At 34.9% G+C, this 72,089-nt stretch overlaps 1 protein-coding gene and 3 long non-coding RNA genes across 9 annotated transcripts in view; 2 read left to right on the forward strand and 2 right to left on the reverse strand.

The window, feature by feature from the left end:
- Nucleotides 1-13,598: 13,598 nt before the first annotated feature.
- LOC113687980 (DNA repair protein XRCC2 homolog) lies at nucleotides 13,599-21,789 on the reverse strand. Of its 5 annotated transcripts, none has more exons than XM_072048430.1 (9): nucleotides 21,555-21,789; nucleotides 21,254-21,407; nucleotides 20,547-20,653; nucleotides 19,659-19,729; nucleotides 16,710-16,847; nucleotides 15,210-15,267; nucleotides 14,579-14,615; nucleotides 14,367-14,458; nucleotides 13,599-14,278 (listed from the first exon to the last, which is right to left on the reverse strand). In XM_072048430.1, the coding sequence occupies exons 1-9, from the start codon at nucleotides 21,681-21,683 to the stop codon at nucleotides 14,255-14,257; spliced, it is 810 nt and encodes a 269-aa protein (XP_071904531.1). In that variant the 5' UTR covers nucleotides 21,684-21,789; the 3' UTR covers nucleotides 13,599-14,254. The 5 variants fall into 5 exon arrangements, 4 of the variants coding, with proteins under 4 accessions (XP_071904531.1, XP_071904530.1, XP_027061356.2 ...); XM_072048429.1 differs by having other exon boundaries at nucleotides 14,579-14,640; nucleotides 21,532-21,788; XM_027205555.2 differs by having other exon boundaries at nucleotides 21,532-21,786.
- A 3,802-nt stretch (nucleotides 21,790-25,591) lies between these two features.
- LOC140006214 (uncharacterized) lies at nucleotides 25,592-27,737 on the forward strand. Its single transcript, XR_011813847.1, has 2 exons — nucleotides 25,592-25,788; nucleotides 26,142-27,737. It is a non-coding gene; the product is annotated as an uncharacterized lncRNA (long non-coding RNA).
- Nucleotides 27,738-39,001: 11,264 nt separating this feature from the next.
- LOC140006479 (uncharacterized) lies at nucleotides 39,002-47,157 on the forward strand. 2 transcript variants are annotated; one of them, XR_011814112.1, is made up of 4 exons: nucleotides 39,002-40,678; nucleotides 45,461-45,536; nucleotides 46,630-46,695; nucleotides 47,071-47,157. It is a non-coding gene; the product is annotated as an uncharacterized lncRNA (long non-coding RNA). The 2 variants fall into 2 exon arrangements; XR_011814111.1 differs by lacking the exon at nucleotides 39,002-40,678 and having other exon boundaries at nucleotides 45,231-45,536.
- Nucleotides 47,158-58,412: 11,255 nt separating this feature from the next.
- LOC113687772 (uncharacterized) overlaps nucleotides 58,413-72,089 on the reverse strand; it is a 22,003-nt gene continuing 8,326 nt past the window's right edge. Inside the window, exon 2 of the long non-coding RNA XR_003447783.2 lies at nucleotides 58,413-59,250. This is a non-coding gene — a long non-coding RNA (uncharacterized lncRNA). The remainder of the gene's footprint in view (nucleotides 59,251-72,089) is intronic.

Below are 72,089 nucleotides of genomic sequence, written 5' to 3' on the forward strand. Positions count from 1 at the left end.
TTAAATCCATTCGTATGGAACAATGTCTTCCTTATGTTTTAAACGCCGCATTAGCAAATTTAATTTTTCGGAGGTTCATTTAAGTGAGAAATAATGAGTACATGTGTTTCGAGGTGATATTCTATCCGAGAGTGCAATTATCTTGAGTAATTAAGAATGATCAATAGTAGATTAAGAAAAGTTAATTGAGGAATTAAAGGTGGATGAGTTCTGTTTAAGCGCATACCGCTTGCACGTCGATAGTTTTCTGAAAGACGCGCTGATACAAATTAATTGGAGATTTGAGAAAGAAATACTAGACTCATGTGAGAACTCATTTTTTTATTACTAAAATAGGTATTTTTAAGTTTAAGTACTCAAGTATTAGTTAATTATATCATCGTTATATGAATTTCTTAGAAATTTCACTTTATCGCGCTCAAATCGAAAGTTCGCGTTTTCGAGTGCGCGACTAATTGGAGGATTTTAAAAATTATTATTAGACTATCAAGAGTGAATAATAATAGTGTTAATGGAAGTGCATTAGATGTTTAGTGCACAAATGAAACAAACCCGAAAGGAAACGAGTACGAAACACGCGCGTAAGCGCACTATTGGAGAGTTGACTTTTGAGCATTTAAACCTCATGACTACCAAGCTTACTCTAGAAACTTTTTCATCAGCCACAACTCTCTCTTTTCTCTCTCAAGACAGCCGGCCACCCAAGGAGAAGAAGGAGCAAAAACCTTCACCATTTCACCTCACTTTCTTGCACCAAATCCTCTCAAATTCATACCACAACTTGCAAATAACTTGGAGATCATCTTGGGCTAGGAAAGGAGCTTCATTCTCACGGTTTTCTTGAGCTTCTTGTGGCTGAAGATTCTGGTCTTCATCATCTAAGGAGGTAGCTAATCATCCAACCCTTGAATCTTAGCTTTTGTAAGTTAAATTACGCTTAAAAGCTTGTAGCTTCATGTAGGTAGCTTTGGATTGTTGAAAATCATGTGAGTAGGCTCTATGAAATCCCACAATGGACTTGATGATATGATTTGATGAGATTGGATGTTATTTGTGTTGATTAAGTGTTAATCTAGTAGATATAAGTGGAAAAAATGAAAAGAAAATCAAAGGAGGTGATGCATGTGGAAGGGCCGAATCTGCCCTGTTATTGTCAAACCTTTGGTGCGATTTGTTTGTGGTTAAATTGACTTGATTTTGATGTAGATATATTGTATAGGTTATGTGGAAAGTTCCCACCAAAAATCACTTAATTTGGTTGGGTAAATGTTTGGATTTCGAAATTTCTTCATGGCTGGAAAACGTGTCCAGAGTTGCTTTGGTAGCGAATTTCAAATGACTATAACTCTTTGCTCCAATGTCGAAATCGAGTGCCATTTCCAGCATTAGAAAATAGACACTTCCAGTTTTCTAACGGTATAAAATGCATCCCTGATTCCACTTGAGCGAACCGTACCAGCCTTTCAAAGTCACCTGCCCTGTTTCTCAGCTGTGTTAGAGAACCTGTTATGTGCTGGAACTTCTTGCTTGAATATGAACTAGTTATGGATAGAATTTCAAAATGATTTCTTCTGAGAAATTGTAGCCTTATGAATGCAGTTTCCAACCCTACCAAGCACAGTTCCAAGTTGAATTGAGTGAGTTGTGGCCGAATTTCAGAACTGCGTTAGTGATTGAAAACCCTAATTTTGGACTAGCCAATGGCTTATTTTGAATTGGGACTTGTTATTTTGAAACTCTTGGTGTTAATCACCTACCAAACATATTTTGGATGTTTCTTAGACCTTGCCTTCATAAATGAACCAGATTTGAGCTGATTTCATTTGGCCAAAAGTTAGAAAAGGAAAATGGAAGTACAAGGCAGATTTGCCTTGGAAATTCTTGGAATTTTAGTGGTTTTCTTAACTGACTTCCCGTACGAATTTTTGCATGAAATTTGACAGAGAAATAGCTCTTATGTGGCAGTGTATTGATACCAAATTTGGTGCCATTCCAAGTCTATTTCAATGCCCAACTGAAGTCCTAAAATTTACGTTTCAAACCTGGAAATTCTTGTTTAGTGAGAAAATTTTCAGCAACTTTGAGCTGCTATATCTTGGCGTTCAAAACTCCGATTCATGTTCCATTTATTTTTTTTAAACCTTGATTGTAACTCTAATTGATTTTCAAGTTTGAGAGTTCGCATTTTGTGAATTTTGCCAAATTTCCAAAATTGGCCAAAAATCAACACCGGAACTATCTTGGTAGTCCAAATCAGCAACTTGAAGCCAAAATTTGAGTGTCTTCCATTTTGAATCATGGAAAAGTGTCTTCTAAGAACTTTTAGTACTTTGGAAGTAGTTTCCAACGGTACCAAGTTTTCCAACTTTGGACCTACAGAGAGTGAGATACGATTTTTCAAAGATTGCTTGTCAAATCTGAAATTCCCAACCTTAAAGGAAATTGAGTTTTTAGAACTCTCCATTTTCCTTCGATATTGCTCGACCGTTTTGCACTTGATTTCAAAGATAAAAATCAGATTTCTTTGTATTATTAAAACCCCACTTTTGAGCTTCGATTTGCGAGTAATTAAGGTTCATTTTCATGATTTCTTCTTAGATTGTACAAGAGTGCAATCTTCCTCGATAATTAGGGGTTTTAACCTATAGTGTGTAATAGTTCATTATAAATTGCTCAGGCACTCAAGAGGACCTTCAAGAGGATCTCACAGGAGACGCCTAGACACACGATTGTGCTTGCTTCCTTATTTTACTTGGTGAGTGTCAAGTGTATGCGAACTTGATGCATGCTTAACTGTTATTAATGACTGGAGATTTTGAAAATGGAGTCGAGTGTGTACTTTACCACACTCGTTCTCATTTGAAATGAATGATTCATGATTGAATTGATTGAAATGAAATGAATGAATCATGAATGACTTGATTGAAATGAAACGAATGATTTAATGATTGAATGAAATGAAATGGTATGCTATGGCTGCATACATCGTTGGAGTGAACCTCCTCGACTCACAAATATTACATGGGGGACGCCCAAACTCATAGGCCGACCTTGGGACTCGAGCCAGCATGGGCCTGGTCGGAAATCTCGGTGAGCCATGAGAATAACATGACAAACTTGATCTATTGGAGAGGTCTTGCTTGGCATACTCGTGGAGTATTGCCTCATAAATGATGTTTGGGCCCGGTGCGGTGTACGGTGGAATGACATGAGAAGTAAGTGGGGTTCTACGGATCGAAAATACCAACCCGGTTGATGGAGTGTCATCACGGGAAGGTACACGATTGAGATCTGGCAAAGCAAGTGGAACTTAACTCCTGAGAGCTACCATATTCTTGAATTGTTTCCGTTTATATTTCGCTTGAATTGTTAATTACTCAAATATTATCGTTCTCTTGTTAATTGGGATTGTTATTTGGACAACGTGCTTGCATGTGTGTTTCTTGGCCTCATGAGCAATTGCTCCCCCCGTAGATTTGTTTTCCTTAACAGGAACGGATTTGAAGTGAAACTCGAAGAAACCCTTGGGATGTACTTTTGTATTAGGGTTTCAAATGTAATCGACTAGATCTTTTGGCAGTTGTATATTTTGGGAATTGATATATTGTGAACTTGTAGTGTAAGATTGGATATTATTTATAGAAGTTTCCGCACTTCCTTACTTTGTCTTGTCGAATTAGTTACTATTGTATTAAGCTTGAACGGGAATTGTACTGAGTCCTGGCGAGAGATGGACAGGCGTCCCGCGGATACCCTTTGGTTCGCCTTAGGGAGAAATGGGGGCGTCACACTAAATGCTATTGGCACATTGCCGTAACTTGCAATGACAATTAGGACTATTTAGCGCTTTTTTTTTGCAAGGAATTAGGACACTGTAAAGCTTATTTAAGCAAACTTTATCTCATTGGTGATTTGAATATACTATCAAGTTATTGACTATACTACAAATCCTATAATCATGCTCACATTTTCCCCACATTTCCCCCACATTTTCTCTTCCAATTAAGATTCCTCCAAAACATAGCATCCTCATTCAACTTTCTTGCATGCTCACTCCAATTAAGAGAACTTTCTTGCATTTTTCCCAAGAACTTATTATCTCCTTCAACTTTTTTTATGGTGTCCATCTTAGCCCTTAACCTAATTTCACTATGGAACATGCCCGCCTACAAGCATTTCAACGATAGCTAAATTTCAAACTCGCAAGATTGCAATGGAGGAAAGAATTGTTTAGAAAATGAAACGTACACTGCAACGATTCCACGCAACAATTCGAAAAGTTTCAGCAACTTCGAGTTGATGAAAGAGAAATCTCACATCAAATTCGAAGGACAAAATCCCAACTACACCGATTAAAACGTCGTTCGCATCAAATTAGAAATTTCGGTACTGTTTATTCTTTAAACATTTGCATTTCCATTGTTTTTTTAAATATTATTCCCAATAATGTAATATTTTCGATTGATTATTACTGTTATTGTCTTTCATCTTTAAATAGAAGTGAAATGTTATGTAATAGGTCATCGATTTATACTCATTTTCTCATGATTCAATAACAACTTATTATGCAACAGTAAGCATAAAAATTTATTTTATTGTCAGAGCAATAGATGTCCATCACTGTTTTTATGTCATCTTTTTCCCTATGGCACAAGTATTGGTATTTGACTTTTGATGGAATCAAATTTCCTCCAGATACAAAAATGATGAAATTTGATATGAAAAATTTCTTACAATAGAAAATTTACATCTTCAAATTGTTTGCGACTTAGTTTGGATTTTTGGAGTTCAATAACTTCGTATAGTATTTGATATTGTCATGATGACAGTTTCCGTACCTTGAGGTCAAAAGAGTTAATGTTTCTTATCACAAAAAGATTGTCATTATCTGATTCTTTGTCACTTTGGTCTGCATTGTAATGACGGGGTCGACACTGTTGTTAGGTAATTAATTTCATGTACTTTTAATTTCAACATATTTTTCTGTATTGTATATAACATTTTATTTGTCAAACAGGTACAATGTTAACATACAAATCAGAGATTCCAGTGGTAACATGCATCTTAATCTACAAGACAGACATGTACGATTCGTATTTGGTTGTCATGCTTCTTATCTCAGAGAATTACAAAGGAATGTAGAATTTCTTGATATATATTTATTTTTTATAATGCTATTTATAAACTATGTAAAAAAATACACTAATTTTGAATTTCGTATGTACTTAATTCTCAGGAAATTGGTGATAGGTTGTTCAACCAACGAATCAATTCATGCAAAGATCGTGTATTTTCATTTGTAGTATGCACTCCACAAAATTCAACAGAATTAATTAAATCACCAATTGTGGCTTTCGTACTAAAAGTTGATTGGTGTGAAGAGTATTCGCACCTTCATATAAGATTATCAAATCGAATGCATAATATTTGTAAGTATTTCATTTTAACAACATTCAATTACATTCATTTTTATTTATATATCATTCATTTTCTAATATAAATTTTTATTATTTTTTCAGGATCTATCTTCCAAAAAAAAAGCAGTTCTTGAATGATATACACATTCTATCATATTTTAAACTATTGTTAGACAGATATTACATTTTAATTGTGTTGATACAATTTTTTAATCTTTTTTTATTCACTATTTTATTTTCATTTTTTTTAATAATGTCAACACCGTGCGTAGCACGGGTATTCACACTAGTAATATTGTATTTGGCTATATTTTCCCTCCCTCCTATATAAACCCGTGCAATGCACGGATTAAAATACTAGTATGATAGTAATAATGATGTCCTTCTATAATATCATTAAGTTTGGTGTTAAAATTTTTTGTCATCTTTTATTTTTTTAAATTTTATTCTCACAAAAGTAAAATTTACTAAAAATAACTATTAGAGTTCAAGAAACTTCCACTATTTTAACCTCCAATAACTTTTTTTTTGTTTTAAAAACAAAATATTCATAAAATCATTTTATTTTTCTTTTGGTTTGCAACAAAAAAGAATAAATTTTCTAATAACCTCCATCGGTTTAAATGAAAATAACTTAATTTTTTTCTTAATTTGCGCACCTATAAGGTGTGCTTTTCCAGTAGTAAAAAATAAAATGATGTTCATAAAATCTGAGATTTACGTTAACATACTTCTCCAAAAAAATAAAGTTAACCTAGTTTTCCTTCTCTTTCCTTTCTCTTGGCTAACACTGAACACTGTCACACATACCTACCTGTACAAGTCTCACCTTAATTTCTCCCTCTCCCTTATGGACAATTAACACACACGATTTTTGCGTATCTCGAATCAACCATTGCCGTCACTGAAATCTGCCAGCACAACTTCTAAAATCGTTAATAATAAAGGTAAATACACATAATTTTGTTTATGTTTCCCCATCGGATTGCATGAAGGGTTTGGCTTTATTGTGTTTGAATTCTGACTTCATACTTGGTTAGCTTGTGAAATTTTATTAGGTAACTACAAAAGAATAGTGGACTTTTGCAGTTTTCTCATGTTCCTCACTTCCATTTTCTCTTTTATGGCCCATGAAAATCTAATCAACTTTACATCTGTTGCAATCAATGGGACCAGGGTGGGGAGTGGGGGAGGAAGTGTGCGTGGGTGGCGAGGGATGAGGCAGGGATAGGGGAAAGTTTTACAAGATGGGATGGGGTCTTTGGCCCCCACACTAGCTTCATTGCCATTCCTAATATGATAGAGTTTGACGACTTTAGAGAAGCCAGTAGACCAGGTCATTATACAATTCATCGTGGCAAGTACTAGCGGTAGTAACTTTTTTCCTAGAAGCATCATCGAACTGCGAAGGGTACACGGAAAGTAATGTTCCAACTGATAAGGAAGCTTAAGCCTTATTTGATAACTCAATTTAGCACTTAAATTTAATGAATTTAAATTTTAATATATCTAGACATATTTGATAATGACAAATTGAACATCTGAATTAATTAAGTGATACTAAATTTCGTAGGCACAACCTGTTTTAAAAAATAAGTGATAAGTTATTCACTTATCATTTAATGTGATATGCACTCAAATGTATCAAATTTAGGACTTAACAATTCAATAATTTAATATATTCAAATTTCAGATTTCAGATTTCAAACTTTAGATTTCAGACTTCAGTTCTATCAAATGCACCTTGGAAAATGATAGAAATAGTACCTCGCATTGCACAAAAAATCTTTTTAAAATCCCTTCCGCTGAAAAAAAAAAAAAACAAATTAATCTCTTGCAAGTGTGAACTGTATCAATTTAGCAAAATCCACTTGACCTTCTTTAATTAATTTGTAGCTGAGAACGACCCCTCTGAATAGAGATTTTAACAAGTTGTATTGAGTCAAATATTTAATGGTTAGGTTTTTTCTGTATATTACACGAACAAGATTCAAGTTTGATCGCTTATGAAATAAACTATAAGTGTTGTTTGGATTCGATTTGTTAATGTGTATAAATATTCGAACTGGTCTATGCGAATTGGACTCGTTAAACAAATAAGCCAAATTCGAACTTGAGTTCGAGCTCGAATTTGAGTTTGAAAATAATTTAATTTTATATCTTATAACTAATACATGATTTAAAATAAGTGTAATTGCATTTGTTTTGTTTTAAATAATGCTGATTTTATGTATAATTATATTTTTGAGAGAATATACAAGGTGTATATACTTATATTTAATAATATGTAAGGTACTTATATTTGTATTTACTTATTCTTTATAATTATATATATGGTCATGAATTTATTTGAACAATTTGTGAATAGGCTCATGTTTGATTTGATTATTAAATGAGTCTAATTTTGTATTCGAATTTGATTCGTTTGTCATATGATCGAGCCTTTTCCAAACTCAAATGTGCAGAACACAAACATGTTCATGAACAATTCTATTCATAAGGGCTCGTTTGGATTGTCATTTTTGAAAATTTTGTAAAAAAAAAAGTACTATAGCGATTTGATGTATTGAGATAAAAAAGTAATTGAAAAATATGTTCACAGAAAATATAAAAATTTTTTGAGAAAAAATGGCTTTTCCAAAGGGATAACATGAGTGGAAGACACTTGATCTTCTTCAATAAGTTTCTAATAAATTGGAAAAACAACTTGACTGCACGCAACATAAAAATTTGCAAACTTCGATGTCATCCAATTGACTCATTAGGGCTAATTTAGTACAAAATTGTTTGTTTTACGCTAGGAATAAGAAGGAAATAATTAGCAAAATAAGGAAATAGAGTAACATTGCCAAAAAAAAAATAGAACACTAATTGCCTGCAACCCCAAATACAATGGCATTTAGTAACCCTATAAAATTTTGTTTGTGTGAGTTATTTCATTAAAGCTATTTAATTAGAATCAAAATCCATGGGTCGATGTCTCATATCATTGTACAAAGTTAGCTGATGAAAGGTGAGATTTTGGATTTTTGAGGGACCATTTGTATCACTTATATAAACTAATTGTGACTTTTTAATTTAGCAAAAACTTGGATAGATCTAGTCTACTAGACCTAATCATCCAAACTTTTTCATATTTTCATTGTGCATTTAATACTTGAATTGGTGAGATGGTGTGGCAAATTTTAAGTCACTTGGTCTATGGGTGAGGTACGTAGATTGGGTCTACACAAGTTTTTGCTTTTTATTTTGTTTTCATATAGTATTTTAACATCATCATCTTTATATGGCCAGCAAAATTGGATTTGAAAATTAAACATTGAAATTATTCATTTGGAAGAATGAAGGAAATGTTCCTTTACAATTGACAAAATCTTTTTAATTTCTCACCTTAAAAGTAATGCAAAATGTCAATCTCAATGTATAAAATCATTAGTTTAAACTCAAATTCACAAATCTATAAATATAAACATAGTTAGTAAAACATGACACTAGTATAATATAACATATTGTATGTACATATACTATAAGTTTTTTTTAAATACAGCTAAAAATTTGGCGTACAAGAACAAATTTGATAAAATTATGTATACAAATTCTTACATGAATATTATGAATATATTTGAGGATTGTAGAATTGAATATAAGGGTAAAATAACTATAATTTTCAAAGATTATGTATATCAATCATTGTTATTAAACCCAACCCGGGAAGGAACCCGGCGAAGGGGGTGGGTCAACGGGTTACTGGTTCGACCGGTGGGTGAGTGGTTGAACCGGTGGGTCACTAAATATATTTAAATATTATATTTCATAATTTTTTATATAAGATATATGATATAAATTGTAATAAATAATGCCATAGTAAAAGCTCATTTAATTTAATTTGCTATAAAATAATTAATTCATATAAGAATCAATTAAATATAAAGTTATTTAGTAATACACCAAACTTCAAGTGTAAAATTTTATCTATATTTAGTGTAATAATGTAGCTTATTTATGAATTTTAAGTGTAAAAAATTATTAAATTAATATTTATCTTTGAAATGAATTATGTAATGTGTTATTTTTGAAATTAATTTTATAAATTATAGAGTTTGGAGGGTACTAATTTTTATTAAAAGATTTCAAATAAATTTATTTTAGAGAAAGAAAGATAGAATTGAAAAAACATATATATATTATAATAAAGACCTTTTATTAACAAATTTCGGAGTAGCTTAGTGGTAAGCATGCATTATTGATTGGTGGAGGTCCAAGTTCGATCCTTGACAAAGGCAATAAAATTTTTTCACCAAAAACGGGCCGGGAACGGTCCGTGGACAAACCCGGCCGGGTTTCCCGGTTAGCCCGGTCCGATCGCCGGGCCGTTGACTAGTCAACGGTTCCGTAGCCCAAACGATCTAATTTAAGACTCGGCCCGGCCCAATGGCCGGTTCACCGGTTTGACCGGTTCGACCGCCGGGCCGGGCCGGGTTTTATAACTATGATATCAATACCAATTTTAACTCTTATTATTATCCATAAGAGATTATATGTTACTAAACTCTTATCACCTTATTATGTTTAAGTGTATAACCTATAAAAATTATGATCCACATTGTTGCTATTTTGTATATAATTCAGAAGATATGCTAGTATTTTTACACATTTTGCCAAATATCAAAGTATAATACATTAAGTATACTTGAAAATTTTATTACATGTTTCATACGATTATCTGAAAAGTATGAGTACTTTTTAAAATATTTTTAAAATGTACAAAATACATGAAAGTTTTTATAATTATAGATAAAACATATATTATACGAGTTTTTACTAACTAGGCACATAAAGTTGATTGTTGATTCCTAGTTTTGCACTTCCCCATCGTCGCCGGCAAACAGGATCAAACAGGATGTGATTTCTGACTATTCTTGATCTTTGAACGTCGAGTAGGTGCACATGATAACGGAAGAACGAAGGAAAAGGGCCATCACATTTCACATAAATCTTTTTAAGCTCTTCTTTGAAGTAATACAAAATGGTATCTCATCTATAGAATATTTAACTTTTAATCTCAAACTCATACATAATGAAGATAGATTGTTCGTTCATAGTTTTACACTTCCCACCCTCACTTATTAGTGAAAATGACAAGTAGGACATGATCCGTGAGTATTCTATCTTTCAATGTTGGGTAGCTGTATTTTTTTTTCTTTTGTCGATACGATAGATTCCTACACTAGGGAGGGAGGATCTGAAGAGGTCCAAGGGTAATTCAGAGGGGACTAAATCACCACCGAACCAGGCGGGTGCACTACATACCCATCTGAATTTTTTAAATAGAGCCACTTTTTTAATGTTGCGAATTGATAGGAGGCAAGATTTCCTACCAAACTTTAATACTTTGGTGGTGGCCATCAGCTCAAAGACTGGTGGTTTGGTTAGGTGTACTTGATAAAGCACTCTTTCAATATCCAAAGCATTAAATGTCAAAGCCATATCTCTCTCAACATCTATCCGAACGATAGAAATTATCCTAAATGGACACAAATCTTCAAAAATCTTCATCAATGATTGGACTTGTATGATTGCCCCCATAGGTAGTTCGATTGGTACCATAGTTACCCGTAGATCCCGTGATCGACTCTCCTAGGGACACAAATCTACAAAAATCTTCATCACTTTATGGAGCAAAATCTACAACATGATGATAAAGCCATATCCAACTACTTCTATGTAGCCAGTCCATCAATCCTTTTGTCTATCCAGTATCCGGTTGCCTTGAATTCTTTTGAGATATGTAAACCTGGTTCTTTAATCTTTCTACTAAAAATAGAACTGGCATGAATTCAGACGGATAAATGTTGATTAAAGATATTGGTGGTTATGACGACACTTTTTTTTTTTTGTCCAAACTTAATTGTTAGATTACCAAATATACAATTAGTAAATCTTATATACGTTAATATTGTATAGACTATCATGAGTTAATGCATAATACATGAATAAAATTTGGATTTCAAATTAAAATTCAAATTAGTTGTCATGCATCTAATTTCAATCTTGAGAGACGTTGCTCTCCTCTCAAATTTTATAGTCGTACCTTTATATTCTACTTTAAACGTCAGTAAGCTATATCTCTTTGCTTGTCACTTCACCGCATAACACAATCATTAATAGATCTTGCCCAGTCAACACCAATAAAAGGCTTTTATCTTCAAATATCCATAATTTGAACAATTGTTTATATAACCATGAACACTCGTTAAAATATATTTCAAGTGTTAAATTTTTAAAAATACAAAATTAATTAAGAAAAATATATAAATGCAAGGGGATTAATTATGGAAAGTATATAAATGTAAGGAAAGGTAATAATTGTTAGTGTGTTTATATACATAATAAATTAAATGAAATGTAGGTGTGTTAACGAGTGCCCGACACCTGTTAGAAAACTCCTTTGAACAAATCAACTCTATCACTAACCAACCTTCATTTTTTTCTTGCTAACCAACCTTGAAGTATCCTAAAGTAGGATATAGTTATAGACTACTTCCAAAACAGAAAAAATGCCAACCACTTTTGTAATACTATAGATACATACTATTTTAAGGATTAATTTCCAAAAAGCCCCTTGACAAATACCTTTTCATCATATCACGCCCTGAATGTATAATTGAACCAATTTACTCCCTGTGCTACTATAATTTTTAAAATTAAATACAATTGTGTTTCACAACCCAATTTCTTGATGCATTGGTCTTGTGCAGCACACATGGATTTATGAATTCACCAAATTATTCCCACAAGTTCTTAATTACCAATTTTTTTTAGTTACCTACTCATAATAAAAATTCTTTTGAAACATTCTAGTTATTCCCTATATCTCCAGAAAAAAAAAAATTTGGTGCAACTACCGGTTATTATCATATTTGAAGTTTGTAATAATATACATTAGCTTATGGCTTCTAGTTTTGTATCTTTTGTTACAATTGAAAATTGTATTAAAGAAATGTGCTTGTTATGTACATTACGTTTTATTACTTTAAAAGTTTTTATAAAACTGGTAGTTATCCAAAGTCATCTTGACTTATTTTATTAATTATAAATAGCATGTGGAGTGTAATTTAGTCAGTTCACATACCATGCGTGCCGCACATGATAGTTCCAAGCAAGCAAATCTAGTTGTCTCGCTCAAAAAAAAAAAAAAAAATAACATCAGAAATCTCCCTTAAGGTTTCTCCTAATATCAATTGACACCCCTGAAGTTTTATAAATATCACTTACCTCTCCAAGCAATTGTAAAAAGACTATGTTAACCCTCACTTGATAAATAATTTGCATATCAAATAAATGGAGCTCAAAAAATTAAGAAAAAGAAATAAAAGTCACTTTCTTCACTTTGTCCTTTTTTCAATATTCTCTCTTACTCACTTTTCTTGGATGACTATGCAATTTCTTATTTGTAAATTATAGTAAATTAAATTTTCTTTATCTTTTACTTTTTGTGATTGTGATAAAGTGAGATATGATCTCTTTATTTATTTTGAGTTGATTTTCATAATAATCAATACAATTTGAAGGTTTAGACACGGATTAAGAAGTTGGGAGCATATAGAGTTAAATTGCTGCTACTGTATTTCTTTGTAAATATCTTTTTTATTTTTCAAATTTATATTTTTATGGACTATAACATTGTGACGTGGTAGTGCAATTAGAAATTATTTTTTAGGAGATAGTTTTTTTGGAGTAAACAAAGTGGTTTAGGAGTATGTTTATTTAGTGAGCAAAAGTCTAGTTTAGAGCTGTTCAAAATTTTGTTACATAAATAACAAAAGTAAGGGAGATAAGTGATATTTTTAAAACCTTAAGGTTGCTAGGTGATATCTAGAGAAACATGAGGGAATGTTTCTGATATTATCCCCAAAAAAATGCAAATCCAGTTGTCTACCATATAAATTTGCCGTTAGTTTTGGTATGCCTTGTTTAACCAGAAACTTTGTCAATGGGATTGCACCATAGAAATCCTCCTAATCTCTTCCTTTTGGACATGTATATATGCTTCTCTTAAAGTGGGAAATGCATTTCTGCCAACACTTGATATTTAGCCCAAATTAACTGCTCTGACACCAAGATTAGCAGTAATTACAAAATAAACAGTTATGTTGAAGCTGAACAAGACACAAGATGATATAGGTCTAAGGGAGGCTGGAAAGAACAAGATTAACATCACATCGCTCTATCGCCAATACTATGTCAAAGTGTAACTGACTATAGTCCTGCTCATCAGTGTAAACTAAAACTTATGTGTACACATTCTACAAAACACAATCCCCCTAGAACAGAACCAGGCACATGTATCAGACATCAAATTAGTTCAAAATGAATGTAGCCCAGGAAGGGGACGGCTAAGTTGATGCAACAACAAACAATGTCATCGTACTTGTTGAACCTTGTTGAGCATCCAACGCTAGCATGTTCAAACAGAGGATTTTCCAGTCGATGATAGCCATGCATCCCAAACCTCTTCCATTTCCCATAATGCCAATCTTTTTGTATGATGATCATTATACCGTTCCTCCAAATCACATCGAATGCTGATGGCGCGTCTTCTTGTCGTTGAAATCAGGATTATCTCCAAAGGACTAAATATAGAAGATATATCTCTTTTCTTCTTGAAAACACATCTGAATTGAACTCTGGCCGCCAAGTAGCTAGAAGATCCAGAATGAAGGAGTCCTGAAAGAATCTGCGATAAGATCATGGGTATGCTCTACGATGATGCTTTGACACATTCAACTATCAACATCACATCACAAAAGCACTGAAGCAATTGCACTGGAATGCCTTCATGATATGAGAGAAACACCATCCTGCAGTTATTTGAATTGCAATTAATGGCCAAACACTACGAAAGTTTGAGATTAAATTCTAAAAGGATGTCTTATAACTTGCACGTACTTCATTTATAACGAATCTATCTGAAAAGTTTACTGAAGGCAAAATCCATTCTGTCAAGTAAGTGCGTTGTCTTCGATGGTCGCCGTCGTGCTCTACAACGAATAAAAACATTCAAATCCATAACTGAGAAAACTAGGAAAATTGAAGACTTATTTTTTTTCCAAATGGTTGCAGCAAAAATCATGAGCTAGCTACATTTCTTTCATTCAGACCTGATGCTGCAACATGTATCCTGTGAGTAACAAAGGACTGCAGCAACCAAAAATGTGTTAACCTAATAGTATTGATAAGAGAACTTTTAACTATTGATAAGAGAACTTGCAGCTGACAAGTGCAAAACTAATATTGCTGGGAATGTGCAGAAATAATGCACTTGCAAACATCATGATGAGAATTTTGAGAAGTATTCAGTAATAGAAATTCACACACCCTTACATACACAAAAACATTTAAAAGAAACAGAAGTTACATAATAGCGACTCCTGGGCTGAACTGATTATATATATTACTTTTTAACATCATTTTCAAAACCCATATTACATTCAAAAGAAGCAACTTTCAGAATCCTTTCCATTGAGAAAAAGTTGGTTACTGAGTACTTTTGCTGGATCAGGAAGTCAAATTCTAAGAGTTTAAGTGACAATGTGGTTCAAATACAAAAAACAAGCAAATCATCCTGTATCAACTTAAATCATCACGGTCCAATAGCATTACAAATTCAAGATAAATTCAGTGGATATAAGATATACATTTACCAATTGTATGAACATGATTAGTTTTTTTTTTTTTAATTTAGTACATTAACTGAAAAACTTGAATTAAAAATATCAATACAAATAGTACCTGCCAGACTGAAGGCATATATTCACGATGTTTGGGCCGAGGACCACTACTTGTATTCCTGTGAGATGGAAAAACCAGGGAAATAAAATAGACTTAGACAACCCAGGTAAAAAATCTAAGGTGCTCAAGTAAAAAATCATAAATAAAAAAATTTACTTCAACAAGTAGTAGTACAGAAAAACAATTGCAACTGGCACAGTCCAAGTGCCTTCTCCTTTATGGTAACAAACATCTTTTCTTATGCCTGTTACCTGATATAGGTTCGAGTTGTGGAAAACAGATTTCATTCCCAGAACATTGAACAAACCTCAGATCAATGATTCAAGTACTAGATTTTACCCTCTGAAGAAGAGTTAACAGACATAAGGTTCAGCCCTTTAAGCCTATTAGAAGCTATGTCATATTTCATTACCATTGCAGGTACCTAATAGCTCTTAAACTTACTAAAGAGTTGCATGATAATTGAGATCTGAGCACAATGCCCTGCAATTTTTCTTTTTGTTCCTTCCATCTTGTATTTAAATTAACACCAAGAACTTACAAAAGTAATTCCTTAAGAATTCTCGTGCGCTATGATTATCAAAAGTCAACCAATCTTGCCACCATTCAAACCACCCCTGTTGTGCCAGGCAATCTCATGGTCAGAGAGAATGAGAGAGAGAGAGAGAGAGTCAAATTCTTATCTACGTTGTGCCTCAAATATATATATATATATATATAGAGAGAGAGAGAGAGAGAGCGAGAGAGAGAGAGAGAGAGAGAGAGAGAGAGAGAGAGAGAAGAGACTTCTTATAGGAGGTGCACTTCAAAATAATCCCAAATCTTAAAGCCAGAGAGAGATAGAGAGACAGAGAGAGTCAACTCTTTATATAAGGTGTGCCTCAAATGTTCGGACTGCTAATCCCAGATCTTCAAGCCTAAACTTCTACTTATCTTCTAAGCCTACATCCCTAAGAACTTGCCATAACTAATTGAGATAATTGCCCTAAACAAAGCTATTCCAGAGCAACTCTAACAAAAAGACAAGAAACCAGATACTTTTAGCCACTCCAAGTGGGATTAAAATGACGATGAAAGGAATAAAGACATTTCACATATTTTATGGTTTTGATGAAATTTCTCTATTTTGTGGTAAAATATAGCAACATAGAATTAATTAGAGTAAACGTTCAAAAATGACGATGAAAGGAATAAAGACATTTCACATATTTTATGGTTTTGATGAAATTTCTCTATTTTGTGGTAAAATATAGCAACATAGAATTAATTAGAGTAAATGTCCTTTGAAAACACATTTTAACAGATTGTCCTTTGGTTATCCATTGTCATCATACAAGAAATTTCAAGCTCAAGTTTCTCCACCTCTTCTTCAAGTGAGATAAGTTGTGTTACTAAAATTTTGATTGGATCAAAGCAACTATGTTATGCTGCTGTCTATATGCAAGATCAGTGCTGTCAAATGTGACTAAAAAGGGACTCATCTGAGATCCAAGCAACAACCTCATAAGTTCATCTGCTGTAGATTTGTCCCCAGAAATTGAGTTCTTCGTAGCTAAAACAAGCAACAGATGCACCAAGAGAAGCTTCTGAAGATCCTGAACCACATTTTCCATCACACTTTGAAGAGAAAGGCTTTTCCTAATATACGGAGATGTTGCACAATGCCAAACAAGTTAAGGCCTTGAAGCAATAGAACTAGAAAACCAGGTAGAAAAGAAACATACAGAGCACGTTTCAGTAAGAAAACAATAAGGCACATGTTAACCAATAACGTGAAAAGGAAAGGAGCAAATGTTTTTAAAGCTTAAGAGTGACTGTTGTTTGAAATGCAAATGACAGAGAACATTTAGAGGAGATGTGCTAGCTTAAAATGTTCATTGATATAAAGATGGACGTGAAAAGGTAATGCAATCTAACCCAAAATGCAATGGACAATGGTAACAGCAGAGAAGTACACAACCACAGAATTGGAAAGGCAACCTTATTAGTTTTCAGAATTTAATAAAAAATTAAATTAAAAAAAAAGGAAATATTATATTTCCTACCAATGTACAATCTAAAACCATTTAGTTTAAAGGTCTATTGCCATTCACTGCTATCATTTTCTGGGTCTGCAAAACATTCTGAAATAGCAGCACAAATGTTCACGAGTGTCTTAAATGCAAACCTCCAAATGCATACGCTTCCAGGCTTCTGGAATACCTTCAGTAACATTGAGTCCACAGTTGAAATAATCAATTCTCATTGAGTGCAAAAGTGAAACAATGACTGAGTGGCTCAACCATAGACAATGACAGTGAGGGGAAATGGGTGATGAAAAGGAAGAGTAGGAACTTGCATGTATTGCTGGTAGAATGAATGGATAGCTAGAATGGTTCAATGAAAAAATAAAATCAAATACACATCCATCCCTAAGTCTAAAGCAATCCACAACTGGGAATTGTACAAATTTATAAATGAGGTAGGGAATTGCTAGTAGAAAGAAGAAAGCTACAAGGCCATCAGTTTATTTTAGATTCAAGTGCTTCTTCTCCAGAAGTCCCATAGTCCATTCTAAGTATAAGTTTAGGTATAATTTTTTGCAAATTGACAATGTCCAAAGACTAAGCTGTGAGTCTTATTGATAAAAACTTGAAAAAAATCTTTTGGCACTAAATTTTCCTAGCTGAAACATGTTCAAGTTAATGTTGTATACATTAGATCAACACTTAAAATGGTGAGAGAATGGCTAATGCTTGATTGGCGAACCTCAATTTATAGTTTTCTTCTATCTTCCATTCAAATGCAAGGAGAACAAAAATCTCCAGTCTGGATTTTAATACTGATCGAATATAACAATGTTAACAAGCAAATGAATATGATAACAGCAAATTGAACAGGAAATGCTAAGCCACGCCTTTGTTTCTACTAAAACCAACAGAATGGGGACTTAAGCTATTGGAACTACATCTCTACAACTAAATTCACAATATAGACAATGAACAGGCATCAGCTGAACTTCCTGCTTTTACTTTTTATCCTAGCTCTACTTTTTATTTCACTTTTGTCTTTTTATATCTGCTCAGCCAAGAAAAAGTGTCTGCATAGCCCAAAGTACCCCAAAGCATATAGAGGGGAAGATATTAATCCATCAGGTCTATAAAAAATCATCCTTATGTCTTTTTCCTGTTGCTGCCTCCTACAAGTAGTGATGGCAAAGCACGATCCATCCAGTAGAAAGCTCCAATGCTGGTGATAATAAAGAAAATAACAGATATTGAGAAACAGAATACCTTTTGGCTAAGCTGAAACCACAAGGTCATACATACCAAAAAAATAAAAATAAAAATAAAATATCTCCACTTGAAATTAAGACTTAAATTCTGCAAAAAAAAATGCTTTTGCTGTTATCGTGGTCAGATGCTAGGATGGTACTTATTCATACAGACAATAGGAATCAACAAAAACTTCAGCATTCCCTAAGGATCAAACTACCAAATTTTACATGAAGAAAATTTTAATTGGTTTCCCACACAATGACTACCTGATACTTCCTAACAGGTAACCTACCACAGTAAAACACCCTGTAATATATAGTGCCGATATATAGATATTACACTAAAAAAAAAAAAACTCTATATGCACATAATTATAATATGCATAAATGCTACATAGTGGTTCAATCATCCATGTACACAGATATATTCTAGACACAGATACTTTGACATACACATAGTTATGGATGTGTGCATGCACATAATTCTTAAAAAGGAAAGGAAGTCTTCACAGCACACAGTTGGCTCTAGCGCCATCATTTTTTGTCTTCTTTTGTCCATCTCTGATTAAGTGATTACAGGAAGTATTTGGGGGACATGCGTTCTAATTAAGTGATTATTTTCTTGAATTCCTTCTTTTACAAAGTACACTTGAAAGAAATGTTGGAGATTTTCTAGAGTATCACAGACCAACTTGCTCCAATAAAGAAAAAAAATTTCTCCATGCAGTTTGGGAGTGGATGATTAAGTTATCACATTCCATTTACTAATTACATGGCTAACATTTTAAAGAACTTATTATCTAAATATTACTAAGCAATTTAAGGGGGCATAAATAAAAAGATCAATGTTTTTTGAAGAGCTTAATGTAATTTCACAAGCTAGATGACAGGTCCCTATGAGCATTCCAAACCCAATGGAGTCACATATATGCCCAAAGCCTGCAGATAGTTCTACTAGCACAGACAAGTATGTTAAATTTTCTGCAATAATTGCTAAGAAAAATTGGTCTAAAACATTATGTCAGTCATGCAAACTTGGTTTTTCTGTTTTACTTTATTTAGAGTTGTGGCCTTCATTAAACCAGTGAATCATTGTGAGACACTCTTCAAAGAATTAAACTAAGGATGTTATACCAAGATGAGGGCCTGGGAGCAAAGAAGCATATACTTGCTATTAGGACTCTTGGCCAAACCTGTCCAACACAAGCAAATGAACACCAACACCTTGTATATCCTTTTGCTTTTGAAGTTGATTATTCATAGTCTGCTGGGCAGAAAACAAAAGAATATTACTGAAACTGTCTATCTTTGACATTATAACACCATAAAATAGAAAAGGTGCATGAACAAGTAACCAAAACAGACATCTTTGATCCTCAAATTTTGAAAACAAAATCTATGCTTGTAACCTACTTCTTGATGGAAAAGGAACTTAAACATGCAAAGGACCTTCAGAAGAGTTAGTACATCATTCATTTAGCTTACAAGAAATGTAACAAGACTCCAAGGAAAAAATAATGATCAAAACATAAGTGGCATCAAGAAAGAAATGAATGTTTACTGTCATTTATTTTCTGTAATGCATGTTATTGGTAACTAAGTAGTTTGCACAAGTATCTTTTAAAAATCTAGTTTAGTCCAAAATGTATAAACACGTGAAAACAAATTATGCCACGACAGACAACTATAAAGAAGTGTATGATTCCAAGTGCAGATGTATGCAAAAGTAACTTTCTGCATAGTTAGGCCAAATTGTATAATTCCGTGTGCAGAAGTGTCTTTTTTTTTTTTTTCCTTTTCATCCTGAGCATCATAAAGATGCAAAGCATGATTGCAAACTTTAAGTCAACATTCTCTCCTCCTTCAAGTATCAGTTCCACCATAAGTGAGCATAAAAGACTCCAAAAATTAAAAAAGCACAAGGATAATATCGCAACAGGAAGATGCAATAACTCATGCTTTTTGAGTACTAAAACTTCCTTGCTCAAGAAAAATGAAGAACTTCAGTCCAATAGAAAAAAACAAGCAAGGAGAGTATTATTTGGAGCTCAAAAATGTTGAACTCCAATTTGCTAACTCACCTTAAGAGTGGCAAGAAATTCTAAACTATTGTAACCACGGATGTATAAGAAGCGTCTCATGCACTCAGCAAATAATTCTTCATCATATTGAGTTTGTGACTTCATATCTGAGTAATTGAAAAAAAAAACACCAAAGATTGAATTAGTTTCATATTCATCCAGCCCCAACACGCTATAGGAAGACAAGAAAGTAGTACATGTTATTAAATCCATCAAATCATATATCCTGTCTATCTTCACATTTCTGTCTCTTTTTGGGAATGAAACACAATTAACCTTTCCTACACTAACATGTAAAGGATTTTTCACACTAGCAGGCCTAAATGCATGTTGCATGTACGGGAATTTCAAATCCGAATAGAGGTTAGCATCCAGGCCCTTTGGGAGTAAAATAAAAGAAATAAATTTTTACCCTGTTTGTAAATGGAACATTTTTCTAGTAAAACATTACATTAAATGTGTTCCTATTGTAATTTAATTCCTCATTGTTCTCTTAAAACATTTCGTATTAATTCCTCATTGTTCTCTTAAAACATTTCGTATTTCAACACCAAATTATGAGAATGGAGTGCTCTGCTTATCCCCATTATATTGCCATATAATTACAACCCCACCAAACAACAGGAAAAGAACAAAACTTGTATAACATCTAAAATCATTATGCAAAGATGAACTGAAATAATACATGGAAACGTATGACTTCTTACCGTTGCTATTGGCTTGAATTAATTTGTGCTTTAACAATCGGGAAAAGCGTAAAACATCGAACCGACAATCCAAGTCAACAAAAACAGCTAACCGCTCCATGCCTCCAAACTGGACGCCTTTCCATTGCTTAGGCAAAATACAACTAATCGCAGCCTCAAAAAAAATTCACAAAAAAATTTCAAGAAAATAGTTTTTCACATATTAACGATTTAACCCAAAAAAAGAAATGCAGAACTAGTATTAATTGATCATTAATTAACTAATTCTAATAAATTACCTGCATTAAGATGTGGGTTTTACCGGAAGAAGGAGCGCCGGCAACCTCGACGACGTTTCCGGGCCGGAGAGGAAGCTTGTGAAGAGGCGGAGGCAGTGGCAAAAAGGGTCGCTCCGTGAAGAGCCGAGTGAGCATTTCTTTAGCTGTTTCATCGGCTTTTATCCAATCTTTCACTGTTGACTCCATTTTCGGTTTTGGAGACCGACACAGGAGTAAAGACCAGACGTCAAGAACAATTACAGATATAGGCAAAAGCAGTCAAACAACAGTCTTACAGAATTGGGTTTTGCAAAAAAAGAAAATTGAAAATTGTTAAAAATGCTCTTTAAAAATTTAAACTTTTGACCCTTTAGGATTTAAAATTATTTTTATGTTCTGTACGTAGGTTTAGATATAGTAAAATTCACTCCCATCAACGTAAATTTTCATGTGTGCGTGTATATATATAGTCAAAGAACTCCTTTTGTGTCGGAAGTTAAAACGATACTTGTTAACTGAGAGGTAATAGATATGTAACTTGATAAAGTTATCCCATGTAACTTATCAACCATATAGACTAAGGTTCCGTTTGATAAAACTGAATTTGAATTCTGAAGTCTGAATTCTGAAATTTGAATACTGAAATAATTAATTTGTTGAATTTTAAGCACTGAAAAAAATATATGAATGTCTGCATTTTAATGCTAAACCTATTTATACTGTTTGATAAATATTTATACCTGAATGCTTAATAAGTTTAATTTGATAATTTTGCCCTTATATCTTTTCATTCAAAAAAGAAATAGAATCTATGATTTAATTAGTTTAAAACTATAAGGTATGAAAATGACAATATTTATTTTTAAATTAAATTAATATAAAAGATGAAATATATTATATGAGTAGTATGGAGAAGATGTGAAAGTCAATAAAAAGAGAGAAAAGATAAACTAAAAATCGTTAGATAGAAAATATTAGATTATTTAATTAAATAAGAATTTTGAACATAATTAACAAATAAGGGTAGATTTGGTAGATAAGATAAGGTAGTTGAAATAATTCTATTGATTCTTATCAGAATTAAGCATTCAGTTAGGATTCTTGTGCTGAAAAAAATACACACAGGTTCAGCACTACTTAACAAGTTCAGCAAATAGATTTTCATTTATCAAACACTCAAAACATTTGAATGTCTGAAAAAATTTAGATTCAGCACTTTTTTATATTATCAAACAGACCCTAAGTGTGAAAGTTGGGGATCCACGTCGGCGTCGTCATCATCCACGTGGCGAGAGGGGATTGGTTTTTTGGTGACGTGGCGCAAGATGATTGGTTGTCAGCTAAGTTTGATTGCACCAGATTTTTCCCTCCCTTTCATTCATCTCGTATTTCCTTCCTTCTGGTTCTGTGCTGTCTTTTCTTCCTTCCGCTTCATCAACCTCCTGTCTACACACTCATCAGTTTCATCTCTACCCACTCCAACTTGCTTCTTTTCGGCCACAGATTGGTGTTGTTTCCGCTCCAAAATTTGCCTTGGTTGCACCTGATTTTGTTTCTCCTCTCTCCTTTGTTCGTCTTTTCTTCCGCTTGTTTTTGCTACTGTGCTGCTTTCTGCCCGCTTCTTTTTTCCTTTTCGACCAGACCCTGAGGCTGTTCCTACTCAAAATTTACTGTGTCTTCACAGTCCTTGGACACCTTCCCCACCTTCACTCTGTTCTTTCCTTCCCGAGGATTAGGTGGCTGTGATGATGAAGCATGTTACTTGTCTTCGTTATTTCGCCACTCAATGGCTTCAGATTTCTTGTTTGAACCCCCGAGCGATAAGGAAATTGAGTACGAGCATGATGACAATAAGGACGACTCAGGCGAAGAAGACAGAGAAGCGGAAAATGACACCGTTAACGAGGAGGAAGACGAAATATCAATTTCTCCAGCTAAAAAGAATAAAAAATCCAAGCACTCTCCCTGGGATTTCTCTTCCTACTCCCAGTCAGTTGCCGACGAGCATGCCCGCCGCTGCACCATTTGAGGACCACTCAATTGAGCTTCGATTGGCTGTGCCTGAAGGAGAAGGGTATATTGGGAATCCAGGCGATGGGCGAAACTGGTCGAAACTTGGCCGAAACTGATAGCGGTGGGCGGCGAGGAGCGTCTCCCGCATCAAAAGCTTCTGTAGAAGCATTAGAAACCACGAAGATTAAGTCCGAACTGGAGGCATTGGCTTGTGCTGTATGTAAAGATATAGTTGGTATTGGAGAAATGGTAAAGAAATTGCCTTGTGGACATGGGTATCATGGGGATTGTATCATACCGTGGTTGGGGTCGAGAAATTCGTGCCATGTATGTAGGTATGAGTTGCCGACAGATGATGCAGAGTATGAGGAAGAAAGGAAAAAGAGAGCTGCTGCTGCTGCTGCCCCGAGTTCTTCTTCCTGTGGCATTGGCGGTATTAGTGGTGATTACGAGACTCAGTTCTTCTAATCATACTGGTGGCATATACGTTTACTTTCTGCAATTATTTTTCAATTTTCTTTTTCAAGAATTAGCTTATGGTTTCAGATATTTTGACTCGTGGAACTCTCTTTGTGGACTAGTTTGAGGAATTGTAAACTTGTTTCTTCTTTTCTTATTAATGTAAATAAGATTTATTTCGATAAAAAAACTTGTTTCTTCTTTATCTCGAGCATCGTGTCCTTGGGGCTAGATAACATGGAAACTGAAACATTTGCACCTATGAAATTAATGATATCATTTTAAACATGAAATGTTATGCTATTGAGGTATGCAATTTAACATGTGCATTCGGGTGCTTTAGGAGCTTTATTTATGTCATAAAATGCAGTTAATTTCTAGTTGCTTGTAATAATCTTTATTTGTTCAGTCTAGCAGACTGCAACTATTAAAGGAGAGTTCACATCGATGGTTCTTTGCGTGCATAATAGATGTTATACCTTTAATTGAAACTGCAGATGCAGAACATGGATGTATTCTTTAGAAACCCTGACCGTAATGATCTCCCCAGTGTATTCAGGCTGAATCTTTACTGAACGTCAGTCAATGCTGTTGCTTGTGCTAGCTCCCAGTGTAATGCGTGATACTTGGTCGGAGATTTGCGGAAAGGCGTATGATTTGCACAATCTCTTGTGTGCTTGGATTCAAGTTCTCATAAACGTTTTGTTATTTTAATGCATGAAAACCCGTCTTGGCCACCGAGATTGTAAAATACCTATTTAATTATTTATTTGTGTGCAAAATTCATGACTTGCATTTTCTGCTCCTGTTGTGTGTTGCGTTTTCATCTTGAATCTTCGTATGGAGACGAGAGCAGATATTTATTTTAAGAAGTTCTTGAGTTCGAATTCCTGGTTCTTATGTATAATAATAATAAAAATCAACCATAGCTTGAAGTGAAACTTGATGTAAAGATGCATCATGTTTTACTACCAATTTAGGGTGTTGTAATTTTGTGCATTTAGCTTGATGAATACCTGTGCACCCTCAATGCTGAAGCCCTAGCCGCCAACTGGGAAGCTTTCATTCTGGCCCCCGCCCATGAAAAGGCGTGAAGAAACAGATTTCAGACGAGAACTTGATGATGATCTTCTCTCCTCCTAATGAGATTTCGTGAGAATGGCCGCCCCCGGAACCGGAAACCCGTAGCGTTTTCAATATTGGTTTGGTAGATTTCTGCTATTCCATTTCTACTTCCAGCGTACTTTTTCAGTAAACGATTTTTGTACGGTACATTGATTTTTAAATTACTATAACTACAAGTAAAAGCTTGTCCAAACCAAAAAAAAAAAAAGAAAAAGAAAAGATTGAATACGTGGCTAAATGTCAATGGGTAAAACCGAAGGTAGAATTGGGAGGTGGAACACAGGATCCTAATATTTTATTTTTTTTAAGTATATTATTTGGTTGGCAATTTAGCCACTAATTAACTTTGTAGTGTTGTACTATAAAGAACTTATATATAAAGTGGGAATGGGTGGTGGAATTTTTTGTTGGTCTTTCGTCCTTCTTCATGTGGAAATCACGTGCACCGTAGTTGTTGACTTGTTGGTCCTGGAATCCTTGTACCAGTTTTGTTCCCTTTTATTTTCCAAACCACCTGAAACCCTGTGCCAGAAAACGTGTGCTAGAAACCATGTGCTTTTATCTCTCTCTTCCCCCTCAGTCTCTTCTGGTTCTCTTTTCATTTCTTCCTTTTTTCGTCATTCTCTCTCTTTTTCTTTTCCTTTGTCATCTTCCTCTTCCTCAGGCAGCAAGACTAATAAGGTAATCTTTTTTTCTTTGCAGATTTGCGTTAATTTTTTTTTTATTTTTTTGCACTTCTAGAAGACCTCTGTTCCCCATTGTACTCTTCTTCCTCAGATTCATCTCCTGTTTCCCAATCACAAGTTTTTGACTATTACATGGTTGTTTTTGTTCAAATTTTCTTATTTTGTTCTGTTTTATTATTATTATTGAATATTTCTCTTTTATTTTTTTTTTGTTAGAAAACCCTTATTTTGTTTCTTTTATTTTTTGTGTCTAATGTTTTCCGTTTGTTTTGGCTAGAAGTAAAAAGAAATCCGTGTTATTACTTTATCTTTCATTTTTTATGATGTGTTATATTAATGATATGCCAGTGAACCACAAAATCCATTTGGGTGTTTCCGCCTTCCTGCTCATAAACTTTGACATGGAATTAGCACATAAAGAGGTAATACTTTATTTTTTATATCAGTGCTATTTTTTTTTTGCCCTTGATTTGTACCCCTTTGTTTTTGAAACTCCAAAACTTGGGGTTTTTTAATCTTTACTTTTACTACTATGCCCCCTACTTATCCCATTTTCCCTCTTTATGATTTAAGTTTTAATCAAATTCCATAGCTATTTCTACAATAACTATAAAGAGACGTTTCCTATATTACTAATTGTTGATGTCATCAAATTGGGTATTGAAAACTGAAAATTTTTGCTTAGGTTGGATGGTTGGATGTAGTTGTTACGGGAAACAGGACAATTGAAATTTTAAAAGCATGAATTTTTCACTTTATTGATTGGAGCAAGTTCAATTGAATGTTTCTGAAATTTAGTTGACAATATGAAAGTTTATGTTAAGCCGGCAGTGGAACTGAATCTAATGAGTTACGATGTTGGAGTAATTGGTGCAATCTGTTTAATCTTTTGTTTGCCTCACTATGTTTATGCTGTGCAATTATTTTTTATTATTTGGATAAATTTCCCAATGTTTTATCTACCTAACTGTTTTAACATTGTGGATGATTGTGTTATTTGATAAATTTCTCCAATGGGGAAGGTTAAGAACCTAGATACTGTTATTCTTGATTTTGAGGATCACAAAGTACTTTGAAATGTTTATCTAACTCTCTTCAAATATAAGTGTTTTTTGCCTATCAAAGAATCAGGTACGAATATGTCAAGAAATGAAAATCAACCAAAAGAAGAAGCAAAAATAGGACACTCATGTCGGACGTCCGAAGGAATCTGTCGAACGTCCGAAAGGATGAAGAACATCAAGAAGGAAACTCTGTCGGACGCTCGTAAGGAAGCATCAGACGTCCTGAAGGATCGGACGCATGCTTCGGACACACATCAATCTCATCGGACGTCCTAAAAATTCCACGAAGCTTTGATAACTCTCTGGACGACGTTCGGACACAGAAGTTCGGACGATAAAATCCCATCGGACGTCCGAACAACAACTTGACTGATTTTCGGACGATGACTAAGCTGTCGGACGTCCGACAGCCCCAACGGCTAGCTGACTCTTCATCTGCCTTCTATCCGTTGGAAGCATTAATGAAACCCATTTTTTGTTCCCTTTAAATACAAACGATTCTGAATCAGACAACAACTTTTGCACACTTTGTTTACAAGATCTCAAGAGATATTTTAGCTTGAAAATAGTCTCCAAGACAAGATTTGTTCTCCAAGTGGTGTGAATTTCTTGTGAGCATTTCTCTTGTGGTTGAAAGTTTTATTAGTGTAGCTTTGTTGAGGGTTATCTGAGTGATTGTAAAACTTCTTAACTTAACTAAGTGAGGCTTAGGGCAAGGAGGAAGTGCTCCCTCCATTGTACATCTAGTTGATCATCTTTCATCAAAGAGAAGTTGCTCAACCTAGTGATTGGTCTTCAAGTTTGAGGAAAGCTTGGTAGACAATCGGTTTGATATTCTATCTTATTCCTTTTGTTTAATAAAATTCTCATTGCTTATCTATACTTGTTTTTCTAATCAACATTGCTCTCTTCTTCTAATCTACTTGGTTGATCATTACTAGAAAAGAAGGTAAATTTTTATTAAAGAAAAATTGCATAAATTTGATTAAGATTTTAATCAACCTAATTCACCCCCCTCTTAGATTGTCTTTGGGCCTTACAATTGGTATCAGAGCTAGATCATTGGCACTAAGTGGGTATTTAGAAATAAACTGGATGATAAATGTGTAGTTGTAAGAAATAAAGCTAGATTAGTTGCAAAAGGGTATGCTCAAGAAGAAGGTATTGATTTTGATGAAACATTTGCTCCCGTAGCTAGATTAGAATCAATTAGAATGCTTCTTGCTTTTGCTTGCTTCAAAGGTTTTAAACTGTTTCAAATGGATGTTAAAAGTGCCTTCTTAAACGGTTTTATTGATCAAGAAGTATATGTGGATCAACCCCCTGGTTTTGAAAATTCAAAATTTCTAAATCATGTGTTTAAACTCTCAAAAGCATTGTATGGGCTAAAACAAGCTCCAAGAGCTTGGTATGAAAAATTGAGTGGTTTCTTGATTGAAAATAATTTCAAAAGAGGAGTTGTGGACACCACACTGTTTACTAAGCAAGTGCAAAATGAACTCCTTATTGTGCAAATATATGTAAATGATATTATTTTTGGTGCTACTAATGAGTATCTATGCAAGGATTTTTCCACCATTATGCAAAGTGAATTTGAAATGAATATGATGGGAGAATTAAATTTCTTCCTTGGGCTTCAAATACATCAAGCCATAGAGGGCATTTTCATAAATCAAGCAAAATACACTAAGGAATTGCTGAAAAGATTTGGCATGGATGACTCAAAGCAAGTTGGAACTCCAATGTGCACTTCAACAAAACTTGACAAAGATGAAGAAGGTAAACATGTGGATGAAAAGCACTATAGAGGTATGATTGGAAGCTTACTTTATTTAACCGCAAGTAGATCCGATATTATGTTTACTGTTTGCTTGTGTGCTAGATTTCAATCTTGTCCAAAAGAATCACATTTGAATGCTGTTAAAAGGATTTTTAGGTATTTGAAAGGTACATTAGACTATGGTCTTTGGTATGCTAGATCTAGTGAGTTTGCACTATATGGATATTCGGATGCTGATTTTGGAGGTTGTCGTGTGGATAGAAAGAGTACTAGTGGAACTTGTTACTTTCTTGGTAATTGCTTAGTCTCTTGGTTTAGCAAGAAACAAAATGCAATCTCTTTGTCTACAACCGAAGCGGAATATATTGCCGCTAGTGCATGTTGTGCTCAACTTTTATGGATGAAGCATACCTTGAATGATTTTGGATTGTCATATGACTGCATGCCTATATTCTGTGATAATACTAGTGCTATCAATTTGACCAAAAATCCAATTCAACATTTTAGGACAAAGCATATAGATATAAAGCACCACTTTATTCGCGATCTTGTTCAAAAAGGTGAAGTATGTGTAAATTATGTTTGTTCTAAAGATCAATTTGCTGATATTTTTACAAAAGCTTTGCCATTAGATCAGTTCATTCATCTAAGATCAAAATTAGGGATAATCGAAAAATCATCTTAAAAGTTTTCAAAGCCTTCGGACGTCCGAAAGAAGATGAACGGACGTCCGATAATGTTCTTCAGCTATTTTTCCAGAAAACACCTGTTCGAACGAAGCTGTCGGACCCACGACTTCGTTCGGCCGTCGGACAGTGCAACGGTACACTTTTTAAAGTAACTTTCTTCCTCATTTGCTTCAAACTCTTCTTCTTCTATTTTCTCTCGGACGAAAACTCTCTCGTTTCTCACTCTCAAATTCGTACCATTCTGAAGCTCTCATTCCCAAATTGACTCAACCAAAACTTTTCCTGATCGATTGCGATTCGTTTCTCCTGATCATTTCACCGAATCGCATAATATTTCACAAATTCCCAAATTTCCCTCAAAATCCTATTTTCTCATAACTGCTCTGTCTAATCTTCTTCAAGGCCTTTTTGTCCCAAAATTTCTGTGTGATTCACTTCCATACTACTGTGTGCATCATTTGCATCCTTCATTCCACACATTTCGCACAATGGTGAATCTAAGAGGAGGGAAGGTCACTGCCGGACGCAAGTATCCACTCAGGGATGAGGATGATGATGTTCCTACGGTCAAACGATCATCCAAACGCGTCAAGAGGGGAGCTGTAAAGGGTCAAATGTCACAGCCTACACCACAACTTACCCCTCAGCCTGAATCTGGATAGGGAACCTCATCTCAACCGCTTTCAAAATCAACCACAGTCCCTACATTCTTTGATGATGCTGCAAAAGACAAACACTCCTGGATATCCCAGAAAGGTGTCATCCCTCAACGCACCGTAAATTCTTCTGAATTTCGCCAAATAGGTTTATAATCCATTCTGAGTCTGTTTGCTTTCCAGAAATGGTCACATCTCATTTCTATGCCTAATGTCTATTATCCTGAAATGCTGTTTCAATTCTTTGCCAATCTTAGGAAAGGCACTGATCAAACTGAGATTATGTCCAGGGTTAATGGGGTAGACTTAGTTTTTGATTCTGAAATTGTGAATGATATTTTAAAAACTACTATTGAACCTGGATGCAAGAGTAAAATTGCAAATTTCTTTTCCTATGAAGAGCATCCTACTGCTGATAATAATTTTGATGAGGCTAAGATGTTGACTTATTTTAAAAGAAGTTTTTCTGCCCCTGCTGATGCTAAACTGAATGATCTTGCCCCTGTGAATCTAATTGCCTTTTCAATCATTTCAAACCTGTTTGTGCCTACTGATGACCATAGAACAGATGCAAACAAAATGGAGTTGTATCTCTTTTACTGTTTTCGAGAAAAGATTCGTATTGATTTTGGTTTTGTCATGTGCAAGTTTTTACTTCGCTATGCCACTGATTCTCGCAGAAAATTATCTTATGCAAAATTTCTTTAAAAGATTTTTGAGTTTTACAAAGTACCAATTCTAGGTGTTTGTCCCAAAGAAGCATCTTCTTATGCCTTTACCAAAGGATATTTTGAAAGGAAAAATCTTGTCTTTAAGGATAATCTATGGGCTTATAAGGGGGCATCATCTAGTGAACCTAGGTCTAAGGCTGCACATGATCCACTACACACTCCTTCATCTGTTGCACTCACTTCCATTCATCCCAGGAAGTCTGCCACTAAGGCATTTTCCTCCTCCAATGATGAAGTGATTGAGCTCCTTCGTGAACTCAAACAGCATGTTCTTCTTCTGGAATATGGTCTAATGCTCACCATGTCCTCTGAGCAACAAATAGCCTACCTAGACAAAAAGAACCTTCTTTTTCCCCCACATGTGGTTGAGGAAGTTTTCCATGGCAAAGAGCCACGCCCCACTGATCCAAGTTCATCAATTCCAGACCCGAGCTCATCAACTCCCGTGATTCCTCATGCCCCTTCCACATCAGATAAAGGCAAGGCACCAGTTGAAGAAACTGCTGAAGATGATGAAGAAACTGAAGAGGAGGACCTCTCCCAATATCAGCTTTCTCGAAGGACACCTGGATCCACCTAATTCACCATTTAGGATCACATAGGGTCATTTGCATTTTGTTTGACTATTTCATGTGTTTCTAGTGTTTGTGGTGTTCAACAATGGATATGTAGATATAATGCTTATGTTTATGTTGCGTTCGTTTAGTACTTTTTGATGGATGATTATGGCTGTAATGGTTATGGATATGTGGATGGATGTTTAAGTATTTTGAATGATGAATGTGTGGATATGATGAATGTTTTTGTTATTGGTTCTCCGTGATATATGTGATTGATTGGCCTTTTGTGATGACAAAAAGGGGGAGAGGACTGGATTGAATTGATTGATGATTTAATTGAAATTGAATTGGCTTGATGGATTGAATTGGTAAAATGTTGGATGTTGGCTGCTTAATTGTTATGTTTTTGGATAATTGATTAATTCGGTAGGGTAGCCAAGTGAGGGGGAATTTTCAAATTTTTGCTCTATGATCCACTAAGTAAGGGGGAGTTTTTGTCAATTGAGAAAGGGGGAGCTTATATTGCAATCATCAAATCTCATTTCAAACCATTGTTTTGTCATCATCAAAAAGGGGGAGAATGTTATTCTTGGTTTTGATGATCACAAAGTACTTTGAAATGCTTATCTAACTCTCTTCAAATATAAGTGTTTTTTGCATATCAAAGAATCAGGTACGAATATGTCAAGAAATGAAAATCAACCAAAAGAAGAAGCAAAAACAGGACACTCATGTCGGACGTCCGAAGGAATCTGTCGGACGTCCGAAAGGATGAAGAACATCAAGAAGGAAACTCTGTCGGACGCTCGTAAGGAAGCATCGAACGTCCTGAAGGATCGGACGCATGCTTCGGACGCATATCAATCTCATCGGACGTCCTAAAAATTCCACGAAGCTTTGATAACTCTCTGGACGACGTTCGGACACAGAAGTTCGGACGATAAAATTCCATCGGACGTTCGAACAACAACTTGACTGATTTTCGGACGATGGGATCGGACGATGACTAAGCTGTCGGACGTCCGACAGCCCCAACGGCTAGCTGACTCTTCATCTGCCTTCTATCCGTTGGAAGCATTAATGAAGCCCATTTTTGGTTCCCTTTAAATACAAACGATTCTGAATCAGACAACAACTTTTGCACACTTTGTTTACAAGATCTCAAGAGATATTTTAACTTGAAAATAGTCTCCAAGACAAGATTTGTTCTCCAAGTGGTGTGAATTTCTTGTGAGCATTTCTCTTGTGGTTGAAAGTTTTATTAGTGTAGCTTTGTTGAGGGTTATCTGAGTGATTGTAAAACTTCTTAACTTAACTAAGTGAGGCTTAGGGCAAGGAGGAAGTGCTCCCTCCATTGTACATCTAGTTGATCATCTTTCATGAAAGAGAAGTTGTTCAACCTAGTGATTGGTCTTCAAGTTTGAGGAAAGCTTGGTAGACAATCGGTTTGATATTCTATCTTATTCCTTTTGTTTAATAAAATTCTCATTGCTTATCTATACTTGTTTTTCTAATCAACATTGCTCTCTTCTTCTAATCTACTTGGTTGATCATTACTAGAAAAGAAGGTAAATTTTTATTAAAGAAAAATTGCATAAATTTGATTAAGATTTTAATCAACCTAATTCACTCCCCCTCTTAGGTTGTCTTTGGGCCTTACAGATACTTTCAATTTGGAAATTGGGTGTCTAATAGTTTCTGTGTCATGTTTTGCAGACATCATGATCGTTATCATCTATCGATAGTTCAAAAGTCGCTGCTTATGCATTGTGAACATTTTTTTTTGTACATTTGATTTTCTCGTCATTGTTTTCTTCCCCTCTTACTCATCTAAAATTTACTTTTTTTTGTGATTGTAGGTGGAGAAAGTTGGGCTTTTTCCTCTTCAACATTGTTGCAATACTCTAAGATATGGTATATTTTATTTCATTCACTAATAAAAAGTTTACTTTAATGCACTGTGATTTTTTATATTTTTTAATCAAGTTTTGATTGTGATTTTCCTGGTTATTCATTACTTGGATGCTCTTTCATGAGCTTCCTTTTCCATTCATTAAGGAGAATGCCTGATTTCTTTATTTGCTTTGCATCTCTATGCCATTAAATGTTGGATCTGTTTTTGATAGTTTTGTGTGTATTTAGTTGCTGGGTTTCCAGCCACAAATGACCAAAAGCATTGTAAGTCATCAAGGATTTCCATTATTTTAGATTATTGCTTCTAAGTGCCTGTTCCTCATGTCTTTGCATAAATTTTGCCTTTTCATTTTTCTTTTGCTAGAGTACAAGTTTTTCATTAAATTTTGCTAATTTTGTTCTGAGGGGATTGGCCTGTGTATCTGATAGGATGACATTTTGAGGATATAATATAAATTATAGTAAAGTTAGTTCACCACCAAAATGGCTTTTCTTCTCTTCTTTCTTGCTATTCAAGAGGTTTTTTTAATTGTCAATGGTGTGACGGCCCCACCTCACCCTAAAGCGAACCAAAGGGTTCGGCGGACTGCCTGCCCAACTCTCACCAGGACCACAGAGTCGAATCACACAAATCCGATATAGCGTACAAACGAATCCCCAAGAGAACAATCAATCGAAGACTACTAAATTGAGAAACATGAGTTCCACACTGTAAGGTACCATGGTACTTCGATTAAACGCCTCAACGGAAACGAAAATGAAGACAAAAATGCAAATGGAAAGTGGACACATCACAATCCGACCAAGATACAGCCGGATTTGGTGAACAGTTCCCGCCAGAATTTTCTTTTCTTGTTCAAATGCCGCGCTCGTCCGATCGTCCAATGGTTACAAATAGCATCTCAACAAACGCAAAGGTACCATCTCAAATGAATACACTTATTGTACATGATAAAACACTTATGTACATACATCAAAAACTTTACAATTAAAAGCGTGATACTTAAGTAAAAGACAATTAGGGTTTTGATTACACAAGAGCTAACAAAAGAACGTTTACACTAGTTCAACCCTTTTCTCAAAATCACGGTTCAAAGTGTGGTTCCCTGTAAGGAAAACAAAGATAAAGGGAAGGGGGTGAACTTATGCTCAATGAGGTACTAAAATAATAGCAATTAAGAATCATGAAACTTCATATTCAATTAGTCACATATGCAAATCAAATAAAGAAATGAACAAACACCATAGATAGAAAGGATACGGGTGGCTCTCAGGAGCCCAAAATTTCCGGTTGCAGTACTTGATCCAAACCCGTTAATTCTCCGTCAACGTATGAAGAACAACCATGTCCGTAGACCCCCATTTTACACCAAATTCCGTCCACCAAACTTACTTCTTACAGTGTCCGAACAACTCAATAGAAACAGAAGTGGTAATACTCGAGTATACCGGAATCAAGAGTCTCAATACCCAAAGATTCCTAGAAACAAACTACCGTGGCTCATTATCTAATCGACCTGGCCCTTGCCGGCTAACTCGAGCAACTAGCCATAGGTTTGAGCTCAGAGGTCGCAGACTTATACAGAGAACAGATACAGATAACAGATACAGAGAGCAAATACAGACTTATACAGTATGCAAGAAACAAAGAAAACAGACGAGAGAAACGATAGTGATAAAGTACACCCTCGTTTCATACAGAGTATACAGAAGTCACGGATAGCCAGATAAACAACAAATTAAGGAAGTGGTACACTCACCAGTTCAAGTAAAATAAATTCAAACGTTCCCCCCCCGAAGTACTTCGTGGATCACCAGCACGTCCTAAAATGATCAAAGTAAAACAATTATGATTCCTATGGGAACGGCATTCACAAAGGAAACTCAACTATGAGTCGTATGCCTAACCAAATGAACTACGAATGAAAGGGTGCAAAAGCGTGATTTTGGAACGAAAAGGTAACGAGAGGACCTAGGGTTTGAACGATTCAAAAGTCCTTCATTTCTGCCAAAAAGGCAACTCAAACTTAAAAAGACCAAACAGCCTAGAAAATTGGACAGTATCTCCCCTAAATTTGCTTACTTTTCCATCCTACAATCAACACCAACTCATCTCAAATCAACCACATTTCTACATACAAATCATAAACACACCTTTCGGCATAACAACCACAACTGAAGTTACACTTATCGGATTGAAACGAATTTTATGGAGTTTCGAATCTAATACATATACCTACATTTTTTATGAAGGCCTCCAAAGCTAAAACATGCATCTCCAGGGTCAAAAATAGAAATCTCCACGGAAACAGAAAACTGTCCGGAAAATAGGGCTTATGGGTAGTCAAGGGTATTTCAATCATTTTACATGTTACCATGCTCCGATTGAGTTGAAATTTTGCAGGCAGCTAGTTAACACCATTTGCTACAACTTTTATGTTTTAACCTAAGCCTGATTCGGCCTCTAACATGCATGAATAAAGCCGGTCAGAACAGGACAAATTAGAACTCTAAAACTGAAATTTCCGCACAAAACTGAAATTTTCCGCAAACAACCGCAATTAACGCACAAAGGCTCCACTTAACACAATTTAGAGCTATCAATCCAAGGTCAATCATAACCATTATATGAAAACAGAAAAATCCTCAAAAAAATCAGAAATTTATCTAACTCCACTTTAATCCATGAAATCTTCCATAAAACAACATATTTAGCCACCACAAGTTACTAATTTACCATTATTAGAAACAAAGAGTGGGTTTCCAAGCAAAATACCTTGACACCTCAAGAAAGGTAGTAGCTTAGGGGTTCTTCCTCCAAAACAACTCCACCAAGACCTTTAATCTTCCTTAGCAAGTCACTTTTGTGGGCAAATTCAAGATTTAATCGGTGGGATTTCAAGATATAAGCAAAAATTGGAAGCCAAAAATTGAAGTTTGCTCTTTTATTTTCTCTTGAAGAGCTCGGCCAAGAAGAATAGAAATGAAGATGATTTTGGGTCAAATTTGATCTTTTAGTAAAGGTAAGAAAGTTAGGCAAGTCCAACTTTGAATAGGAACGCGACACGTGGCACTTTTTATGCTTAAAGTTATCTTCTTGTCTCCCCATGGTTAATTCATCTAGGTAACCCCTAATTATCTCCTAACACTTAGTAATCTAATCCCTTTATGCAAAACTTAACCTAATTGGCCGAATTTCTCTCACTTAACGCACTAACGGGTCCCACGTCCAATATACACTCCAAACTTAATATGAACTAACTTATATCAGAAAAATGATTTAAAAACTCAATTCACTTATAAAATCTCTATAAAAGCCAATATCATAGGGTATAGTGAAGAAAATGCATGAGAGAAAATAAAATAAAAGAATATAAAATAAGAAAAATTTACGGGTCCTCACTGTAAGCACAAATTTTGTTGCCTAAAATAAAAGACAAGAAAACTTGCACAAATATCAAATTTATTAAATTAAATAATAAGTAGGCTACAATCTCTGAAAATTCTTGAATCAAAGAAATTAATCTCCTGATTCTTCTCTTCGAATAGCTTCAACTGAAGGGCCGAAAAGGCTTGTTCTCCAATCAAAGAGTATTTTCTACAATTTTGGCATAGAAAACGATTGATTTGATGACGGCGTCAAATACTTGGAACTTCAAGTCTTCAACACCGATAGCAGGAGGATTTGTTTGACTTGATTTGGACTTGGATTTGATGAAGAAAAGCTCTTGAGAGAAAAATCCCTAACATTCGGAGAAACCCTAACGATTGATTTGATGACGGCGTCAAATACTTGGAACTTCAAGTTTTCAACACCGATAGCAGGAGGATTTGTTTGACTTGATTTGGACTTGGATTTGATGAAGAAAAGCTCTTGAGAGAATTTGACAGAGTTTCTCCGAATGTTAGGGATTTTTCTCTATCTCTTTGCCTTGAGGGAAGACCTTTATTTATAGCCAAAATATGTAGGCTAGGTCTTCAAGAAAATCCTCAGAACCCCCCTGCATTTTTGGATAACTTGTTCCTCAAGAAATTCATTTAACTTGGGCTTAAATAATGGGCCAATCTGAATAGTCCATTGTGAATAAATCAATTAATTCACTCAATTTAAATGGACATTACAATTTTAATTTGACTTAATAGCCCATATAATATCGGCTCAATTTGACAGTCCAAAACATAATGAACTTATACAATTTAATTTAATTTAATCAAGATCAATTCAATTCGTTTAATCTTGACTAAATAAACTAAATAAATTTTCTTTGTCTACACTCACACTCTCTCCTCCTTAAGAAATTTCGTCCTCGAAATTTCCTTCTTAACAGAATCTATCAAAATCTGCATTAGACGGCGGATCATACTTTCTACGTTCTCAGACGAGTCAGAGACCTGAAGTTGCTCTAGGGAATTCACCCGAGCCGATACTTTCGATCCAGTCCCTTTCCCCTTCGTCTGTCCAGGGTTAGTCTTGATTGGTTGCTGGGTTCTTTTCCCTTCGCGTAGTACAACTGGGCAGTTAGCAACCCGATGATTGGCGCCCTCACAATGCAGGCATTTTCTCCTTCTTTTCCAACAATTCACCTCAGTATGATTAATTTTTCCACAATAGCCACAAGATAGGTGTCGAATTGAGATTTGATCTCCTGGTGAGGCCCCTCTCGGAGTATCTTCTTTAGGTGACCCAAAAATTCTCACACCACTAGTTCCTCTACCTACCTTAGCGAGTGGCCTACCTAGATCACCTTGTTCTTGCCTTTGAATTTCACTAAGTGCACCCCTTTTCTTTGCATGGAAGGCCTTCACCTGTGCACCTGAAATTTCTATCCTTTGGCTTTTCTCTGGAACTTCCGTAAAACTATTAATTTGTGCCCTTGCCAAAGTCTCTGCTAAAATCCCTTCGCATTGCCTTTTCAGTTCTATGTTCTCGTGCAATAGCTCAATTTTCTCCGAGTATTCATGTTTCCATCGCTCTTCCCAGTACTCGGCTAATTTCTTTTGAACCTCTACTTTGTCTCGAAGAATCTCGATTTCCTTATACATACCAACCAAGTGTACCATCTCGCTGATTCGGTGGAACTCAAGTGATAGCCTGCCAGGCAAGTTAATGAATCATAATAAGTAACTAGGTATAAGTGGCAATCTAACCATATAACTGTTAAGTTCCTTTGCTCCCAATTCAACCGCGAAAGATTAAACTTAGATATGCTCAAATGAAATAGGCAGGAAAGTAGAACATAGTTAGGACAATATCTTATGATACTATACCACGTAACACGTATATACATATTGAAATCTTAAAGCATACTTCGTATATCAAGAGTTTGACACCTTATGCCACATCTTTGTTTCCAAAATCTCTCTACCTACTTCCAAAATTCTCAATCTCGGTACGCTAATAATCAAGCCAAGTTCATACGGGAACATTAGTGGATAGGTATCAAGAAACTATATGTAGACACCAAATTTTTGATTTTTTTAACTTTATTTGTTTAATTAATTTAATAGGTTTATTTGCTTCAATTTTAGGGTTTTTATTTTTATTTTTATTTTGTTCTGGTTTATTTTTTTTTTATTTCTTATTTATTTTTGTCTTCATATTAAATTTCAGAAAAAACAAAAGAAAAAGGAAAAAAAGAGAAAAGGGGAAAAAGAGTGAAAATGACAAGTGGGGAGGCATGCATTTGAACAAGTGTCCCTTTTATGTTTTAGACAACTAAGCACCTAAGGGGTGAGGTGTTAGGGACACTTGGTAAGTTTAAGGAATTTTTGGGGGAAACAAAAAGAAAGAAAACAAAAATGAGAAAAGGAACCCGCGGCTAGGTTTGAAGGATTGGAGGGTAAAAAGAAGATGGGAGCTTGGCCGAACAAGAGGGGGGAGCCAGAAACAGAGAACGAAAAACAGAGCAAGAACAGAGGGCGGCTAAAGGGGGAAAATTTGGAGAAGAGGGGAGATTTTCGGGTGAGGCCAAAAACGAGAAGGAAGCCGCGGCTGAAATCAAGAACTGGGAGGAGGAATCTCTTTTCATCTCTCTCGAATTCTTTCCACATCGCAGAAATATTTTCGTTAACTTCATAACCACCACCAAGGCAACCAGTACTCCATCCACGCCACCATTACAACTACTTGAAATTCCAAGGCGCCAATGCAAGACGGCCAAAAACAGCCCCAGATTGTTTCCAATTACGCATCTCCACCCTAGCCTCTCCTCCTCCCTCCGCCTGGGCTTCTCCCAGCGTCGCCCCTGGTCTAAATTTCTAGATTGCACCGCCTTTTTCCGCACCAATAACCCCTCTGATGCCGCCTCCCGCATCCGCAAGAACTCCAACTATTTCCGCCAAGCCCTAACGCCAAGAGAATTACGGGCAGTGGAGAAAGGCTTCGGCAAAGCAACGAAAAACAGAGCAAGGAAAGTTCATCAGATGCGCCACCAGAATCCACCGCCACCACTGTAATTTCCCATTACCGCCTGAAAAATCCTCGCCATGGAAGCACTGTAAGTCTTGCCTTCAAGTGCAAACTCAAGAAATCCCCAACCCCAAGCATGTTTCTGTGAATTGGTTATTGCAACTTTCGTGTTTGATTGTCCGTCATTTTTTTCTTTGATCGTGCGTGCTCTCATGGGATTAATTGGACTGAAATTTCTGTTTACTGAACAATTTTGGGCTGACTATAGTTCCAATATATAAAAGAATTGGTGAAACTTCTAATACCCCCAATCTGTTCGATGAAATGTCTAGCCGAAATTTCTTGTTGAAAGATATTTTGTTGCATTTTTTCGTGTGAAGAAACCAGCTAAGTGGGCTAATCCTCTTCCTCCCGTTTGAGAAATTTTGATGCATTACTGTCTTGCATTCTTCTGGTCCTTATGCTTCCCTTCATATGAATCCGAATTAATGTAGGAGAGGGAGTTTGTTTTGTGAATTTCACCGTCTTATGGGAATGGTCAGAGCCGAAACTAATTTTTGGTATTGCTCTGATTGCAAAAATGGAAATGGCCGATTCATATTAATCTGTTTGAGAAGATGATCATTTGTCTAGATTTATAATTTCAGTCCCTAAATTTCCCCTTTCTCCGTGATTTTACCTTTAAAGTTCCAGAACTTCATAATTGACCCCAGGACTTTTATAAAGGCTTTCAATTGGGTCCCTGCTACAATTTGCAAATTGGTCCTTGAGCTTTATCTTTCCTTCAATTTTTGCCCCAAAAGTTTTTGGAAATTGTGATTAGACCCTAAAAACTTTCTGATATGTGCAATTTAGTCCTTGGCAGCTGTAATTTCGCAACTTCATTGCTTGTTTGCTTCAATTAACCACCATGCTTTGTTAAATTGCACTTAATTCATTATTTTAAGGGCTTTGTAACCAAGTGAGCTTGTGTTTGCCTATTTTCTTTAATTTTCCCAAATAAATTGGTACCTTGACCTTTTCTTTTATTTTGGAGGATAAAATAAGTGATTTCACTCCATTAGGGCTCCAAATCAAGGGAGGTACACCCTATCCCTTATTTCTCACTTTATTTGCCCCTACTTGCCCTACGTGACTTTACGTGTTTTATTGCATGCTTTTGAATGTTTATTTTATTTAATTCGCTTTATTTGTTTCAATTTTATTTATTTATTTTAATTCAATTTGTAATTATTTGGGGAAGGCAATTAAATGCCGCAAATTGTAATGGTTAGGTATTTATTTATTTATTTCCCCTTTAGATTGTAGTAGGCATTCCCTTTTGTAATAGTTAGGGCTTTATTGCTTTAATTGCTTGGTGTGATTTGCATGCTTATGTGCTATGTGTTACCGCTTTCCTAGGCCCTTGCATCTAGATATCATGCTTATTTGTTATGTGTCTATGTGATATTATGTGTTTACATGCTTTTATTATATTTCACATGATTAGTTAGTTATGATTAATGTGTTACGTTATCACACTAGTCCAATGCTAGTTGTGATCCATTTCTCGATACCACACTAGTCCAACGCTAGTTGTGATCCATTTCTCGATACCACACTAGTCCAACGCTAGTTGTGGTTCCCTTGTCTGATTTCTCACTGGTCCAACGCTAGCGAGAAAATAGAAATAAGAGTTAGTCCAACGCTAGACCCTTAAGAGCCTTTCGAGCGTTAGACCATGCTTGCATGATCGAATCACTCCACCTCATGCATATTTTTCACTTTCTAGGGCCTTTTTATCATTTTGTATGATATTTCCCTTATACGTATATCCCTTATCCCTAATTTTCCTATATATATACCCGTATGTATGAAATATAACATTAGATTTGCATGTCATTTAGGGAAAAATAGAAACTAGGTTAGATCATTTGCTTGATTAGATTAGGGAATGCCCCTTGAATATGGGATACGGACGAGTTTGGCTTTTCTAACCTTAGCACGCTCGTATTCCCTCTATTAAAAGGGAAAATTGAGTCACGAACATTAGTCCCCCGTACCCGACATGATGTACTCCCTTAAGACATGTATATTTCTATAATTATTTTACGTGCTCTTATATGTTTATTTGTTTAATTTATGCCTTATTTATTCTACTATGTATTATTTATGTGTGACGTCACCACACTAGTCCAACGCTAGTTGTGACTTTTCTCTCCATTTACTTGCTAGTCCAACGCTAGTAAGAACTTTTAGAAATGGGTTAGTCCAACGCTAGACCCTTAGATTGTTCATGCATTAGATTCATTTTAGTGTGATATTCATCACATTTTCATGCATATTTTATTTTTTAGGATCTTTTCCATTTGCATGATATTCCCTATTATCTATTATCCCCCTATCCTCTATCTATTATCCCCCTATTATCTTTTATTCCCTATTAACACATATAGACTCTATCTATTATCCCCGTCTTATCTTTTATTCCCTATTAACACATATAGACTCTATCTATTATCCCCCTATTATCTTTTATTCCCTATTAACACATATAGAGGATAGGGGGATAATAGATAATAGGGAATATCATGCAAATGGAAAAGATTCTAAAAAATAAAATATGCATGAAAATGCAATGAATATCACACAAAAATGAATCTAATGCATGAACAATCTAAGGGTCTAGCGTTGGACTAACCCATTTCTAAAAGTTCTTACTAGCGTTGGACTAGTAAGTAAATGAAGGGAAAAGTTCTTACTAGCGTTGGACTAGTGTGGTGACGTCATAGATTAATAATACATAGTAGAATAAATAAGGCATAAATTAAACACATAAGAACACGTAACATGTAACACGTAAGCATAATATCTAGATGCAAAGATCCTAAAAAACGAGTAAACACATAAACACACAAGCATGCAAACACATAAATAAATAAAAGCGAATAAAGACTTAACTCTTACATTTGTGGCCCTAACTACAATCTAAAGGGGGAAGGAATGAAATAAAATAATAACCTAACTATTACAATTTGGCATTTAATTGCCTCTCAAATAATCATCAAAGTTAAATTAAATATATGAAGCTTAAAACAAATAAAACAAATAACTCAATGAAAATCACTCAAAACATGCAAATTCATATATAAAAACACATAAGAACACATAAGAGGATTTAAAATAAAACAAGAAGATACCTCCCTTGAAGTGATGAATAAATAGAAGTCAAATTGCCCTCTTTATACTCAAAATGAACAAAAGAATTATGGCACCAATTTAATTGAAAAATAATAATAATGATAAAATACTAAATTCACACTAACATGTCAAATATAAAGAAACTTAAGAACATCTAAAAATTACAAGTCAAATATATTCAAAAGTAACATAATTAACTATTAAAGAAAAGAAACAATCATAATAAAAAGAGTCAAAATTCACTAGGGACTGAATTACAAAAATTGAAAAACTTTTGGGGCAATAATATAATTTTCAAATTTTAGGGCCAAAATTAAATGAAAGATAAAGTTCAGGGACCAAAGTGCAAATTCATTTCTGGTCTTCCTAGCTCAACAGGCCACTTGGGCCATTTTATTTATTTGTTTGGGTCGAAAGCTTCCTAGTCCAACCGAAACCCAAAGGAGAGGAGTGGGTTATGCCTAACTCTTTTACCCAACAAACCCAATGAAAAGGAGTGGGTTTCAATTCCCAAGCCCATGCTAAAATCCATAAAAGTAAGCCAAGACCCACTTCCTAAAATCCAACAAAATGAACCAGATTTTATACCAAAACCCAAACAAACAAACCTCAGCCCAAAAACTCCAATTATTTTTACCAAACCCAATCAAAATAACAAATCTATCAAAATTATTAAATCTTAAATTTTATCCTAAAATTCATAAATAAGCTACTTAAAAATCGCATTTAAACATACCAAAGAAACTTATCATTTTGAAAGGACAAAATTGATTATACTATCCCAAATTTTGGGCCATAACAGAATTAAGTCAAAATCCGGGGATCAACATGCAATTTTGAAAACTTTTCATGCAAAAGCTTCGAGAAGCTATTCTTTTTCTTTGCTGGTTTTCCTTCTGCAAATTTTCCTCTGGCAGCAATGGTTGCCTGGTGACAAACCGCTCCCAGTTGCCAATCACCGGCGATTTTTCCAGTCGCCAAAAATTACCAAAACACACACTTCCACTCGATTTTTCGAGTAGATTCCATTTCCGGAGTTTTTTTTTTACAAAAACTGAATCAAAATTGGCGAAATTGCCAAAACAGTCCGGTTTTTTATTATTTTTTAAAACACTCAAATCTTCACCAAAAATCATAAAATTTATACTACAACACTCCTTGTGATTTTCACAACATAACTATAAATTGAAATCAATAAAAGCAACAACAAATATGGCAAAATTAAATCAAAACAAGTCCCCTAAAAATGACAATAATAATAATAATAATGAAAAAAAGCAATAGAAAAACACAAATTAGCAACTAAACATGCTTACAATATAATTAATTAAAAAATTGAAAAGGAAATAAAATGAAGGGAGATACCTCAATGAAGATTTTAGTCTCTTGACTAAAATTTGATGAAATTATGAGCTTTCAACCGTTTTTATTGGCCTTGCCCTGTCCAAGAGAAAACCTGAGAGTGAGTGTTTTATTTGCCAAAAAAAAATGAGAGGGAGAGCCGAGAGATATTTTTTTTCTTCCCTTTCTACTCCTGCCGCCCGGAAGTCGAGAGAGTTGAGAGAGTGAGGGCCTCTCTGCAAAACTTTCTTCTTCCCTCTTTCTTTTCTTTTCTTTCTGTCTGTTGAGAGCTCTCGAGGACCTCTGGAGCAATTTTTCTTCTCCTTTGCCTGTTGAACCAGCCGAGAGAATTGAGAGAGTTGAGAGAGTGGAGACCGAGAGGAGCCAGGGACCTCTGGAGCAATTTTTCTTCTTTGCTTCGCCTTTTTTTTTTTGATCCATTGAGCCAGTCGAGAGAATTCAGAGGGAGAGTTGTTTTTTCTTTTTCGGTTGAGAGCTCCAACCGAGAGAGAGAGGAGTGGGAGGAGTTAGGGGCATCTTCTGCAAAACCCAAATTCTTTTGTCCAATTCCTCTGCTTCCCTTCCGTTGCTTTCTTTCTTTTCTTTTGGCTTTCTTTGGTCAAAAAAGGTGGATTGTGGTGGCATCATGATGTCCACTTTTATTTATTTTTATTTTTTTAACAAAAAAACTGGTTTTTATTTATTTTTTATTTTTTTTCTAAAACAAACCTACAAATATAAGAAAAATTTTGCATTAAAATGTTAAAAAATAAATAATCCATTAAATAGAAAAAATTCATTAAATAGAAAATAATCCATTAAATAATCCCTTTGTGCAAAACTTAACCTAATTGGCCGAATTTCTCTCACTTAACGTACTAGCGGGTTCCACATCCAATATACACTCCAAACTTAACATGAACTAACTTATATCAGAAAAATGATTTAAAAAATCTATTCACATATAAAATCTCTAGAAAAATCAATATCATAGGGTATAGTGAAGAAAATGCATGAGAGAAAATAAAATAAAAGAATATGAAATAAGCGAAATTTACGGGTCCTCACAAATAGAGCTTTTTTCTTCCCTTCTTCGTACCTTTTGGCTGGCTTTCATGGTACAGTTTAGTAGTACAAAATGCAATAAATCTCTTGGTAAAACTTCTTAGTTATATATTCCATGAATCTGAACTGTACAAGCTAACCAATTGCTTTCAACCCTATGTCAATTTTTGCTAAATTACAAGGACTAGCATAATTTTACTGATCTGATTGTTTCAATTTGGATGGTCAAATTTTTTCTTATTGGATGGGATAATCTGAAATTTAGAAATCGTATGCAGGCATGGAATATACTTGGCAATGGATGGACTAAAATTGTTAGAGTTGTTTTAGGCAAGTAACGAGAATTAATTCATGGTAAATGATCTACTTATTTTGTGTTTTAATATTTGCCTTGCGTTAATGCCTAGATGTTTGAACATCCATTTAAGCCATTGGCAATTTGCGATTGATTAAACAAAATTTGTGCAAGCTTAAAAAAATATGTTTGCAACTCCTGTTTTTAAGTGCCATGAGTCTCTGATTATTGATTCTGTCTAACCGTATAGAAAAATGGAACTAATAAAATAGCTATATTTGCATTACCAGATTGCTATAAGTAAGAGCAGCATGCTTGAGAAATCAATGGAATTCCTTCCCTAAGATACTTGCATCTTGTGTCTTACATGTATATTATAGTATAACTCATCCAAGAATAGTCTACTTCTATGCTGGAGAACATTTATGATACTTGGAGATTACTTTTGATGTCATTTTCTGAAGCTAACATAATATTGCCTTTTGCTGATATTTGTCACTCAGGTGCTCCAAGAGAGTTCTAACATTTATTTTTGCAGTAAATTATGGGATTGTATTATTGTACCTTTTAGGTTGATTAATGGAATTTTCTGAAGATAACATAATACTACTTTTTGCTGATATTTGTCACTCTCAGGTGCTCCAAGAGAGCTCTAACATTTATTTTTGCTGTAAATTATGGGATTGTATTATTGTACCTTTTAGGTTGATTAATGGATGCTTCTTACCCTTTTGACCGTTGAACCTTTTTTTGAAATTCCATCAGTTTTTTGAGATGCCTAATGAATCTATTCAAACCATTTGTTATAATCTAACTAAGCTGGTCAGCTGATAATGTTTCTAAACCTGGAATTTTTTTTAATTTTATTTTTTTAATGTTGTTTCATAGTTCTTTGAATTGAAAGGATTTTGGCTGGCTTTAGCATCACTTGATAAACAGGACCTTTCTCTAGGCAGCAAGCCTTTTATGATTTTTATGAAGTTGGCAAAATATTAGAACTTACCAGGAATTTTCAATCTCTTGTATTGTGACGTGGAGAAGATTATAGTTGCTAAGTGTGATTTATAGTTGTCTTTCTTTTGTGGGTCTTTTATTTTCTCAATTCTTAAAGAGAATCCCTGCCTAAAGTCTCCTTTTTTCCTTTGTTTCCAGCCTTCAAGCATGACAATGGAAGGGTGCACAAAGAGAAACACCAAAGATGGTGATAAATCCACACTGGTACACACGGTTAACAAAACCTGAGCTGCTTCAATTTTTTAAATTCGCTCGGTTAAAGAACAATTGTTACTCAAATTGATGTTAATTCAGAAATAGTAACTATGATATGAAAGCAAGTATTATGATATACCGCTACATCACTTATCTCTTGATGCACTATATGTATATATGAATACATGAGAAACATGTGATCCAATAACAATCCAAAAAAAATAAAAATAAAATTGCCAAAAAATCTAATGAAAAAGGAATTATAATCTTTTTGAACTTAATAATGGTAAAAAATACGTTGTAAAACCGAATAGAAAAAGAGCTAGAATCTTAATGGTAAACAATCTGCCTGGTAACAAATCCAAAATATATCTTTTGAAACAGGCTCCAAGTATCTGCACATCTGCGGTCAAGGCTTCGTCATTCATGGTAGAAGTAAAATAAACAATGCTCACGCAAATGTATAGAGAGCAGCAACAATGGCATAAAGATTGATTGGTCTCTTTACTTATTTGATTATTCCTTTGTTGTATTTGTTTTCTATGAGAGTTCTATCATTTTCATCTGAATTATGTGTTTCTCGGATTATCAAGTTTTTGGTTTCAACAATATATCACACTATTAGATAACATCATCCTTAATTTTTATAATATAATATAAGGTTTGGTTCTAACATCATCCTTAATTTTTATCCCAAGATTGCTATTTTTATATTTCCTTTCCTTTTTTTCATTCTTTTTTCCCTTTCTTTTACTCAATCTTAGGAATTAAGCATTCTGAAATTCAAATTCCATGTCTACTCTTTTTTTTTCAGCTAACAATTTTTTATAAATAGTTATTAATTAGTAGTTATTGATAAGGCTGCTGGAATTAACTCTCCAGAATTCAAATGCCAGGCTTACTTTTTTATTTTTTTTGGTACTAACAATATTTGGCGTTTTCTTCCATCACATTGTTTCTTTCTTCTTTTTTTTAAGTGGTTATTATTTTTTTTAATACTTGCTGATAATGTCACATAAATTAGCTAACTTGACGTCGAATCCAATGCCAATTTTTTTTTCTTTTTTTTACTTACAATATTTGTTATTTTCCTAGGGTTTCAGTTTCTTTATACTAATAATAATATTACTAGAGTTGAATATGGAATAGTGCTGTTGTGTTTAATAAATTGTTATTAATTAGTAGTTATTGATAAGGCTGCAGGAATTAAGTTTCCTAAATTCAAATCCCATGCTTACATTTTTTTATACTAATGATATTTTTTCACTTACAGTAATTTTCCCAAAGTTGCCGTTTTTTTTCAACAATAATAATACTATTATTATAGTAGAATATAAAATTGTGTTGTTACATTGTTTCTTCCCTTTTTCTTTATTAGTAGCTAATTAATGAAAAATAACGCTGTAGAAATTAAGTATTTCTAGGGAAAGAAAAACACTTGTCGATTTTTTTTTAAACTACAATATTTTCTTTTTTTTACAAGGTTGTTGCTTTTTTATAATAATGTTATTATTATAATAGAGTATCATTTCCCCTTTTTCCCCTTCTTTTATTCTCTTTTTTTACCCAAAGGTTTCTTTTTTTTTTAAGTAGTTACTAATTAGTAGCTATTGATGCGGCAGCATGAACTGAGTATCCTGATGCAAGAAAACATAATACTATTCTTCTTTTTGTTATGTGAACAACTAATTAAATTGTGACGCCCCCACTTCTCCCAAGGGCGAACCCAAGGGTATCCGCGGGACGCCTGCCCAACTCTCGCCAGGACTCGAGACAAATCCAATTCAAACCTAATCTAATACTAACAATGAAAGTCTGAATAAAGGTACGAAGTCACTTCCATACATAAATATCCAGTCTTACATCACAATTTCAAATTTACAATCACTTTTCCCAAAATACACAACATCCAAAAGTGTCTAATCGATTACAATTAAAACACTAATACAAAAGTGCCTCAAGTCGGCATTTGCTTAACTCCTTCCAATCGAGTTCCTGTTAAGGAAAACAAACTAATGGGATGAGCCAATACTCAGTGAGGCCAAGAAACACACATGCAAACATATAATCCAAGTAGTAACAACAATTACATTGTAAGTAAAGCTATCAAGTTCGAATAATTCACATTTCGATTAGGAAAAATAAACAGAAACAGTTCAAGAATACTGTAGCTCTCATGAGCTAAATTCCACGTAGTCGAGTAAAAGTCTTAATCACAAATCATGTTGACACTCCGTCAACTACATAAGTATCAAATCCGTAGATACACCACTTTTTTTTGAATTTCGTCACCGTTACACCCCTTTATCGGGCCCGCTCATCAAATTTTTTTTGATAATACTCGAGTATATCATGGCAATCCTGCACGAGTAATGCCGAGCAAGATCTCTCCAATAGATCATACTCTACGAATATCTCATGGTTTGCTAAATTTATCGACCAAGCTCATGCTGGCTCGATTCGCAAAGTTAGCCAACGAGTTTGGGCGTCCCCCGAATACGAATACAAATACGAATATAAGTCGATGAGCAATGCTCAAATCGACGATTCCAAATAAGAATTACAAATACGAATCACTATTACGAATCACATCCACATTACCATGTACAAGTCGGATATGCATTCACATAGCAAAATACGTGTAAGGATCGAAGACAACCTAAGAGGGGGGGTGAATTAGGTTTTCTAAAACCAGCTAAGATATAGGTCACTTTTTTTCAAGCCTGCCCTCCTTTTCTCGAAGACCACTCAATGGTTCAGATTACAAGAAAGCACAGTTGTTCGTGAGATGAAGAGATGAACAGTTTATATAGTAAAACTGTAAACGAAAGTAAAGAGACAAACCAGGTTTCAAACTCAACTTGAGTTTGAACAATACTTTATATAACAAGCTACTTCAAATTGAACAAACTTGCAACCAATTTCTATGTACAATGGAAGGATCACTTCCTTCTTGCCCCAAACCACACTTGGTCAAGCAATGAAGTTTTACAAAAACTCTGATAACCCTCACAAAGCTACACTATTGAAGAAGCTGTGTCACACTTGAAAAGTTACAAGAAAATTGCACAAGCTGAGAATACAAATAATCCCTTTTTGAGTATTCAACCACTTGAATCACTCACTATTTGATGTAGACTGGATGTGCAAAGTTGCTCTGATGTGGTTGACTTTTTTCCTTTTATAGGAGACCAAGAAATTCTTCAATTAATGCTGTCAACGGATAGAAGGCAACTGAAGAGTCAACTAGCCGTTGGTGCTGTCGGACGTCCGATATTCAGTTTTTATGCATCCGAACGAGGTCAATGAATTAGAGAAATCTTCTTGAACCTCTTAGGACGTCCGATCCCCTATCACCATGCGTCCGAGGGTAAGATGCAGAGTTGGAGGTTCCTTTTCAATTCCTTCGGACGGCCGATGCGTCCAATGTGTTGTGTTCGAAGTGCAGCAACGCTTGTCGGACGTCCGATGCTCAAGTGTTGAGCGTCCGATCGTGATCAGTAATCATAGAAGCCCTGGCTTGTCTTCTTCGGACGTCCGAGTCTGAGTTCTTCATACGTCCGAAGTTACTCAATGGATGTTGGACGTCCGATACTCTCCTTTTGTGCGTCCGACATCTTCCTCAACACTTTTCACCTTTTTTTATCTTCTTTTTGCTCTAAGTCCACAGACTTGTTTAGTATCATTTCTGAAAAGGGTCTCTACAAAAAGTATTAGTAACATCTGTTTGTTTTGTAATCATCAAAAGATATGAATTGAGATAAACAATCTCCCTCTTTTTGATGATGACAAAACATTTGGATAGAGCAAAAATATACGAACTGGGATTACAACTCCCCCTAACGAAGTGCATGAGTATACGAGAAGAAATGCAACTCCCCCTAACTAGTTACTTTACACCATCAGTGCTAATCCAATTCTCCCCCTTTTTGTCATCACAAAAGTGGGTATGCCATGTCTGATCAATTTTGATACCAGCGCATCAGATAACATCAGCACAATCCATCAGTAACATTAGCAACAACACGCAATTTGATAACAAAGATTTTTCAATCAGATAATATCAGCAAAATCCATTCATGCTCAACACAATCCGGAATCATCAGAAACATTCATTCATAACAAACACATCCATTCAGCAGATATTATCAGAAACACTGAGTCATAACATCCATAAACAATAGAAAACATCCGGTTGTACAAACCAGAAGTACAACAAGGTGCAGTGAAATGTTTTGCAATGCAAAAGATGAATTATAGTCCTAAAATAAGGTGTAGTGACCTAGAAGTGCCTAGATAGTGATTTTAGATGATCCAGGCCTCCTCCTGGCCAGACGAAACTGTTCAGGGTCCTCTTCTTCCTCAGTTTCTTCATCGTCTTCTTCATATGCTTCCCCAATTGCTGGAGCCTTGCCTTTATCCTTGGACTGAGAGTTGGAAGCTGGTGTGGCCTCAGTACCAGTAGTTTGCCCTATGGGCTCAGGTCTTGGCTCTTTCCCATGAACATTTTCATTGAATTCAGGTATTGGAGGCATAAGAAGGTTCCTTTTTCAATGAAAGAGGATTGTTGGGCAGGGGTCATGGTCATCATGAGACCATCTTCAATAAGCGAAACATGCTGTTTGAGGTCTTCAAGTAAGGAGATGACCTCAGAGTTGGAAGAGAAGGACTTGCTGGCAGACTTTCTAGGATGAATGGTGAAAGGAGAGACATAGTTTGACTGACCACGAGAAGTTCTAGGAGTGACAGGGATTTCATGAAAGTTTTTTCTTCTAGACTCAGCCACAGTCTCCTTATAGCACCAATGGCCATCAAAGAATTTTAAGTTCTTTTTTTCAAAATAAGCTTTTGAAAAGACTGTTGAAGCACTGTCTTTGGGTGATTTTTCAGAAAAAGGTATTTCAAAATGGGCAAAGATAGGAGTCAGAAATTTACCATAAGAGAGCTTTCTACGACTATCAATGCTAATTTTGAGCAGAAACTTGCACATCACAAAACCAAAGTCAATGCGGATTTTTTCAACAAAACAGTAGAAAAGATAGAGTTCCATTTTGTTTGCATCTGTTCTGTGGCCATCAGTTGGCACCAACAGATTTGAAATGATGGTGAAGATGATCAGATTCTGAGGACTGAGATCATCTAATCTTGTCTCAGCAGGAGTATTGAATTTGGTTTGAAAGTAGGTCATGAGTTTAGCATTGTAAAAATGATGGTAGGCAGAAGGAAATTTCTCATACGAAAAGAAATTTGCAATTTTTCCTTTGTAACCATCTTCAATCTTTGTTTTCAAAATGGAGTTTACAATGTCAGGTGTTAATGTGATGTTCACAGAATTGACCCTAGAGATGAGTTGTGTGTGTGAGTTACCATTTCTAAAATTAGAAAAGAATTGATAAAGCATGTCAGGGTAAAAGGTATTAGGAATTGTCAGAAGATGAACCCATTTTTAGAATTCAAACAGTTTAATAACAGGTTCAAGATCAAGCTTACCAAATTCGTAGGGAAGAATGAGCCTTTGGGTGATGAACCCTTTTTGAGAGACCAACTCAAATCTGTCTCTGGCTTCATCATCAATGAATTTTGGAAGAGATGTGGGTTCTGTTACGGGCTGAGATACTGGATTCTTTTCAGAGCGTTTTCCTTTCGAGGTTTGTGTGGCAGATGCTCCCACATTTTGAGCCTCAGATCTTGTCCTTGGAGACTTCCTGCTGGAGGGTTCAGGTGTTTGCTGATTCTCAGCAATGTTTCCTTTATCCTGCTGATCAACAGAGGGATCAGCAGATTGTTTTTTCTTGGATTGGGGAGTGCTCTTTCTTCTTGCAGTTCTCTTTCTTTTACCAGATGTCCTTGTGACAGTTTCATCATCCTGGGTAGCCTGCTCTGGTTTCTCATTTCCACCAACAATGTTTCCTTCAGAGTTCTGCTCTTCCATCTGCTCATCAGATGGTTCAGCAGTTGGAGTAACCAATTTTCTTTGGGCAGTTTGCTTCACTTTACCATCACGAGTCACAATCTTCTTTTTAGGTGCTTGAGTAGATGGTTCCACAATCTCAATGTCCTCATCTCTAAGCCTAAAGGACCGTCCGACACTGGTAGACCTTCCTCTGATTCTAACCATGATGCAATGTGGATGTGTTTTTGATGCAGAATGTGGTGTAAAGACGAAGAATGTAGTATGAGCAAACGCGAATGCACTGTAGTGTCGTAAGGAGAGAGTTATGAGAAACAAGGGTTTCGCATGCAAATTGAGAATTATGGGGTAGTTGAGGGTTAGGAGTAATTTTTATGAGTGGTTAATGGGCAATAGAGGTGTAATGGTATTGGTTGAGTCAATTTCTTGGAACTTGATCTGAGGAGAGAGGAATTTGAATTTTGAATATGAGAGGAAACTGAAAGGTTGCGTCCGAGACCGTGGAGGAAAATGAACTGAGGAAGATGGGTAACTGCCTTATAAAGCTCAATTTTTGAGTGTCGGACGTCCGAACGAAATGTAGCCTCCGACACAGCCGTCCGAACTGGTGCTTTTGTGAAACGAGACGAAGAACACTGTCGGACGTCCGTTCCAATTCATCGGACGTCCGATAAAGGTTGACCAGAAACGAAACTTAGAACATTTTTTCTGTAACTCCCAATTTTGTTCTTAAGAACACAAATTGATCCAGTGGAAGAGCTTTTGTGAGGATATCAGCGATTTGATCTTTAGAACAAACAAACTGAACACAGATTTCCCCCTTGGAAACAAGATCGCGAATGAAATGATGCTTAATATCTATGTGCTTAGTCCTAGAGTGTTGAATGGAATTTTTTGTCAGATTAATTGTACTAATGTTATCACAGTACATAGGTACACATTCATATACTAAACCAAAATCATTCAAAGTGTTTTTCATCCATAGCAATTGAGCACAGCAAGCACCAGCACAACATATTCAGTTTCAGTAGTGGACAATGAAATAGCATTTTATTTTTTACTAAACCAAGATAGTAAGCAATTTCCAAGAAAGTTGCATATACCAGTAGTACTTTTTCTATCTATTTTACAACCACCGAAGTCAGCATCAGAGAATCCACATAAAGGAAATTCATGACATTTTGGGTACCACAAACCAAAGTTTAAGGTTCCTTTAAGATATCTAAGAATTTTTTTTACCGCATTCAAGTGTGATTCCTTTGGATAGGATTGAAATCGAGCGCATAAGCATACAGCAAACATGATATCAGGCCTACTTGCAGTTAAATAAAGTAAGCTTCCAATCATACCTCTATACTTCTTCTCCTCAACTTTTGTACCTTCTTCATCTTTGTTAAGTTTAGTAGATGTGCACATAGGTGTTCCAACAGGCTTTGAGTCCTCCATTTCGAATCTTTTCAGCAACTCTTTGGTGTATTTTGTTTGGTTTATAAACGTTCCATCTCGGGTTTGAACCACTTGGAGTCCAAGGAAGAAGTTTAATTCTCCCATCATGCTCATTTCAAATTCCTTTTGCATGATGTTGGAAAAATCCTTGCACAAGCTCTAATTAGTAGCACCAAATATGATATCATCCACATATATTTGCACAATCAAAAGATCTCGTGAGCTTTGTTTCGTGAAAAGCGTAGTATCTACAATGCCTCTTTTAAAACCATTTTCAATCAAAAACCCACTCAAACGTTCATACCATACTCTAGGAGCTTGCTTTAATCCGTATAAAGCTTTTGAGAGTTTAAAAACATGATCTGGATAAGATTCATTTTCAAAACTAGGAGGTTGGTCAACATAGACTTCTTGATCTATAAAGCCATTTAAGAAGGCACTTTTAACATCCATTTGAAATAATTTAAAATTCTTGAAACATGCAAATGCTAGAAACATTCTAATGGACTCCAGCCTAGCTACGGGTGCAAAAGACTCATCAAAGTCTATTCCCTCTTCTTGGGTGTATCCCTTAGCCACCAGCCTGGCCTTATTTCTAACAACCTCCCCTTTATCATTCATTTTGTTCCTAAAAATTCACTTTGTGCCAATGATAGGATGGTTTTGTGGTCTAGCAACCAGGGTCCAAACTTTGTTTCTTTCAAATTGGATTAACTCTTCTTCCATAGCTAAAATCCAGTGCTCATCATTCAATGCATCAATAACATTTTTAGGTTCAAAATGTGAAACTAAAGCAAGATTATCTACTAGGTGTATAGAGGAACGAGTTCTGACCTTTTCAGATGGATCACCAATTATAAGCTCCCTGGGATGGTTCTGAACAAATTTCCAGGTTCTTGGAAGATCATTAGGAGTAGTGGTATCTCTGTCATCCGTTTCTCCAGTTGGACTGTCCTGAGTATCAGCATCCTTTAAATCAGTTTCTGGTGAAGCAGTGCCATGATCATTGATTGCTAACTTCTTTAACTCTTCTTGAACACCTGTATCATCATCTTCACCACAACTCATGGAAATGTCACCATTAGATTCATCAAAAGTAATGTGTATTGCCTCCTCTATAACCAGTGTTCTACGATTATAAACTCTGAAGTCTCTTTTGTTTTCACAATAACTCAAGAAAATTCCCTCATCAGATTTCTTGTCAAACTTTCCAAGATGTTCCTTGATGTTCAAAATAAAACATTTACAGCCAAAGACTTTAAAGTAACCAACAACAGACTTTTTGTCAAACATGAGCTCATAGAAAGTTTTGTTCAAGATTGGTCTTAAGAGAACTCTGTTCATGGTATAACAGGCTGTGTTTATGGCTTCAACCCAAAAATACTTTGGTAAATTGTATTCAATAAGCATGGTTCTAGCAGCCTCTTGGAGAGTTCTATTTTTTCTTTCCACCACTCCATTTTGTTGGGGGACTCTAGCAATAGAGAATTCATGTGTAATGCCATTGTTATCACAAAAATCTGGAAAGCCACAAAAATGAAATTCAGAACCATTATCACTTCTAATTTTGATAATTTTCAAGCCAATCAAATTCTGAACTTTAGCGAACAGTGATACAAAGTTCTTGAAAGCATCATCTTTATGTGCAAGAAACATCACCCATGTTTATCTGGAATAATCATCAACAACAACAAAACAGAATCTCTTACCACCAAGGCTTGTAGTTTGTGTAAGACCAAACAGATCAAGGTGTAAAAGTTCTAGTGACTTTGAAGTGGAAACACACTTCTTGGGTTTAAAAGATACCTTGACTTGTTTTCCAAATTGGCAAGCATCACATATCCGGTCCTTTTCAAATCTGATTTTTGGGAGACCTCTAACAAGATCCTTTTTAGAAATTTCTTTTAGCAAATCCATATTGAAGTGACAAAGCCTTCTATGCCATAACCATGGGTCCTCATTTGCAACTTTGAGACATTTGAGATAGGAGGAATCAATTTTTTCAGGAACAACTATATAGATATCATCAACTCTTTTTCTTTTGAAAACAATGTTGAATTTTGAGTCAAATATGAGACATTCAAGTTTCTTGAATAATACCAGCAGATTCCTATCACACAGTTGGCTAACATTTAATAAATTGTAGCTCAGATTGTCTACAAGAAAAATATTATGGATAAAGGTTTGACCATTCTTACCAACATCACCAATACCAACAGTTTTGACTTTGTTATCATCTCCAAACGTTACCTTTCCACTTGCTTTTGGCTTGAGTTTAATGAATTGAGATGCATCACCAGTCATATGTCTTGAACATCCACTATCGATGAACCATTTTGATTTTTTATCAATGTTATCCAGGTTCACCTACACACAAACCCACAAGATAATACTTGGTACCCTTTACATGTTGGGTCCTTGAGCGTTAGCATTATGTCTAACCATCCACATACATCTCATACCATTTTTCATGTTTTTCTTAACATAGCAGTTGCTATTCATATGACCAAATTGACAACAGAAATTGCATACTGACATTGGATCAATCAAACGAACTGGTTTAATGAATCTGACTTGCCTTCTTCTTTGGATAGCAAACTCATTTGCGTTTTGATTCAGTCTTAATTGATGAGCGTTAAGATGAGGTTTAATGTCATTCTTTTGAAGACGGTTCTGTCTCATATGATGTAACAATTGACATAAATCATCCATCCTTTTTCTTAGACTACATTGTTCACTTCTGAGTTTGTTACAGAAATTTTTCTTTTTGTTAAGTTCAGCAAACACATCAGTTTCAGTCCTTTTCAGGTTTTCATTTTCATGCGTGAGACACTTGTTTTGTGGAAAAAGATTTGCATTATCTTGAATCAGAAAATTAATTTTCTGTTTTAGTTCTTTGTTTCTGATATAAGATTCTTTTAAATTGTTGTGCATCTTTTCTAAGAATGAATTAACATCATCATCAGATTCATTGTCACTATCAGTTTGTGAAGAACAAGCAGTTACCTCATCATCACCAATGGCTATGAAAGCCACTTGAGCATATTCCTCTTCTTCCTCAACTTCACCTTCTGAGTTGCAATCATTCCAGGTGATCTGAAAATTGTTGAACTTTGGTTTTCGTTCAACCTTGTTCTCCTTCTTTTTCTTCATTGGACACTCATTTGCATAGTATCCTGGTTGACCACATTCGAAACACTTATCAGTCTGTTTCTTGTTGAACTCCAATTTTCCTTTATTTCTGAAGTCATTAGACTGATTTGGAAAGGAATTGCTGGATCCACCTTTCCTGAATCTTCTCTTGTTAAGTATTCTTTTGAAACCTTGTGTGATGAGTGCAATATCACTGTCATCACCTTCCAAATCATTTCCATCCTGTGAGGTTGTTTCATCTTCGTCTTGTGATACTTTCAGAGCAATACTCTTTCTTACTTTGGTGTCTTCTTCATCCTGCATCTTAGATTTAAGTTTTAGTTCGTAAGAGGTTAGAGAGTTAATCAGAGATTCAATGGATAAAGTATTCAGATCCTTGACTTCCTCGATGGCAGTCACTTTGCTCTCCTAGTCCTTTGATAGAGCATTCAGAATTTTCCTGTTCTTTTCACCTAGAGAGTATTCCTTCTCAAGCACCTCTAAATCTTTGATCAGATCATTAAATCTGCAATACATTTTGTCAATGTTTTCATGAGGTTCCATCTTAAAAGATTCATACTTAGTGACCAGAATGAATTTCTTTTGCTCTCTCACATTCTCGCTTCCCTCATGGATCTCTCTAAGTTTATCCCAAATTTCTTTTGTAGATCTGCAGCCTTTGACTCTAATGGACTCATTTGAGTCTAATGCACTGTATAGAACATTTATAGCCTTGACATTTAGAGTGAAATGAGTTCTATCTTCAGCAGTCAACTCACTTCTTGTTTTTTGTCTTGGCCTATGAGTAATTTCATCAACAATAGTCGCGTCATATGGTCCTTCACAAACAATAAACCACAATTCAATATCAATGGATTGTAGGAATATAATCATCCTTTCCTTCCAACTCACATAGTTTGACCCATTGAACATTGGAGGTCTAGTGACAGATTGTCCCTCAAAGAACATGGCATTGTTGGTTGTCATATTTACTCCCAAGTCGATTGAGCTTAATCTCTAGGAGACCAAGCTCTGATACCAATTATAAGGATCGAAAACAACCTAAGAGGGGGGGTGAATTAGATTTTCTAAAACCAACTAAGATATAGGTCACTTTTTTTCAAGCCTGCCCTCCTTTTCTCGAAGACCACTCAATGGATCAGATTACAAGAAAGCACAGTTGTTCGTGAGATGAAGAGATGAACAGTTTATATAGTAAAACTGTAAACGAAAGTAAAGACACAAACCAGGTTTCAAACTCAACTTGAGTTTGAACAATACTTTATATAATAAGCTACTTCAAGTTGAACAAACTTGCAACCAATTTCTGTGTACAATGGAAGGATCACTTTCTTCTTGCCCCAAACCACACTTGGTCAAGCAAGGAAGTTTTACAAACACTCTGATAACCCTCACAAAGCTACACTATTGAAGAAGCTATGTCACACTTGAAAAGCTACAAGGAAATTGCACAAGCTGAGAATACAAATAATCCCTTTTTGAGTATTCAATCACTTGAATCACTCACTATTTGATGTAGACTGGATGTGCAAAGTTGCTCTGAGGTGGTTGACTTTTTTTCTTTTATAGGAGACCAAGAAATTCTTCAATTAATGCTGTTAACGGATAGAAGGCAACTGAAGAGTCAACTAGCCATTGGTGCTGTCGGACGGCCGATATTCAGTTTTTATGCGTCCGAACGAGGTCAATGAATTAGAGAAATCTTCTTGAACCTCTTAGGACGTCCGATCCCCTATCACCATGCGTCCGAGGGTAAGATGCAGATTTGGAGGTTCCTTTTCAATTCCTTCGGACGGCCGATGCATCCAATGTGTTGTGTCCGAAGTGCAGCAACGCTTGTCGGACGTCCGATACTCAAGTGTTGAGCGTCCGATCGTGATCAATAATCGTAGAAGCCCTGGCTTGTCTTCTTCGGACGTCCGAGTCTGAGTTCTTCATACGTCCGAAGTTACTCAATGGATGTTGGACGTCCGATACTCTCCTTTTGTGCGTCCGACATCTTTCTCAACACTTTTCACCTTTTTTGATCTTCTTTTTGCTCTAAGTCCACAGACCTGTTTAGTATCATTTTTGAAAAGGGGTTTGTTTTGTAATCATCAAAAGATATGAATTGAGATAAACAATACGAATATAATTTCATTTAAAAGAGAACGAGTGCGGTAAAGTACACCCTCGTCTCAAAATTTTAAATTCACATAACGGATAAGAAACAGATAACCACTTAACAACAAGTTCATGCACTTGACACTCACCAATCAAAACAAGGGAGTAAGTGCGTAAACGAGCCTTTAGGTGTTCCCCTCGAGATCCTCTTGAAGGTCTCCTTGAGCACTTGAGCAAATAGTAATTGTCTATTACGCACTATCGCTTAAAACCCCTAATTATCGAGGAAGATTGCACACTTGTACAATCTAAGAAAATTTCACGAAAATGAGCCTCAATTACTCGTAAATCGAGGCTCAAAAATGGAGTTTTAAAACACAAGCGAAATCTGATTTTTATCTTGAAATCAAGTGTAAAACGGTCTAGCAATATTGAAGGAAAATAGAGGATTCGCAACCCTCAATTTCCTTTAAGTTCGGAAATTTCAGATTTGTCACCCATACTTTAAAAAATCGTATCTCATTCTCTACAAGTCCAAAATTGGAAAACTTGATACCGTTGGAAACCTCTTAAAAAGTACTAAAAGTTCTTAGAAGACACTTTTCCATTATTCCAATTGGAAGATAATCGAAATTTAGCCCAAAGTTGTTGTTTTAGAAAGTCAAGACAGATTTGGGTTGATTTTTGGCAAAGTTTGGAAATTTGGCAAAATTCACACAATTGGAACTAGCCTCTCAAATTTGAAAATCAATTAGAATTACAATCAAAGTTTAAAACCAAACAAGCGGAACAAGAATCGGAGTGTTAAGCACCAAGATATGACAGCTCAAAGTTGGTGAAAAATCGAAATTGTTAAGCAAAATTTTAGATTTAAACTTCAAACTTTGGGACTTTGGTTAGGTATCGAAACGGACTTGGAACGGTACCAAATTTGGTATGAATACACTACCATATAAGAGTTATTCCTCTTCCAAATTTCACAGAAAAATATGTACGAGCAATTGGTTAACGAAACCACTAAAATCCCAAGAAGTTCCAAGGCAAATCTGCCTTGGACTTCCGTTTTTCCGTTTTCAAGCATTTGGCCAAGGAAATTTTCTCAAACATGGTTCAATGGTGTAGAAAATGTCTAATAAACATTCAAGGTGTGTTTGGTAGGTGATTAACACCAAGAATTTCAAAACAACAAGTCCCAACAATGATCTAAACATTTACTAGCCAAAAGAGGGTTTTAGTTCACCGAGTCAGCTTTAAACTTTGGCCACAACTCACTCAATTCAACTTGGAATTGAGAGTGGTTAGTGGCATTGGAAAAAAATTTCATTAATATACAATTTCTTAGAAGAAACCATTTTCAAAATCGGCCCATAACTAGCTCGTTCATGAGCATCAAGTTACAGCTCATGTGCTGCCTTCCAGGAAACAACGAAACAGGACAGCAATTTTCAAATGAATGGTTTGGCTTGCTCAAGTGGAACCAGGACAGGAATTTTATACCAACGGAAAGCTGGGAATGTCTAGTTTCCAGTGCAGCAAACGGCACTTGATTCCGACATCGGAGCGATGAGTTATAGCCGAAACAAAAACACTGCCTGGGTGAATACGGGAATAGTTTCCAGATTTCTAAGCTTTTGTAAACTCAACATTTGGGTGACCAAATCAAGTTATTTTTCAATGAAACTTTTTACACACTCAATATAACATGTAAACAACATAAGCAAGCCATTAGAACCTCAAAATTTCGCACCAAAGTGCTCGAACAAAGCAGGGGCAAAATGGTCACTTTTGGTCATTGCACCATCCTTGAGTTTCTATCAACAACCCAATATTAATCCACTAGTTTAAGCACTAAATAAATATTATTACCATCAAAACATCACAAATCAGTCCATATATCCAAGGCGGGAGTTCATAGAGCCCACGCAACCAAATTTTTCTCAAAATAATGCTACCCACTAACATGCATGAGTATATATGAGCACTAGAACTTCCATAAACCAAGTTTTTAAGGTTTGATCGTTACCTACTCCACTTGGTGTACAAAACAGAAATTTTCGGTCCTTTCCTTGGCCAAGAAAACCGTGAAAAGCAAGCTCTTTTCCTAGCTTAGGTGATGCTCCAAGTTGTTGTGAGTGTTGTGAGCTAGTGTGCAAAATTTGAGGTGAAATGGATGAAAGATTGGAAGTGAAATGAAATGAAACTTTGTTCTTCTCCTTGCTAAGAGTTGCAGCCGACCATGGAGTGAAGAAAAAGGAGAAAAGGCTGATCAAAAGAGGCTTCCTAGAGAAGCTTGGTAGTTAGTGGCCTTGTGCACAAAAGTCAACTCTCACTAGCGCGCGTAATCGTGAGTTTTGTGCTCGATTCCTTTCGGGTTTGTTTTACTTGTGCACTAAACCTCTAATGCACTTGTATTCATATTAATATTATTCACTCTTAATTGTCCCAAAATAAAGGTCTAAAGTCGCTCAATTAAATCGCGCGTGTGAAACCCGTATTTTCAAATTAAGCGCGATAAAGCGAAACCTCCAAGAATTTCTTATAACGATAGTACTAATAACTATCACTTGAGTACTTAAACATAAAATTACCTATTTTAGAACCATTGTGTAAGTCTCCAATTTTTCAAACTTGTTGTACTCTCAATCGGTTAAAATTTCCAAACACGTTTTCACTATTTTCACTAAACGAGCTTCCAAAATTAATTTTTGAAACAAGTCACTTTAAAAATATAATGAAACTATAATTCCATGTATTTAGGTCTAAATAGGTTAGAAAATAATATTCGGAGTGAATGGGCAATTAAATATTTAAATAAGCTCGAAATGGAATTTAAAATAATAAATTTTGCGAGTCCTCACATGAGTCGAGTTTTAACTCCTCAAATATCAAATTAACTTTTCTTAATCTACTATTGATCATTCTTACTTCTCCAAAATTAATACACTCTCGATTCAAATATAGTCTCGAAAAACGTGTACTCATTGTTCCGAACTAAACGAGTTTTCGAAAAGTAAATTTTCTAACAAAACGCTTTAAAACATAAGAGAGACGTTTTTCCATATAAATGGATTTTAAGTAGTCAAATTAAAAAATTCGGAGAAAATGAGTGAATAACTATTTAAATAAACCAGTAATATATGACGAAAATAAGAAAATTTTCGGATCCTCACATAAATACTTTAAAAAGTCTTTATATAATAAGCCGATAGAATGTGGATTTAGTATATAAGGGTGTAAATTTAGTCCTTCCCTTATAGTTCTTTCAAACAAAATTTAGAAATTAAATATAAATCAAATATCCAATTATTCTGATCAACACAATATACATATATGCATAACCAAATACGCATATTAGTAAATCCAAATATATATTACAAAATAACTAATCCAATTTTTATACCTCATTTCAACAAATGATTTAATAAGTATCTCCATCCAAAAAATAATATCCAAACAGATGAAATTTGCATCCTTTTTAATGAAACTCCTTCTTATCCATTACTATGCCATTCACTCTTTTTTATTATGACACTATACTAGGGATGTACGCGAGTCGAGCCAATATCGAGTAGCTTGCGAGTAACTCGGTCAACGACTTGGCTTGAACTCGGTCAAATCGAGTTCGAGCCGAGTCTCGAGCTACTTGAGTATATTGTCGAGTCGAGTTCTAGTCAGCAATTTGAGGCTTGAGGCTCGACGAGTAGCTCGTCGAGTCGGATATATTTAATTAATATATATAATTTAAATAATATATATGTATTATAATTATAAAATTACCGTTATGGGTATAATTTATACTGAATTTACAAGATACTCTTCTTTATAATAAAATTTCATAAGGGTAGAAAAGTAATAAGATAATTGTAAAAGACCTAAAAAGAAAAAATGTTGGGAAAAAGCAAAGAAAACCTTCAGAATTTAGTTTCTCTTCCTCCCTTCTTCTCTGTTTGAACGAGTGACTTCTAAACCCTACCTCCGTTACTCTCAATCTCTCACTCGTCGCCGACGCCATTGCTCGCCGCATCTGTCAGCCTCCACGCCATCGTTTTTCTGGTTACTGGTATGTCTGCCTCTGCTCTAATGTGCATTTCCAGTTCTATTTCCATTTCCCCCTTCATTCATCTTCGCTTCCCTCTCTCTCTCTCTATGGCACTATGGGTGTGGGGACTGGGGACTGGGGACGGGGAATGGGAAGTAGTAGTATGATTGATTACTGGGTCTGGGAGTAAACCCAGAAGCATATTAAATTTGTTTTCCTGTCAGCCTCCATCGCCATCTGGATCTGATGAAACACTTCTGCTTTAATTTGTTTTCCTTTTTTGTCTTTTTTTGGCCTCTTTTATTAGGCATGCGTAAGTGTAACAATGAATACGAAAGCTGTGTGGAATTTTTTTGCCTCTTTTTTGTCTTTCGCATTTGAATGGTATGCTGTGTGGAATTTTTCGTAAAAATGCCACGCAATTGGCTAAAGTAGGACACGGTTCTACTAAATTAGACTTCGACTGAATTGGTAACCTTTGTCAAAAGTGGTTCAATCAGAAGGAAATTACTCACAACCCTTTTTTCAAAAAAAAAAAAAAATTGAAAACACACTCCATCATCTTCACATGGCTCTAGAATCTAATTATTGCTCTATTTGTGCTAAAGAATAAATTCTAACTTCTAAGAGCAGATTTCTAAAACCCCAAAATAAAAATTGTAAATCATAGATATAAGGCGTAGCCTGTCAATCCTGGATGTTAAAAACAAAGAAGGAAGAACAATTTGAGTATTCCGTGGTAGTCTGGATTTAATGACTTGATATGGAGAGTTAAACAAGCACCACTAGAATTGTTGTGTGTAATTTGTTAAAAATGCCATTAAAACAAAACACACTCTGTATAATTCCACTAAACTCCACAAACTTCATCCCACTTTGTATAATTCCTCTAAAGTCCCTAGATCACTTACATTAAGAGACTAAAGCTCAAAAAGCTTGATTAGGCTCGACTTGATAAGGCATGACTAAAGGTCGAGCCTTATCGAGTCGAGTCTCGAGTTTAAAAGAATTTCCTCGAGTCAAGCCTTGAGTTGTGATTTTTAGGCTTAAAAGAATTGGTTTAAGAACAAATTCAAAGAGTTTTCAAGCCTGAAAAGATTGTGCCTTCATTGTAAAGTGTTTTCAATCAATTTGAGGAGTTTTTCAAAATTTTAGAATTTTCTAAAATAGTTTTCTAGATTGATGCCCTAGAAAAAAAAAGAAACAACATTATTGTTTACAAACTCATTTGAGCTTTTCTCAAAGACCAAAAAATATTCTCTTAATTTAAAGAGTTTGTGGATGAATTTAAAGATTTAAGATTGTGTACATGTTTATTGGATTTTTTTAAATTTTTTGTCCAAACCATTGGCTTGAAAACTCGAAAAGGATAAAATTCTTAACTATATAATTTATTTGAAGTGCTTTAGGTACAAAGTGTTTTTTTATTCTATAATTCTTGAATATAAAAGGACGACTCCTAATTTTTTTTAAAAACCCTTTTTGGACTAAATTTTGAACCCAAATTGTCGCATTTTTTAAAGTCCCATTTTAGGTTCTCTTTTACTTATTTTAAAATAAAATCACATCTTCTGTAAAACTCAAATACTATTTTTTCCATTGCGAAAAATGGGACGCGACAGCTTGGCGAATCCACTGGGAATGCTAGAGAGTTCAAGCACTTGGTTTAGTTGTCTTTTCTCTTTTTAACCCTTTTTATTTATCAAATTTGGATGTTTTAAGTTACATTTTTCTAAGATGTTTTGCATTTCACAGTCGTATTCGTTCATCGTTTCTCGTGTATGTGATGAATGGTTTATTTATTTACTTATTTGTATCGCGCTTTGTATTTGGGGTTGGGAATATTACCTTAGAACCTTCACGTGCATTTAATGTTAATCCCTCCCCTCAAAGGAGCACTTCATACATGCATACGCTATTTATTTACAACCCTACATCTTATTTTCTTTTTAGTGGTTGTCACACTACTCCTCCCTGTTAGGATTAGAATCGATCCACTTGGACATGTGGCCGTGGCACGACGTGCACGTAGCAATGTCTGAGGGATCACTCGAGCCACCGACTAAGAGCTTTGGAATTATTGACCTTTCGCCCTTTTGTCTGAAGGCTGGGGAACCTGAACTTTATCAAGTCTAGATGCATTAGTGAGCCTAACCTCATGCATCCACGATAAAAAATTGCCTCAGTTAGAGTCAACCTTATCCGAATAGGAATACTAGGCACGAGGGGAAGGATTACATCCTTCTTGCTTTAATTGCCTTCTATTTTTGTTTGCTCCAATGTGTTATGTGTCATATATCAACTGAACTAACCATTCTCTGTTTCTTATTATATTGCACTCATAAACCTTAGAAATAAGAGTCTTGGCATGATACTCGTTTAGGACAAGACTGCCTTTTATATCAAACACGTTTAAATTTTAGTTAATTGCATATGCATATGTATTGCACATCATTTTAGGCTTATTCTGACATTTAAATGGAGCACTTTTAGGTCATATTTCAATTATTTCATTGCATATTTACTCGTTTTAATAAACTGGCATCATACATCAATTTTAGAGGGAATGCCGCATAGGGAATCCCACGTTAGGAATAAGTCACCTCGTGTCTCGGATATGTAATCCAATGAGATTTGCATGTTTATATTTTTTTGTACTATTCAAAGGGGTAGTGCACAAGGTAAGATAGGATTTGATTCCTTCCACGTGACGATATTGAGAATGATAGAACAATTTTTGCGCATTAGAATATGAGCATCTAATAATCATCTTTTGGTCATTTTATCAGAGTTGGTAAAAATCCCTTGCATAAAGGACGTTAAATTGAAGAAATTCACAAATAATTTCTTATTGTTGAGATGATAAATATATCGTGGCCAAATTTTGATTTTAAAAGGCTCATAGACTAATGCATTGCAACAAAATTTGTGAGTTTTGAAACTACAAATGGGGAAGCAATCCAGACGATTTTTGAATAAACCGTTAATTCCATCCAATCCATTTTGACTAATTTATTCACTTTAGATCAATCCAGTCAATTTTGAGTAAATCATCAATTTCATCCAATTCGTTATTCTTTTTTAGGACAATTCAGTTATTTTTTTTTATAAATCCTCAATTTTATCCAATCCATTTGACCAGTTTTATTCACTTTTAAGATAATCCAGTCAATTTTTTAACTAACCATCAATTCTACTCGTTCCATTTAACCCGTTTATTCTCTTTTAAAGTTTCGATTTACGGTTGACTGAAAAAACTAGTCGAGACATTTCAATCCTTTCAAAAATAAGTTTTTCACATTAAATTGATTTTTAATATCACTTTATGTGTTAATCAAAACAATCAATCCATTCGGACTTTGTCCTCATTTTGTTAGTTCTCTATCATTTTCGAAAAAAAATCCAATTAGTCCAATTTTTTTCAAATGCTCTTCAATTGAATCTCAATAAGTCGATCGGATCTAACAGGTATTGTATGGTGTCTACCCCAGAGGATTGCATTTTTCATACTAGGCTAGCCCTTGGCATAAAAGGGCTTCCCCCATAGGACATGCATACCGATTTTATAGTTTTGCTTACTAACTCTGGGTATTTTTCTTTTATTTTTCCCCTTCCCCTGCATTTATAAAAGTTGTTTCAACAAGGTAAAAATATTTTTCCTATATCTGATAATATTTTTGGTCTGATAAATTTTGAAAATTACAAGTGTTATTTAATTCTTGGACAGATCCTACAATGAAAAAAATAAATAAAAAATAAAAAAATCCATCTGAAAATAGCAATCTAAAGTATCTCAAAAATCTCTTGATTCATTATTTCTAATACATTTTATCTCAAAAGATAGAAAGAGAAAGTGTGTGTATATTTGAAAGTGTATTCTTTAGTGATTTTTATTTTCTCACATGTATTATATTTGGGAAAAAAATTTTCAAACATTTGAATAATAAAGTTTTTATTTAGAATTATTGTTTTGTATATATTCATTCTTTATTTGCTCATTGGGAGATTTCATGATAGATTTTAAGAAATAAGGCTAAATTGAAATTTTTCGACCTCTTGTTTGAAAATTCATGAGTGTATGTCCAATTCCCAAAATTCTTTGTATATACTAGATTTGTAGTCTAAACTACTCAATGAGAGTAGTCGAAAATAAAGAAGGTCACTCAAATTTGATAGTTTGTCATAAAATATCAACCCCGACACTTTTTTTTTTCATTACTTGTCCACTTCTATTGAACCTCCAAAGTCAGTCGCATTGATTGACTCGCTTCAAAGTGAAACAATTTTTACAATGAAAATGTTCAGTGTGTCTAACCAGATTCAATCCACATCTGAGAGAAAGCAAAAATGTACATTATTTCTTATTTGTTTTGAAAACTTGGAATGATACTTTAGGCTTTCGTTTCTCTATTTATACAGATTTTATCATTTATTTTCCCATTTGAGACTTTAAAAAATAGAATTTCGTTTCAAATAAAAGCCTCAATGATCATGACCCTCCATGGAAAAATTTTCGAATGTCAAAAGGAAATGGATTTTCCCAACAGGTTATTCTTTACTTTGGTTATCATGAGAAATAAGAATGATGCTTTGGTCATCGTTTCTATTATCTAAACACTGTTTATCTCTTGCATCCTCATTTGAGCCTAAATTGGTGGTTCATTTCAAAAGCACTTATGATCGCACCCCCACACTAGGAAAGGAGATTTGAAAAGAAAAAAAAAGAAAGGAGAAAATGCTACAAGTTGGGGGAATTTGACTCTACCATTGATATTTGGTCTTCAATATCGGAAAGAAAGAGGGGCCATTTATACTCTAACATTAGGGTGTTTTTCAATTCTATCATTGACATGTGGGATCTCAGTATTGGTAAAAAAAAAAAATAGAGAAAGAGAAACAAAGAAAAATGTGAAAAAAAATGAAAAAATGAAAAAAAAAATGCAAAGACATCAAATGCTGAATTCCCTCTAGTGATTGATAAAGAGCGAGTCAAAATGGGGCTCCGGGTTTTGAGTCCAAAACTTGAGCAATTTTTGGGAAGGAAGGAGATCTTAAGTGCATTGTCCATGAAAATTTTATTTCTTTAACTATCATTGTCAAACCACATTACAAGCTCATAAAGTCTATTGCTGACTTATCTTTCATGGCAATTTAAAGTGAAGATTTTGCCTCTGAGGAACCTATCAATCACTCATGATCATAAGGTCATAACCTATTTTCATATATTTAGCTATCGTTTCGACTCATACAGTACAAGCCTATAGAGTTTATATGTTGACTAAGTTTTCTCAAGAAATAAGAGTGATAAACTATTTGCTTTCACTAAGATGTGATATTGAATGTGTTAGATACAATTTGGGTACAAAAAAAAAAAGACAGATCCTAATATACCATCTCCTTGAGTCGCCTCAAAATCATGAATAATATCCATTTGATTGATCCTAAAAGATGAGCTAACAAGAAGGGGGCCCATTTTCCCTCAACACCGATCCCAAAATGAGGAAGAGATCTTTTACAATTTGGTCTTATTTTGAGAGATTTATCATGGAATCTTCTATATGAGTTTGGGTATGACATTTAAATTCTTCATTTGAAAAATGGAGTTTCTATTCACATTGCATGTGATTATTTTGCAACTCAAATAAGCCCAAATTGGGGCAAATTTTTTGTAATATATTTGTGAGATCTCATCAAATAAGTTCAAATTGAGGCAAAAATTTTATAACACATTTGTAGGATATGTCCAAGATCAAGTATATATTTTTTAAATCTTGATAAGTCAATACTTTGCATGAGTCTTAATTGTTATATCATTGCTCAAAAAAGAATTTTGAAAAATTCAAGTGCTTTGAAAAATCCCCCTTGTGCAGGTATTTATGGTTAAGATCGAGGAAAAGACGCAAGTCAAAATCTTGCAAATTTGGAGATTAATCACGAATAAAAATAGAGCAATAATACTACTTTGCAAAGTGGAGGATCAGCTATTTGTTCAAAAGGAGTACATACTTGGCAGCCAACTTAAAAAAAAAGAAAAAAGGAAAAAAGAAAGAAAATGAAAAAAGAAAAAAGGGGGGAATAAAAAAAGAAAAAAAAGAAAAAGGAAAAAAAGGGGAATGAAAAAAAATGAAAAGAAAAAAGGGGGAATGAAAAAAAGAAAAAAAAGAAAAAAAGAGAAAAGAAAAAAAAGGGAAAAAAAGAAAAAAGAAAAAAGAAAAAGGGGGAGTGAAAAGAAAAAAGAGAAAAAAAGAGAATTTTTTCTTTAATTTTGCAAATTTTTACTATTGAACTTTGGGAGCATTTCACCTGGAGATTACATTTCTAAGTTGGGGCAACACCTTATGCTTCGAATGGAAGTGATAATACCCGCCAAAATTGAAATCCCGTCCTTGCGTATTTGGACGAAGGCTCAGGTAGTAGAAATTAAATGGATCAAGGAACACAACGAGTTGCTATCTCCGATAGATAAAAAAAAAAGGTTGAATGTTACCTACCATGGACAATGCTGTCAGTAAAGGATGGTTCATTGTTTATGACAAGAAAGAGAAATCTCGTCTGTTTGAGGAAGGAGATACAGTTTTGAAACGAATTCTTCCCATTCAAGATAAAGTCAAAGGAAAATTTGCTCCAAATTGGCAAGAGCCTTTCATTGTCAAGAAAATGTCACCCGAAGGAGCACTCATTCTCACAGAAATGGATGGACAGGTTTTTTCTCAACCAATCAATTCAGATATGTGTAAGAAATTCTTTATCTGATTATGTGACTTTTCAGTTTGAAATACCATCTAAGGTGGATTAAAGGTCGGGTCTTCTTCTTTTCTCTTTAAACATCCTACCCCTAGTTTCTCCCTTTGAACCTCCAGAATAATTTAATCATTCATTTGATATCCCCCTAAAGATTGCAAACCCCATACTATGGCAAATTTTATCTCTTATTTGTTAAAAAAAAAAAGAAAAAAAAGAGTCAAAAGCCCAACTGGAGCAATTTTTTCAGTTTTAATACCCTTTGAGGCAAATATTGATAGAACGCGGTCTTAGGGTTTTGAAACCTCTTTGAAGATTTGCTTTCAAGCCTTAACATTTCTTCTACACTCTACCTGACCTCATCATCAAAATCATAAAATCCCGACTCCGCCTTGGTGGTATTTCTAATAAAAATCACTTGATTAAATGACAAATGATGTCAATACACCTTCGTCAATTTTGCATAGGAAGAATTGTCGTGGTGATGCTATCATTTCTTAAACACATTTCTGATTTGATAAGGGCTATCGGCAAAATTTGTTCATTAGGTAAAAACCCGAAAGGGCACCTTGAAAAAAAAACAAAAAGAAAGAGAAAAACCCAAAAAAAAAGGAAAAAAAATACAAAATACAAAATAAAAAAAAAAAAAAATACAAAAGAGAAAAAGGAAAAGAAAATGGGGGATGACCTTAGTGAAAATCTGAAAAGTTAAGGTCATCAAGATGAGCTTTTGGAGCACTAGAGAATCATGAACGAAAAGCAGAATGTCGAAACTTGAAATGGTCATTCACTTTAATCTGGTCATTAGAAAGAGTTGATTTGTGATACAAAGTGAAGCATAGGTGAGAAGATTCAGCACAAATTGCAGCACAACTCTTGGGAAGCAGTTTTGACATCGAAAGATAATGCTAGCATGGTTCTTAAGGCCAAAGGGACCACAAGGGATCGCATGGTGGTGGCATTATGTGATAACTATTTCTGTTTTCTCGAGAACATGAAAAATGTGGCCTTTGTTAAACATGATTTACACTAGGGCCAACATCAAAAGGAGTGACCTCCAATTTTGGTAATGCATTCCAAATCATCTTTTGAAAAAAAAAAAGAAGAAAAAAAAAGGTTTTAAGAGTCGAGAGGATAATGACATATATATGTGCCTCTCAAATCCTTTGAAGGGAGACTGGTTTTTTTTTCAAATTTTAAATTTTGAAAAATGACTGTTTCTTTCATTTCTTCTTCTTCTAAAGTCTGAAAAAAAAAAAAGAATTGCAAGTTCAACCTGCTAATGTGATTTCTATCACCGTTAGTATCGAGTCTATCTCACTAACGTGTGTTTGTTTTTCTATCACCGTTAGCATCGAGTTTATCTCACTAACATGTGTTGTGTTTTTCTATCATCGTTAGCATCGAGTATAACTCATTAACGTGTGTTTTATTTTTTCATATCCGTTAGCATCGGGTCCAACCCACTAACGTGATCTTTATTACCGTTAGCATCGAGTACAACTCACTAACGTGTATTTTATTTCTTCATATCCATTAGCATAGGATCCAACCCACTAATGTATCTTTTATCATCACGACAGGCTTGGATTGTATCTCACTGACCGTTTTTATTTCGTTGGGCTCGAGTCTTATCCCACCAATCTGTTATTTCTTCACAAATTAAATTTAATTTTCTGTTGGTGAGTGTTAGCGTCTATCGCGCACCCTTTTATCTCCATTCTTGACAGATCAAAAGATCAAATTTAATTTTTTGTTGGTGAGTCTCAACGTCCACTGCGCACCCTTCTATCCCCCTTCTACCAAATTTAATTTTCTGTTAGTGAGTCTCAACGCCCACCGCGCATCCTACTATCTTCCTTCTACCAAATTTAATTTTCTGTTGGTGAGTCTCAGCGTCCACCGTGCACCCTTCTATCTCCCTTCTTGACAGATCAAAAGATCAAATTTAATTTCCTGTTGGTGAGTCTCAGCGTCCACCGCGCACCCTTCTATCCCCCTTCTTGACAA

Source organism: Coffea arabica, chromosome 5e (genome assembly GCF_036785885.1).
Source record: "Coffea arabica cultivar ET-39 chromosome 5e, Coffea Arabica ET-39 HiFi, whole genome shotgun sequence".
Classification (NCBI taxonomy): domain Eukaryota; kingdom Viridiplantae; phylum Streptophyta; class Magnoliopsida; order Gentianales; family Rubiaceae; genus Coffea; species Coffea arabica.

Bases quoted from the DNA above. Each gene is read 5' to 3' on its own strand.
- LOC113687980 (XM_027205555.2), bottom strand. From the start codon at position 21,717: ATGGAGTCAACAGTGAAAGATTGGATAAAAGCCGATGAAACAGCTAAA. The intron at 20,654-21,253 runs GTAAGAAGTCAT...TCAATTACTCAG, and splicing joins AATTCAAGCCAATAGCAACG to ATATGAAGTCACAAACTCAA. The intron at 19,730-20,546 runs GTGAGTTAGCAA...TCTGCCCAGCAG, and splicing joins AATTTCTTGCCACTCTTAAG to ACTATGAATAATCAACTTCA.